The sequence below is a fragment of the Mus musculus genome, chromosome 10 (genome assembly GCF_000001635.26).
Source record: "Mus musculus strain C57BL/6J chromosome 10, GRCm38.p6 C57BL/6J".
NCBI classification, from domain to species: domain Eukaryota; kingdom Metazoa; phylum Chordata; class Mammalia; order Rodentia; family Muridae; genus Mus; species Mus musculus.
The window spans coordinates 83,914,126-83,986,065 of record NC_000076.6 but is presented as its reverse complement, the minus strand read 5'-3'; the positions used below and the strand labels follow the sequence as shown (position 1 = coordinate 83,986,065).

Sequence of the window (71,940 nt, the reverse complement as noted above, 5' to 3'; positions counted from 1 at the left end):
CAGGTGTCTTTTTCTTCAACTCTCTACCTTACTTTTTTAAAGACAGGTTCTCTCAATGAACCCACTAGCTCACCCATTAGCTAGACTGGCTGGCAGGAAGCCTCAGGGTTCTGTCTTTCTCTACCCCAATCCGAAGTGTTGGGGTACCAAGCATAACCACCATAACCAGCTTTTCATGTGACTGCCAAACTCAGGCCCTAACCCTTGCACAGCAGGTACTGTACTGATGGAGATCTGCTCACCCCAGCCTTGAACTGAGAAACGTACGTCTGTGTTCCTTATAAACTACTCGGTCTATAGCATCTTCTAGTAGCATGGACTAAAGATGCATATGTTGTCCCTAAACCACTTACACAGCTGTGCTGAGCGGCAGGTTGTATGCATTGTAAAACTTATCGGCTATACCAACCTCCCTGTTGTGAGGACCTCAGCAAATAACGTATGCAATGTGATTAAAGCAGTGTCTGGCCAGGACCCAAGTTCAATGAAAGGCTCACTACTGCTACCATCACTGTTCTTACAGCTATTGGCCCTTGGTAGTTATTCAGCTAACAGACACACTCAACAGGTTAGGCTCTGGGCAAAGGCAGGCTAAATATTCAAGACCGAGAGTCATCCTCAAGCAAGCCACCTGGACTGGCAGCCACAGCCAAGATACTCCCTCATGCAAGTCTGGCATGGCAGCCTCACGGGGCAGCTGGGAAGCTGGCATCTCTGGGTGTCAAGCAGAGAGCAGCCTGCCAGAGGCGGGGCAGGGGGTGGGTGGGGAGAGAACAAAGCACCCTCTTTCCCAGCTTTAGGTTGCCGCTTGGGATTGCACGCCTGATCGGCTCTGAAGAGTAGACGGCTCACCCCACCTGCTCCTCGCGGGCCAGTGTGACTCATCCAACTGCACACCTGGGCCTGGGTTGGAGCCAGGACAGGGGCCACATCAGGGGAAAACTTCTGGAAGGTCTGGGATGGGGCAGATGGCTTTGATGGGTGTTAAGGGACACTGCAGTCCAGAACCACAGGTCTACAAAGCCCTCTGCCCTCCTCCCACCATGTAAGGAGTAAGGGAGAGCTGTTAGTTTTTCTTCAGACTGAGTCCAAGGAGCTTCACGTTGTGGGAGGAAGATGACTAAGGATTGGGAACCTTATCGTACTGGCCAATAGAGGAGGAAAAGATAGGGCAGGCTGTAAAGATATCAGTACCAAGAACTACTATAAGTAAACAGCTCTGGGAAGCATAGAATCTATTCTCTATCCGGCTCCAAGCCCTTTCTTTCTGAATGAAACTAATGAAACCAAGCATCCTTTGTCATTGTAGCATTATAGACAGTCTTTTTTTATTATTATTTAAAAATCCGCTCACTATGCACTAGTCTGCCACAGAGAATCCTCTGCACTCCCCCGGACCACAGTTCTCAGTTCCTAAAGGCTCCACCCTCTCTGATCTCCAGATAGTCCTGATTTGTGGAGGTTTCCTTTTTGTTTGTTTGTTTGTTTGTTTGTTTATACAAAACTGTTTCTATGCACAACCTGCCAGGTTAGGTAGGACAGGGCCAGGTGACAAGGACTCAACAGTGCACTGAATGTGGGCCCACACCTCTTGTTTTCTCTGGGGCTCACTCTTCACAGCTGCACTGGGCTGGGGAGCAGGCTTGCTGCTAAACACTGGGGCCAGCCGTGATGCCTTGGAAAGGAAACCTACTTTCTTTTCTCATCCACAAAATGGGACTGGCTGCTCTTCCCTGCTTACTCAGTCTGGTGGTTTTGAATCCCTTGCAACAATCATAGAAGACTTTGAAGAAATTAAGTATTGTATAAAACCAGATGATAGAAAGGCTTTTTTAATTCATATGACAGCGTTAACGACAAACCTCACAGAGTCTTTAGATGCATTAGAACAGCCCCTCATGACAGGTGTCTGTGTTTCGTTCCAGAAGTCCATCAAATTCTTCCAGTGTACTCCAAAGACTAGTTGAATTCTTTCTCAACCACCTGTAAGGATCTAAAGAGCCCCTCCAGAATGAGGTCCAATAGCGCCAAACATCCCTTCAGTGTCCTTCTGATTTCTTCTCCTCAGAGACTTGGATTTGCTGGATCCAAGTTTCCTCTTCCTGTCTGGAAACCGAGAGACAGAGAGAGAGAGAGAGAGAGAGAGAGAGAGAGAGAGAGAGAGAGAGAGAGAGAGAGAGAGAGAGAGAGAGAGAGAAAGAGAGAGAGAGATCTTGTAGAGGAAAGCCAAGAAGAAAGTTGTTCTTACCAACCAGCCTTGGCAGGTTACCCTTGTGACCATAACCAAGATCAGCTGTGACTCAGAGCCATGCTTGGGGGTTCCACTCCAGTTACCTCCCCAGGAGACAGATGCTAGCTACACTGCCTTCAGTGAAAAGCAAATGACAGAGACTCCACTCTGGAGCCCGTAGGGGAGACATTTTCTGAGGAGATGACTGAACAGGTGTGTTCAAGCTCTGCCCGGGCCATTCTCTGCTGTCACCCCCACTCTAACAGCATAGTGTCAAGTCACTCTCTTCCTTTTGCTCATCCCAGGAATGTTCCCTCCTGACTTTCCCTCCATCTTCAGGAGAACAATCCCTTACAGCATGACCTGGGATCAGTTCTTTTGCTCAGTTTCCTGGCGTGTAATTGTGATCCTGTAATGCTACCCACCACTGGCCTGTATGGATGAGCACATGCTGTTTGGCTCACACTCACTCACTCATGTTATCCTGGGAAAAAAGGCAAGTTGCTGCCTCACCTTTCCCAAGCTGAATCACATGAAAAGACATCACCAAGAGTGTTCAACTGGAGGAACGTGAGGAAGTACACTGCATCCTTCATCCTTCATGCTTCAAGTGACCCAAGCCAAACACACCGGTACTTAGAATTCTGCACATGCAGTAGCGTGCTGACCATGTACTTAGAAGTAATACTTTGGGGTAGCCCATGCCTCGAACGTATTTTACAAAATACTAAGATATCAAGCCAACAGCATTCACATCTCCTAGTGTTTCATAAGTGTTCCTTGAATCAACCTCCTTTCAGAGCATATTCCCACACCTGGAAAAGGACAATGTGAATTCTGAGCAGGCCTTCAGGAGGCAAATGCTTAGAGTTCTAACTCTTGGGAATTCTTCCTTGTGTTTCAGATAAATGGAGTGAATATCCGGGGATCAGGTATTCACTGCTTAGGCAAAGCTGTTCTGGTGGTGACGGTTTTGTATTTGTTTTTCAGCTTTTCATCTACCATTTCAGTTTATCTTTCTCGGGAAGCAGAGTCCACTAAGGTAGATGTTACATTTCCTAAACCTTCTGGCCTTTTCTCCTCTCAAACTAAATTATTACCATAGAAATGGAAACAGAAGTGCTTTGGACAATCTCTGCCTCTTTTGCTGAGTAACACTATACAGACTGTGTACTTTAGAAATATATATATGCACCTATGTATACAAGAACCACTAATCAGAGAGAGCTGATAAAACTGAAAGAGGACAAGGAAAGAGTTGTTGATGGATTGTGAGAGAGGAAGGAAAGGGGAAATAGAATATTATAATCTAAAATAAATAATTAGGAAGAGAAGAAAATGAAAGAACAGCACAGAGAGGGTGGGGTGGCGTTCAAGCCCATGCAGTCCAGACTGCAGTCCAAGGTGTTTGCCAAGCAGTCATCTCCCACCAACACATGTGGATGCTGTAGGGATTAGAGGGGATAACTAACAAGGGTAAGTGTTGGGAGCCGCCCTCACATTTGCCATTACAGGATGGCGCTCACAGCTGTGTTCTAAGTAGTAAACATAATCTGCACACGTGCAGGGGCAGTTTTCCCGCCATGTGTTCTGCCTTTCTCGTGATGACAACTGGGCCGATGGGCTGCAGCCAATCAGGGAGTAATACGTCCTAGGCGGAGGATAATTCTCCTTAAAAGGGACGGGGTTTTGCCATTCTTTTTCTCTTTCTTGCTTTCTTGTTCTTGTTCTTTTTCTTGCTTTCTTGCTCTCTCTTGCTTTTGCTCTTGCACTCTTGCGCTCTGGCTCTGGCTCCTAAAGATGTAAGCAATAGAGCTCTTGCTCTCTTGCACTCTTGCTCCTGAAGATGTAAGCAATAAAGCTTTGCCGCAGAAGATTCCGGTTTGCTGCGTTCTTCCTGGCCGGTCGCGAGAACGCGTGTAAGAGGTAAGCAGTTAATACTATGATTATGCTATGATGCGAAACTGTGTACAGATACCTTTTGTGGTGTCCACTGATTAACAGGTGCTCTAAGTATATTAATCCTCTGGACTTCATCTATCTGTCTCTTCCAGTGACTTTCCTCAATCGTTATCTTTTTCAAGGAGCCCAGGATGTGCTGTCTGACATTTACTAGTGAGAGAGGGTTATGATGCTCAGTAATTTTGCCCATAAACAGAGCCGTTGGGTTTTTGGAACCATTGGACATGAGCTGTCACGTTATAGAAGGTGTATCGCAAAGACACACTAATTTGGTGACCCTTATGCAAGGATACAAGCACTTCTAGTTCACCTAGTGTTTGTGATCTTTCTTTTTCTTTTTCTTTCTTTTTCTTTTCTTTTCTTTTCTTTTCTTTTCTTTTCTTTCTTTCTTTCTTTCTTTCTTTTTTTCTTTCTTTCTTTTTTTTTTTTTTTTGGACAGGGTTTCTCTGTATAGCCCTGGCTGTCCTGGAACTCACTTTGTAGACCAGGCTGGCATTGAACTCAGAAATCCACCTGCCTCTGCCTCCCAAGTGCTGGGATTAAAGGCTACTGTGAGAGGATGTCCAAGAGAATATCATTCCAGCCCTCACCAATCCCTTCAACTTCCCACTTCTCATGGAGGAAGAAGAGGCAAGAACTGCAGGAAAGACTGAGCATGTCTGCAATGTCATCAGAGCCAGACACATGTTATCAATAACAAAAATGCATGCTGGTCTCTGGTAGCCATGTGTAGTAGCCCTGAGTCCTATTCCACATTATTTCTCCTTCCTCCTCCCCCTCCTCCCCCTCTCCTCCTCCCCTTCCTTTTCCTTCTCTTTCATCTTCCCTCCCCCTCCTCTTCTTTCTGCACCTGCTCCTCCTTCTTATCTTCCTTTTCCTTCTCTTCCTCCTCCTCCTCTTCTTCCTCCTCCTCTTCTTCCTCCTCCTCCTTCTTTCTTCTTGTTCTTTTCCTCTTGGGCACAGGCTTAGAGAACACTTTGTAGAGATTTTGTAGCATCTTTTTATAGTATCCAATAGTATAGAGGCCGTGTCTTATGACTAATCATGGTCAAGTTTTTATAAATTGGAAATAGCATGCCTTGGTGATGGTATAACATTTTCAAAGTCCATGAGATCTGATATTTCTAGTCTACCAGCTAAGGGACATGGATGTCAGCACTTTATCCTCACAAGAAGTGGACAGATGAGCAACCTAGAAACAGCTGCTTCTTAGCTCTGTCTGAGGAATGAGAGCCAAGGAAAAACCATTCAGTAGAACTGTGGAGACAGGCAGACACAGAGAGTCATGCCTTGCTGGAGAAGAAGCACGCAGAAAACAGAAAGGACAGGAAAAGCTGGCGTGTCGTTGAGAGAGTACTGGGAAGAGGATCTAGGTAGACGAGTCCCTAGGGAAAACACTAAGGGACCCAGTGACAGGCTAACAGTCACACTTTCTAAGTTTTACTTCTAAGAACCCTACCACATCCTTATTCTGAACATTAGTGGGGACCCTCATCTTGAAGTACACCAGACATTCTGTTCTCAGGAATGCCTTCCTCAGGAACAGCTATTTTACCAGAACCCAATCTGCAAGGATTTTTATTAGAGCCTAATGTACCAGTGGGAAGGGGAACTACAAAAACCAGATTCTTCCAGCTCTTGTTTAACCAGAAGCTGGGAACAGGAAGGGTGTGGTTCAAGACATGCATGTGGGGATTAGAGAGATAGCTTAGTGGTTAGGAGTCCTTACAGCTCTTGCAGAGAACTGGAGTCAGTTCCCAGCACCCGTGACAGGTGGCTCATAACTTCCTATAACTCCAGCTCCAGGAGGAACCTGATACCTCCTCCAGACTCCACTGCCACTGCCCTCACGCTTATATACCCACACAGACACACACACACATATATATACACACACACAGATACACACACAGAGACACATAGATACACACACACAGAGACACACAGACATACACAGATGCACACACACAGACACACAGATACACACGCACACACACACAGACCCCCCCCCCACACACACACACAATTACAAATAAAGTAAATCTTGAAAAGCAACATGTCTTGGGCTGGAGAGATGGCTTAGTGGTTAAGAGCACTGACTGCTCTTCCAGAGGTCTAAAGTTCAATTCCCAGCAACCACTTGGAGGCTCACAACCTCCAATGGGATCTGATGCCCTCTTCTGGTGTGTCTGAAGACAGCTACAGTGTACTCACATACATAAAATAAATAAGTAAATTTCTTTAAAAAAAAACAACAACATGTCTTTAAAAATAAATCCATATAAAACCTAATTGTGAAACTATAGAACACGTCCCTAAACACACCCAACACACACCTGACAGTTGCATTGCTAAAGTCCTGAAGGCCACATCTACCTTGCAACAAAAACTATGAGCCACACTAAAAGGCACAAAACTCAGTTTGAAGAGGCCAACAAGCATCAGAGCCAGAATCAAAGAGGGCAGCAGAGTCACCGTGATTATCATGCTAATGGCTTTAGTGATAAAAAGACGTTCTAGGAGAATAAATGCATAATATAAGCCAGGGACCTAAGAGACAATCAAAAAGAAATGCCGAGCTGGAAAAGGGCAACTGTGCTTCTAGCCACGGATGATCAGACAGACTGACAGACAGACTAGAGGCCGTCACGCTTAAGATCTGACAAAAGGAACTTGCAAAACTGAGTAGGAGAAAAGACTAAAAACGCCACAATAACTTAGGATGGATACAGAAGGGCTGCAGAGGGAGGTGGGAAAATCATATTTGAGGTAATAGTGGCCAAGATTTCTCCCCAAAGGATCAAATCTCCCGGACCAAGGAAGCTAAGAAAATACCAATAATAAATGCCAAAGAACAACACCTAGGTAAGTCAACCCCCAACTGTTCAAAAAGAAAAATATTGAAAGAGCCCAGTGGGGAGAAAGAACCCCTTCCCCATGGGGCAGATAAGGTAAGACTGACATCTCCCTTGTTCTCTGAAAGGGCGAGCAAAGGCAAGCTAAGGGGAGACAGTCAAGGTCCTCGTAACAGTCCACCGTCCTATGAAATCAGCGTCAACAGCGAGAGAGAAACCCTTTCTCAGTGAGCAAATAGAGAGGGGATTTGTTGTTGGCACATTTGAGGAAATATTAAGACTTGTATACAGAGAAGGAAAATGATAGAAGTCAGAAACTTGGGTCTATATAAAGAAAAAAAACTGCATCAACTATTAAGTAAATGAAAAGAAAAAACCCTTTTCGTTATTATTAATTTGCCCAACAATGGTTTGCTCGGTTGTAACAGTGGGCTTGCAAGGTTGTGCAATGGGCAAAGACCCCTGCTACCAAGTCTAGTGACCCGGGTGCTGTGTCTGGAACTCACGTGATGGTTGTAAAACTTGTCCTGTGGCCTTCACACACCACGTACACAAGTGCACTGGCAGCCACGAGCATGCACCAATCACAACACAGCTTCCAGTTCCACTGCTCACAACTTTCTCTGAGAACGAATCGTAGGCCTCAGAGTGACTGCAGCTTCAGGGTGAGCGAGCGGCTCAGCAAGGCTATCTTACTGGGACTGAGCTTTCCCAAAGCCAGGACAGGCATCTGGAGCAGTGGGTTCTGGAGTGGGGGCTCCATGAGCCCAGGCTTCGGGGTTCCTTACAGCTCATGCTTAGTTTCTCCACGGTGTAGGCAGAGTGTTCAAAGCAGCTGGACTGCCACAGGGAATATCTGAAATTGTCAAAAGAGAGGCCAGTTGATTAATATTCCCACTCAGAGCTGAAGGAGTAAGGAGCGGGTCCAACTGTCAATCATACAATCAAGTCCCAGCAGCTTTGTGTATTTGAAAGAAGAAGAAACAGAGTGAAGTGGCCCCAGTAAGGAGCTATTTTGACCACTGACGTTGTCTACACTCTACAACAGGGCTCAAATCCCAGACAAACATAGACAAGGTAGCATTGCTACATCCCCTCCCCACTCCTGATTTACTTTTTTTTTTTCTTGTCATATGGGTAGCGAGCTGGTCTATCGTCAAGGTGAAAAGATTTTTTTACTCTGTGGAAGTCTCAGGCATGAACTGCACAGAGACCCAAATACGTTGTCTGGCTGTTTCCCAACGTGTTGTGAATATTTCCAGTTTTTGCACTCTTTGTCACTTGTTCCGTAGTGGAAGCTTCTGTCTGAAAGAAGAGATCACTGGATAGTCCATCACAACTGCAGGTGACAATAACATTTCCTGGCCGAATCGAAGCATGTCTATTTAGAGTGTGCTCTGCAGCAGAAAGACACAGGCCTTTTAAAATTACCTCAGATGGGCTTTGCAGTGGGGGGCGGGGGGGACACGTGAATGCTGGACCTAAGAGGTGGTTGGTAGGAAGTAAAAACAAAACGTACCACATCATGTACCCTTTCATAATCTGCTTTATGACATAACATAAATAAACATGTGTCAATTGACTTATACATTACAACCCTTAATGCTCATAATTACTTTGAAAATCTAATGTGATTCTTGGACTGGATAAACAGATAAATAGAGCTTTCAAGGACAAGTCCCTGAAGGTGACACAGCGGATCTGTGAGGCAGCTGGGTATTGAACACATCTTTTCGACCAAGCCTTATCCATCTATCCACTGTGCTTTTCTGGAATTTACATGTTAACTTCCTACCCTGTCTGGAGGAGAGCACTTTAATTTGTTTCGTGCTGCTAACCTAGGATACCCAAGAATGAGTAATCTAGAAGAAACAAGACAGCTTTTCTACACCCCTGGTGGCTGAGGGCTGCCATAGTACATCATCCACAACACATAAATGCCAGAAGGGCAGGAGGGAGAGAGGGAGGTGGTCAGGAGCTAAAATGCCTTTGTCTGTGATAAACCCACTCTCAGGACAACTAACCCCCCTTTGTTTTGAATGGGGTGTCACTGTATAGCCAAGACTAACCTCTAACACATAATCCTCCTGCCTCAGCTGCCCAAGTGTTGGGGGTCACCATTTCTAGCTTTTAACTCACTCTTCTGATAAGTCTGGTCTAGTCACCGGGACAGGTCAGATGACCCACCTCGTGTGTTAGGCCTCACCTCCCAACACGGTTGCATAGGAGATTTAAGCTCCCAACAGGAGCACTGGAGGACACCATAGCAGATGGTAACCATAGCAACAGCTCTCAAGAAGTTCTCCTGTATTTACTGAAATGCTTGCAGTACAGTCCTGGTGAAAATATGTTCAAAGTACTTGCATTCTTGATACTTATTTGCAGTCCTCCCTCATAGTCATTTTGTGATTGTTTTTGTTTTGAATATGCAACATTCTATCTAAGCCAAACACACTTCTGTAAAATGTGCCAGCTCAAGTCCTGATGGCCAGTGGTAGCTTGTTTTCCTATTTGAAAACTTTTTTTTTCTAACAGTGTGTGTGTGTGTGTGTGTGTGCAGAGAGGGGGGCACATACTCTCTTTCTTTGTTCTAAATCAGAAAAGGTATAACTATTTAGCCCCAAAAGTAATAACTATAGCACTACCTATGTTCCTTGTACAGATTCAACATAAAGGGATTTTAAGAGAGCAAATTTCCCTAGTGGTTGACAAGCCTCAGGCAAGGGGAGAGGACGTGGACCTTGGCTTTGCTAGTCCTGAATTTATCCACCTTTATCCTGTCCACGGCATCTGGGTTTCTTTATGTAGGACTAATGTAGACCCTCCATCCTCCATTTACACCTTTCTAGTAAGTCACCCCATATCCTCTCGCCAGCACCCCCAAGACACAGGAGCACTTACCCCGAGCTTCCAATCTTCCAGTCATGCATGATCATTTATCTTTGCATTGATTTGTCTTATTTTGCCTGTGTCTTGTGTGTTAGCGTGGGTTTGTCTGTCCTTTTTATCAAACATTTTTCTTTCTTTTAATTTTTTTCTTCTTTTTATTTATTTTTTCCTGAATTTGAATCTCTAGGAGGATCCGCTGGCATGCCTGACAGCCATCTTGTCAGACAAAGCTTGCCTGAAAAAAATGTCACTGGTGCCAAAGAATGCTGTAATTTCTCAAGACACTGTAAAAACAGCTTCCTTTGAACACAATTCTACCTAGAATCCTGTCGATGACTATATCAGTGACTTTTCCTTTCACTGTGAAAAAAATATCCTCTTAAAAGCAACCTGGAGGAGGGGCTTATTTTAGTTGGGGGGGGGCTTATTTTAGTTCACAGTTTGAGTACAAACTGCCATAGGGAGGCCATGGAGGTCAGAGCCTGAAGCAGCTGGTCACATCAGTCAAGGTCACAGCTGCTTCCTCCTTTTTATGCAGTGCAGGACCCAAGTCCTGGGGTTGGTACCATCTACCTTTAGGGTGGGTCCTCCCAATGAACTTCATCAAGACCTTTCCTGCACAGACTCACCTGGGGCTGACCTAATCTACATAATCCCTTGTGAGTGCAAGCTTGTTACCAGCTATGTCCCTCTCGTTTCCAGAGGAGCTCTCTTAACTGTCCCGACCAAGGTACATATTCTTCTCCACCACTGTACAGGTCAGAGAACTGAGACTCAGAGAGGTTAAGAGACTAGCCAGCTAGGAAGCAGTCAGACTTGGATTCAATCTCTGTCTTCCTGGCTCCAAAAAACGCGCTCTTTTCCAGTGCTGTGCACAGTTAGATCAGCTCTCTGAGCACAATCACTCTTTCCAGCTGGGCCTGTGGCAAGTGTATTAAAAGGGAACAGATATTGGATTCGTTCTCCTCTTTCTTTCTCTCTCTCTCTCTCTCTCTCTCTCTCTCTCTCTCTCTTTCTTTTCTTCTTTGCCTAGCTCATCAACTGGTTTAGTAAGTCTTTAGACACTTCTCTCAAATTCCAGGGTTTATTTTATTTATTTTTTTTTTTTTTGGTATAAAATCATGGGAATTTTAGACTAGATAACTCTGTATTCCAAGTTCTTTCCAGTCTCCAACATGTAGCAGTGTCAGCTCCTGACTGCTTGACTGTTATCGTGGAATTCCTGAGTCAAGCACTGGAGGAACCAGACTCTGAAGCAAGCCAATCGGCAAAGTTTCCCCCCACAAACCATCTCTCCCTAATTCAGGCAAATGGATGAGGTATGTGTAATTCAAACTGCAAAAAAAGTAACAAGCTTCCGGCCAAGTTTTACCCTCACTTAACTGTGCTCTTGGGGGTTGAGTTGAGGCAGGGTGACGGATGCTGAACCCGGGGTGGAATTTGGCCTAATATGTGGATTCTTACAACTTCCAAATGACGTCAGTGTTCTAACTTGAGAGACTGAAAAAGTGCTGAGTTGAGTCTATTTGCCTCCATAAAGAAAATCTGGAAACCACTGGGCTGGGGCCAGTGTCCACCAATGTTATAAGGCTCAGTGTACTTTTGGCAGGGAAAAACCATTGGGGGACCTTCACACTCAATTCCTGCTAACTTAGGGTACAACCTTTCTTTCTGGTGCATAGATTCCTCTAAGATAGGGACCAACATTCTTGCAGCTGGCTCAGAGAAAGTGCAATTGCTAAAGAGGGCTCATGCTGTGCAGGTCTTGGCACCACTGAGGCTGTAGAAATTGCAACATCTACTATTGGGGAGTCATCGAGGGTGTTCTCCATCAGGAGAGACTGGACAAGCCAGTGAAGATGTTATCCAGATAACAACTCAAAACAGGGGTTGGGGTCTAATTAGTCAAATAATGGCTTTTCTGTCTGGCATCTGTTTTCCTCAGAACTGGTGTGTGTTTGTGTGTGTGTGTGTGTGTGTGTGTAACAGTGTGTGTAACAGTGTGTGTAACAGTGTGTGTATCTGTGTCTATGTGTGTAAATACATGTGCATATGTTGGGTATCTTTCCTCAATTGCCGGCCATATTTTTTTAAGATGAGGTCTCTCAATAAACCTGATCTGGTAGGCAGACTTCCCAGCAAGCACTCGGGATCCTCCCATCTCTATCCCCCTAAAGCTAGGACCACAGGGACCTGCTGTCATGCCCAGTTTTGACAGATTGGTGGAGATACAAACTCAGACCCTTACCCTTGTGCAGCAAGCACTTTGTCAATTGGACCGTCTCCTCAGCCCACTGTGCAGAGTTTTGACAATCCTGTGAGAATGTCTGTCCAGGATGCCCTAAAACACCAGCATTCCATGTGTCTCCAGCTGTCTTAGTTTGGGTTTCTATCATTGTGATGAAACACTGTGACCAAAAGCAACATGAGGAGGAAAAGGTTTATTGCATTTTAGAGTTCCCGGGTCACACTCCATTACTGAGGAAAGTCAGGGCAGGGACCTGGAAGCAAGAACTGAATCAGAAGTCATGGAGGAACACTGTGTGCTGACTTGCTCAGCCTGCTTTCTTACATGCCCCCAAGACAACCGACTAAGGATGGCATCACTCACAATGAGCTGGACCCACATCTATCATTAATAATAATAATAATAATAATAATAATAATAATAATAAGAAGAAGAAGAAGAAGAAGAAGAAGAAGAAGAAGAAGGTGGTGGCGGCTCCACAGGCCACACTTGAAAACATCTTCTCAATTGAGATTCTCTCTTCCCAGACACCCCTAGCTTGTGTCAACTTGACCAAGCAACAACAACAAAAGCAACCTAACTAACACATCAGCTGGGCAATCCAGAATAAAACAAACAAACAAAAAAAAAGTGGACGGGGAAGAGGGCAGGTTTTAGGGCGGAGTCTAAAGGTCTGGCGTCAAGGCCTCTTTCTATCACTCACCTGTGAGAAAAATTCAGGCAATGTTTTTCATCAAGGGGGGAAAAAAGCAACAGTCATGGTGGCTTCTGGCAGGATTCTGAAGAACAGACACTCTAATTCACACGGAATACTCATTGTTTGGCACATAGTACACACTCAGTAAATTTTAGCCGTTCATCCTGAGTCTCTCATCAACCAAGGAAACAAGATTTAAAAACACTGTACAACTTCGTTCTTACCAACCCCCTGCTGAGCGGCACATCTGACATGGAGCAGCAATGAAAGGAAGGGCAGCTTACGATCACGTCTGACCCTCTACCTTCCAAATCAGCATCTGTGCCTCATCTCCTGGCTGCTCCACATGGCCAAGGCAACCAGAGTTGTCATGACCACAGTTAGGAAAGTACATGAGAGAAACAAAAGACAAGACCAAGAAGAGTGATGCAGGGGACCTTGGCTCAGTCGGCTATAGCCCCATTGCAGCAGCACCAAGAATCAGAGGGGAGGGCCAACATGTAACCATCTGACATTTCAAAGGGCAGAGACAATGTCTGTCAGTGGCTATGGCTTTGTCCATGTCCCATAACCTGGCCTATGTAAGGACCTCTCATCAGTAAGATGGGGGAAGGAGCAGGGAAGGGGACAGAGAAGACCTAGATATTTGTTCCATTCTCTTTTCTTTACTGAATGATGGAATGAGTGGATAAGCCATCTATCCATATCAGATACACATGGGATGCAAGTTCCCTGACTCCCCACAGACCTACTGAAACAGAACCTGCGGCTGGGACTCAAGAATCTACGTATTCTGCTTCTCTGGAGAACTAAGACTTAAGGACCATTTCTCTGGTTCCCCGTGAATGTGATGGAGTTGAGGGAATCCTGTGATTCACATTTAAGGACTCGGATTTGGGCATGAGATTAGCATACAAGAGGGAGTAACAGGCTTGGCTGCCACTCTCATGGTGAGGGTAGAGAACAGTGCTGGATGGGCTGGTAGGAGTCCTGGTTTCTATTTCACGTTTACTAGGTAGACCATAAGGCTCACCTGCATCTTTTCCTTCATTTGTCGATACAGAAAAGCCCTCCCTAGCCTTCTCCATGGGGTTTTAAAGAGCCACAAATAAGGTGATGAACGCAAAATATTAAAATATCATATAAGCCAAGGAATTATTTACTTCCAGTAACCTAGAAATGGCCATCCCTTCCCCAGGTTATAGGGAGTGGTAGGCTTGTGATTTTTCCCTCAGTAGACTCCACAGAGAGTTCTCATGTTCCCTGGATAATTGCCGGCTTCCTTTTGCCCAGCTGTGGATAAGGTCAGTGAATGAATGCCCACAGTTGACAGAACGCTGCAATGCCATCAGGGGATTTAAGAAGAAAACCTACCTTCTTCCTTCAGTGTCGCTGAAGTCACTTCACGTATGTCTCTGCAGATCTCCTTCTCGAGGTCCAAGCCCGAGCAACTCCCCACATAGCCTTTCCTCTGTAGCTGCCCTGCTTTGGTACCACTCATCACCACTATGACACAGGAATGTGGCTGTGCAGTAGAAAACAATATTTTTAAATAATCCTAGAGAGTCTGGCCATAGCTAAGTAGACCTTAAGTAAGTACAGCCCTTATTTTTTTTTTTAAAGTCATGCTTATGGAAGTTTCTTTCCTGTGTGTTTGGGAGCACATACCATGATATGGCCTTCATGTAGAGGTCAGAAGAAAACTCCGGGGAGTTGGTTTTCTCCTTGTTCCATATGGATCCCCAGGTACAGAGCTCTGGTCTTAGCAGCAATGTTTCATCCCCTGAACGTATCTCTGCTCCTCGACTCTCTGTCTCTCTCTCTCTCTCTCCCTTAATTTATTTATTCACTTTATATCCCAGTCACTGCCCACTCCTAGTCCTCCCCTCATACAGTCCTTCCCCCACCCCTCCCCTTCTCCTCTAAGAAGGTGAAACCCTGCCCCCTTGGTTATCTCCCCACCCTGGCATACCAAGTATCTACAGGACTAGGCACATCCTCTCCCACTGAAGCCAGACAAGGCAGCTCAATTAGAGGAACAGGAACCTCAGGCAGACAACAGCTTTAGGGACAGCCCCCATTCCAGTTGTTAGGGGACCCACATGAAGACTAAGTTGCACATCGGATACATATGTGCAGGGTGTGGAGGAGGGCACTAGGCCCAGCCTATGTATGCTCTTTGGTTGCTAGTTCAGTCTCTGAGAACCCTCATGGGTCCTAAAGTCATTCTTGATGTGGGTATATGAGTGCTCACTTCTTGGCAGACCCAGAGGGGATTCTGGCATTTCCCCTATGTCTCTGCTTTGGAACACTTGGGGAAAGTCCCAGCTGAAAACAGGAGCAGCCTCCCTCCTGGGAATGCCGAGATCCCCTGAGTGTTCTGCTTGTTTATTTCGCCATTACTGCATCCTTTGCTGAAAATAAGTGACATTCCACAGAGATCTTTGGGGTTACATTTTTGTCCCGAAACAAACCTCTAAGGATTCAAGGCAGGAAGCTAGAAGGAGCTGATCTCCATGGACCCCCTAAGCCACTAAGCTGGCCCTGGTCTGCCTCCCTGTGGGCTTCTGGCTGAGCCACCAACTGTCAGCTCTTCTGCTGCTGGTGACCAAGAGCAATTCTGACTGAGTGAAAACAGAGCTGAGCCAGATCTTAAGCCTGTTTGCAACATTACTCCTAACTGCGGCACTCCGTCTGAAACTGGACAGAAAGTGAGATGCCCTAACATGGCCAGGGGAGATGCAGCTGGCAGCTGAGTCACAGTCCTTGCTTCCATGCCAGGTAGCCAGTCTAAGAGGTGTGGTCCACAGCCAGGAAACTCCAGTCTTTAATGCAAGGTTAAGCTTGCTACAAGCTAAGTCACCCATGTCCTGAGGAGGCGTTGGAATAAGATATCATTTGGTTCTTAAGACAAGCCAGGGGACATTTTGTGTGTCCCTGGATCTTCATAGGTCCACCCCAGGGCCCTTCATGAAGCTAGAGCCTTGATCATGGAAGGCACAGGCTTTAACACCTGAACCAGATTCATCTTCCACTCTGGAGTACAGAAAGGAATCCCTTTTGCTTCCTGCTCCAGGAAACAAGCAGCCTCCCTAGATTTTGATCTGTCAGGATGCCGCGCTCTTGCACCAAACCAGAAAGAAAGAAGACTGGGAGGACTGAGCATAGCTCAGTTGGTAGCTAGAATGATTGTCTAGAACATGCAAAGTCCAAAGATCAATTCCCAAGTCCATATGAACTGAGCGTGGCCATAGGAGTCAATGCCTATAATCCCTGCGCTTGGGAGTTAAAAGCAAGGTGATCAGAAGTTCAAGGTCATCTTCAGATACATAGACATTTAGAAAGTTGAAGGTCAGCCTGAGCTATATGTGTTTCTGTCTCAAAAAAGAAGGAAGGGGGGAGGGAGGAAAGGAGAAAGAGAAAGACATAAGAGCCTTCCTCTAGAGCACACCTAATGCAGTAAAAAGAAAATATGATCTTGGTAAAGGAAGGGTCTCAGGAGCTTGGGGGATGGTGAAAGAGTGCGCCATTGGTCTGTGTCAGGTCTGACAGGCATCCATCCTCTCCAGCAGCTCCCACTCTCCAGCGTTCTCTCGGGTCCCATCTCTTTTCCTCGCAAACAGAAGATACTTGACAGTCTGTGTGGGAAGTCTGTCAGGTGCCAGGGCTCCTCGGCCATCTGTGCACGTGTGCACATTTTGGGGTAAGAAAGGGCAAGAAAGGGACCGTGGATGCATGCTGGAGGCAACAAGGCCACAGCGACACTTCTGAAGCAGGCCCAATGTGGAAGACAGATATCTAGCAGCGTGCAAGCCATTCTGTCCATCTTGTAACACTAAATTAAGGAGTCTCTTGCCCACTACAAAGACCAACATGAGCCAGAGCCTAAAACGTCAAGAAGGAGGCTCAAAAACATATCTGCAGGGAAAAGTCATGATTTTTTTTGACTTTCTGCCCAGACCAATAAACTTTTCCACATTTGAAAATTTCTCATCTTGATTTTAGTTGTCCTGGGGTCATCCATGGCATGAAGGGGAATCAGCTTGCATTCCTGCCCTCAGGTGCTGAGGGTAATTAGGGATCCACCCTTGTTTGTTATGCTGGCTCAGGGTGTATGCCCACACGTACACCAGCAGGCAGGACGTCTGCCAAATGAGCAAGGGGTAGGAAATGCCATCAAGACCTTCTTGATTAAAAGTTTTGGTCACAGTAGTTGAGCTTGATCCACTTTATGTCAATTTTAACAAGTAAATTCAAACTGATGATCAGCTATATTTGAAATGTTTGCTTTTTTTTGTCTTTAATCAGACCTATAGAAGGAGCATCAACCTGCTTACTTTAAACAATACAGTCAATGAAACCCATCCAGTTGTTCCAGACAGATGTACAAGGCATGACTCAGGCAAGAATGTGGGCCTTTTGTAGGATGCTCATAGAACAACAGACCTGCAGCACATGGCGAGGAAGCAGCAGGGGACTGTGAAAAACTACTGGGACAGAGAGTAAAGGATACAGGGCTTCGTGAACCTCTGAATTGGGGTGCAGTCTTATCATAAAGGGTATGTGGAAACTTTCCTAGTAATGACTCCTTTAGCTTGCATTAGATACACAAAGGAATGCTGCTGTATGCTGGGGATGTTCTGTAGGTAGATGGCAGACCCCTTTAGTCAGGGAACAACTGTCAGTGAACCTCGGCTTCTGTGTTTGTGAAAATGTGTGGCAACATGAACTCCTTAGGAAAATTAAACTTCTAGATGTGAGACAGAGCTGAAGAAACGGCTGCTACTTGTTGCTCTTGTGGAAAACCTGAGATCAGTTCACCACAGTCAAGTCAGGTCACAAACACCTGTAACCCCAGATCCAGTGGATCCAAACACCCTTTTTTTGGACTCCACGGGAACCCCACTGGCACATGCACATACCCATATACTGACACATACCTATACATGGTATGTATAGGCATGGCTCCCAGCACATAGTAGGTCACCAGCATGTGCTAAACATCATGAAGGAGAAAAGAAGACATTGATAGAAAGCATTTTACAAGAAAGTCTGACACTCTGTAGTTGTCAAGTGCTCCCAGGTTGGGGAACCCAAGAAAGGCCACTTGGAGTTACTGAAGCAGGATGGTCCCTTTAAGGAATAAAAAGAACTAGATTGGCAGGAGAGTCAGGTGCAGCTCAGGGGGTTGGGACTAAGACTGGAAAAAGGAATCAGAACAAGGGGAAAGCAGAAATGAAAGCTCGGCCTGACAGGTGGAGCTTAGCCTCCTGGTGACAGTAATGCTAGACAGAGGATTCGTGGAGTCCAGCTCAGTGAGTGGTGGGATGCTCTGGGATGGTTGGAATGCTTGCTAGGAAGCTAAGAAGGCTAAGGCATCTAGCCTTCATCACTTGAAGGTGAGTCACAAGTTAGAAAGAATCAAAGAAATCAGTTCCTCCTGTGTTGGGAACAGTATTGGGGACAGTCCTGGGGACGGTGTTGGGGATAGTAGGCTCCTCCAGTGTTGGGGATAGGAGGCTCCATGAGCCCTCCTATCCTCATGTATGAGATGCCCAAGATACTTTACACCAGTGCTGTGTGCTCATTACTGACAAGGACCTGCTCGTTAACTTCTGACTCAGTTCCAAGCCCAGTGCTAGACGCCTCACAGAAACGTGGGAAACAAAACTCACTTCTGCAAGAGTCTCACTTTCTCCCCCGTGCTTAGCCCTGCTCCGACCTTCTTCCCTAGGCTCCCTTCCCAAACCTCCTGACCTCACCTCTGAGATTTTCATCCAAAGAAGAAGAGAGAAATCCAGGCATGCCTTCCCATCTAAATCTTCTGTTTCCCCTTCAGAAAGCATCTTAGGATTTAAGGGAATAAAGAAACACTCATTCAAATACAAGCTCCACTCCTCCTTCCATGTATGGTCTTGACTAAGTCCTTAAACCTCTCTGCTATGTCTTCATTTTGTTTGGGGCCACAGCTGTGAAGGCCAGAAGAGAGGGTCAGATCCCCTGGACCTGAGGTTTAGCTGCTTGTGAGCAGCCCCAGTGTGCGTCCTGAGAACCAATTTCAGGTCCTCTGGAGCAACAGCAAGTGTCCCTAACTGCTGAGCCATCTCTCCAGTCCTCAGTGTGTATAACTTTTGAGTGTTTATGATGACTTCCCTGAGCCACTGTAACTCTCTCAAAGAACATGCTTATTCAAATATCTGTCATTTCTGATGACATTTCTGGTGTCATTTCTTTTTCATTTACTCCTAAAATTCTCTTTTCCCCTCAGATTAAAGGTCAGCCGTTATTGTCCTGAAGAGTTATGATAGCAATCATTTTGCTTAGCTTATCTTCATCTGAAAATATTTTATTCTTTTGCTTATGCTTTTGAAAGGTAGTTTTGCTGGGTATATAATTCTAACTTGGTCAAAGCACACACAGAGAGACATTAAAAATGGTTTCCCATTATTTTCTGTCTCCTGTGGTTTCTGATAAGACATTTGCAATCAAGTGTGTGTGTGTGTTGACCTTGCTTTTCTTAACTATTTTCAAGAGTTTTCTTTGTTATAAATCTGATATATATGGTTTATTTTATTTATCTTTTTTTGTGTTTTCTGAACTTCTTGGATCCACTTATGATGATATTCATGTATTTTGAGATTAGTGATAAGTTCTTTGAACATATCTTTCTGTCCTCTATTCTTTCTCTCTTCTCCCAAGAGTCCAAACATCTATATGTTAGGATTTTATATTGTCTCTCAGATTTATGTGTTTCTATCGGTGTTACTGTTGGTTTCCTTTCTCTTTTTCAAAGTGGGTAAGGTATATTGATCTACCCCCGAGTTCACATACACACACACACACACACACACACACACACACACACTCTCTCTCTCTCTCTCTCTTTGCTCTCTCCATTCTGCTCTTAAGTCTACCCAGTGAATAAACTGAGTACAGATGACAAATTCTGCAAATTTTAAACTTTTCACTTTAATTTTTTTATATCCCCAGTTTCAAATAATTCCCTATCTTTTTATTTGTATCAACTGCACTTTCCTTTTCTTCCTGAGTATGGCTATGAAGTCCACTTCAATACCCTTGTCATATAATCACAAAATACAGATTAGGTTGCTGTGATTGGCATCTGCTCATCTCTTGATTCCTTAAGATTGGGTCAAGGTTTTGGGTTTTTTTTTTTTTTTTTTTAGTTCTTTGGATGTTGATTTTTGTCTTATATCCTGCTTAGTGTGCTTTTTTTATGTTGTGAAGATTCTAGATTCTGTGAAAATTTTTAATGATATCTCCCACTTTTTCTTAGCAAGCATCTAAATTTCTTGTAGTCTACCTGTAAACTTACCGCAAGTCACTTCAGTCTGTATTCAATCTGCCTACCCATACAAGGCTCAGTCAGAGATATGGGCAGAGACTACACATAGAACTTGGGGTTCTTATTTTCTGTCTCTTTTTACCCTAGCATGCACCCCACACTCCCTAGAAGCTTTCTTGCTCATCTGGTCAAAAAGATGATTTTTGTTGGCTTTTAGTCTCCTTGTTCCAGACCTAAAACAACAACAACAACATGGAAACCTTGACCTGGGCATTTATTTCCTCCAGACTTCAACCTTCTCCCTCCAACATACCTGATTTTGTTCATGCTCCATGGTCCTCCACTGTCTTCTTCACATTTTTTCAGAGTGTACGTCAGCTTAGGGACAGAACTAGACAGTTTTTGCCTGAATGCTCAGCCAAAGTCCCTGGTTTTGTACCTTTGCAGAATAACTTAGCATATATCATTGAGCTTGCCAGTCTGATAAAAATCAAAGCTGAAAGCACGAGGTTAAGTTGAAAAATAGACCTATTCAGTATTCCGTTTAAAGCAATGCCTTCTATAAGATTTTATCAAAATAAGATGGGGAACCACAAGAGAACTAGAAAACAATAGTCAGTGTAGCAATTAGCATTTACTAGGGTGCTTAAAGCTGCTGCATGCGCAGAAAAAGCAAAGACTGAAGGAAGGACTGCCAAGCGCAAAAGCAAATCTCAAATGATGATGCTGGATACAAACAGCACTTGAAAAAGGCTGAAGAGAGGGAGTCGTCAAAGGCAGTCAGGGGAGACTAACTGAGGCAGAGCGGGCACACCAAGAAAGGCCACCAGCTGCTGCCTGTGTCCTCTCTGGCCCTCCTCCCTTCAGACCATCTAGCCAGCAATCTGCTTGGTGCCCCCCCCCTCCCGAAAGTGAACTTGCTGTTGCCTAGTAGACAGTCTGAGGCAAGAAATGCAGTAAGATTATCTATGTTTGTTGTAGCCCCATATTCAGGATCTTATCTCTTCTTGCAAATTCCCCAACTAGAGTTCACCAGCACTACATGGGGGCAAAAAAAAAGGCAATTCTTTTTCTCAACCCCATTAAACTGTCATGAAGCTATTCTCTATTTACAAATGCAGATCCATTGCTGACAGTCTACAGGCCTGGAGGGGGGCTGGCAGAGATGAGATCCTAGAGTCTGCAATCACGTTGGTGTCTGGATTTGGGGGACTTTTTTTTTCATGCTTTTATGAAGAATTAGCCCTCATACAAGATGTCATTAAAGTCTATCAGTGAATTCTTTTCCCCTTTCGAGGGGACCTTTCAGCCATTAAGCCTGGAAAACAGCCAACATCAGACTAATTCCAAATGAAATGAGAGGTTCTAGAACTCTCGGAGCGCGGGCACATAAATCTTATTAAATGTGTTTGGGCACTCACGACAAAGCCGATGCAATTAGACTCCCAAGGATGGCACTAGGGAAGATCAGCAGGGCTGAGGCACAGGCAGGGCTCTCCCAGACATTCATGAATATGGCTGCAGTACTGAAAGAGGCACCCCTGTCTCCACAATTGTTGCTCGGCAGAATGAAAAGAGAAAACTGCTTGGCAGGGCTGCTCTGCCTCGTTTCTTTTTGTCCATTTCAATTTCTTTTCCCCTGATCAGATCAAGACCTCTGACAACTTAATCCAAACTCATAGTCTGGGTCGAATGTTCAGAGGTCAGGAGCGGTGACCAAAAAAAATGTCTGAGTGAAACCGAAGCCCAGGACTAATTTACCTTGATGAAGTAATTGCTCTGGTAACATGGGATGAAAGAAAACGACTTGCTTGGATGTGAAAAGCTACCCAATTCCCTGACTCACACACCCTGTATCTCTCCTGGGAAGCAAAGATGCTCAGTCCTGAGCTGCACACAACAAAAATCTAAGGGCTCTGGTGTGTGTGTGTGTGTGTGTGTGTGTGTGTGTGTGTGTGTGTAGCTGGGAGGTAGGAGCTGGGGGGGGGGTAAGTGCACAGGCCCTCTGGCACACACAGAAGTCAGAGGAGCAGGAGAAGATCTGGAAAACCTGAGCTAAATCCCTTGACAGAGGGTCTCCCACTGAACCTGGAGCCTAGCTGGTAGCCAGCAAGCACTGACAGTCCTCCTATCTCTGTCCCACACAGCAGTGCAGGCACAGACAGGACTGCAGCCACTTCGGGCTTTCGAAACCCATCCTTGGTGTTTGAAATCAAGCGTCCTGCTAACACAGCAAGTGTTCGTCCTCGCTGAGGCCATTCCTCTAGCCCTGCTGGTGTGCACTGGGATGTGGAACTCGCTGGGTGTCCAGGTACAAGCCTCAGGATACCATATTCTGCATCTCCTGCTAGATGTCTCGCCCATCCAATCAGAGGCCATGGAAGCCGGCAGGCGCATGAGCATGTGACATTTCCTTGAACACTGGGAGAAGCAGCTGAGCATGAAGCAGAGACACAGCTAACAGGTGCAGATAACTTTGTGCGTCACCACACACTCAGATGGGCAGGCTCTGCTTATGACAAGGTCACGTTCAAAGCTCACAGTTTCTGCCCCAGGAGTCATTACATAGCATGGCATCATATAGATGAAGGGGGGGGGCGGGGGGAGGAGGAGAAAGAGAGGAGGAGAGAGAGGAGGGAGAAGGAGGAAGATCACTCTATCAGCTATGTGTAGCAAGTAACATGCAAGCCCCACATTCCACTCACCTTTCTGTCTTCCAGTGTTTTATGTATCTGTGATAATTATTACAAATGGCAACCCAGGGGGTTGGAAACATGGCTCTTCAAGAGGACCTGGGTTTAATTCCCAGCACCAGTATGATGACCCACTCAGTACATTCCATGACAAGGGCTGGCAAGATGGTTGAGTGGGTAAAGCACCTGTTGCCCAAGTGTATGACATAACTTCAGATCTCCAGAATCCATGTAAAAATAAGCCCAGTGCAACAGTGTAATCTATAACCCAGTGCTAGGGAGGAAGAGACAGGAGGATTCCCCAGTCTAGCCAGATCCGTGAGCTCCAGGCTCAGAGAGACTGTCTTAAAAATAATAAGGTGGAAAGCAACACAGAAAGACACCTGCGTCTGCCTTTTGCCATCACGTGAGCATCCGTGAACATGCCTACCTGCACATAGAAATGCATACACATGTACACACACACACACATGCATATGTACACACAAATGATATAGCACTAATGATCATTAACTGACCCATTTCCAGCTCAGCAAGTTTTAAATTATTTTACATTCTCTAATTTAAATATTTTTTGAATTATTTTAATTATATGCACCTGTATGTCTCTGTGTGCGTATGTGCATTTGAATGAGGTGCCTGTGGAAGTCAGAGGTATCAGAACCCTCCGGAGCTGGAATTATGGTGGTCATAAGCCACCCAACATGGATGCTGGGAACAGAGCTCAGGTCTCCTGCAAGGGCAGCTCAAGCTCTTAACCGAGGCCGCACCCCCGGCCCCACAGTATCTAATTTAATTTTCATCCAGTAGTCCAGGTGGGTAGTAGGATTATCACTTCCGTTTTCTAGATGAGGATGCTGAGAGTCTCATGGAGCAGGAATCTGTCTAAAGTCCAGTTCAGACAGTACTCTATCTGAGAATCCAGTGCTGATCCAGTTAATGGTACGGCTAAATGGCTCTCATAGGCCCACAGAGAATGTGGCTGAAACTGCTGAGGGGAAGTGTACGGAAACACGAGTGCAGTACAGAGCGATTTAAAACAAAAGGTGCCCAGAGGGTTGGCAGAGGGCAAAGCAAAAGAGAAATGCAATGGAAAACCCGTGCATAAAGCCCCAGTGGCTTAAAGAACAAATATAAGACAGCTAAAGCCACTACAATAAGGGGGACAAAGCCCCAGAAGGGACAGACAGAAGAGCCTCCCCTCCCTTCTATGCATCAGCCCTGCCCAGAGCTTTGGCTGAGCCCTGGAATATTCTGGTTTCCCCTAAGATGATCTAGAGATTAGAATGAACATATAAGGATCCTATTCGATGTTTAAAGTTTCCATTACATGTATTAGTTATTTATTTAGTGTGAGTGTGTGTGGGCACATGCTACAGTATACGTGTGGACATCAGAAGGAGTTCCCACCTTCCACCAGGCATCGAACTTGGGTGCTCAGGCTTGGTGGCAAGTGCCACTACCTACCGAGCCATCTTGTAGGTCTCAGATAAGGATTTTAAAGCTCCTATTTAATTATATTTAAGACAGAAACAAGTGAATATACAATTCCACAATCATATTTGGGTTAACACATCCTTCTCTGAAATTGACAAAGCTACATAAAAAAATAAATAGAGTCGAACATAGTATCCCATGTCTTTAATTCCAGAACTGGCAAGGCAGAGGCAGCTGGGTCTCTGTGAGGCTGAGGCCCATCTGCTCTATACAGTGAGTTCCAGACTAGCCAGGGGAAATAGTGAGATCCCGGCTCAAAGAAAGGCAGGAAGTGGGGTGGGTGATCTATAGACTAAACTCCCATCATCTCTCATGTTAGGAAAGAAGGCTGTACTGACTTGCTAGTGTCCACAACAATATCCCACAGATCTGGAGTTGAAACACCAGAACTCTCTTTTCTCATGATTTAGGTAGTGAAAAGTTGCTGGTCAAGATGTCACTGGGCTTAAGTCCCTGGCACCACAGTATGCAGTAGCTGTTTTCTGTCTGTGTCTGCACCTGGTCAATCCTTTGTATCTCTATCCTCATCTTCCTCTTACACTGACATCATATTATTCAGCCATGTTGGATTATGGCCAAGCCCGGTAATTAGATGAATAGATAGTCATGTTAGCATGTCCCCTTTCCTCAAAACTGATCCACAGAACCAAGAAGTCGCCCTCATAGGTCCTTGGCTCCATTCATGAGTTTTACCTGTTTGGGGAGTCATTGACAAGTGTATTCTCAAGTCCATGGCTGACTAGTCAGAGAAGCAGAAAATGGAGAAAGCAAGACATAGCTCCATAAGCAGAAAGGTCTGCCAATGACTCACACCCCATGTCTATACCCGCAAAAGTGGTGAGGTTTTGCCAAACTCCAGCTTCATAAGTCAGTCTGCCAAAGTGTCTAGGATACCAGCAGAGGTCTCAAGACCCTTGGGTCAGGGATAGTATTTCTATTCATAGACCAGGCAGAGCATCAGCATTTATGCCAATTCCTGAGGGATCAATGGCAAATGCATGAGCCATGGGTTGCCTTACATTAAAAGAAAGCTAACCTCTTGCAAAGCATTGGCAACCCCAGTTCTGTCACAATAGGCAACAAGACTGACTGGCCTTTGCCTTAGAGAACCACAGCACCATGACTGTGAACACATCTTTACTTGTAAATCAACCATCCCCTTCCTCTGGAGGAATGCACTGTATCTTCTAGGACCACTCACAATGCAAAGAGCCTTGGGAAAAGCCTGAGGAATAAACACAGTAGTCACCACTGCTAGGTCGGGCCCTTCCACATCAATTAATTAAAAAAAAAAAAATTCCACACCCAGCTCCCATCCCCCACCCCCACAAAACATGCAAACATGCCCACAGGCCAGTCTAGTGGAAGTGATTCCTCATTCCCTGGTGACTAGCTCCTGTCACATTGACAAGAACTAACTGCCTCACTTTTCAACTCACTCTTTCAACTCACCTCTTTTCTTGCCTCTTTGGATTAGCCTTTGTTGCTATTCAGACCTTAGGAAACAATTATTTCTGGTCATTTCCATAAGAAAAGGCTCTTATGGAACCACAGGTTTCATCTTCATTGCAAAGCTCAAGGAATTTTGCTGTCCAGAGGGTACTATCAGTCAGGTCTGCCATCCTAGTGGACCGAGAAGGCCTAGGACCTTCAGTCTTTTGCTGATATGCCCCTATGTGTCTGTCTGTCTGTGTATCCATCTGTGTGTCTTATCTTTTTCTCCCTGTCTTTCTCTCTGTCTCTTTGTCTCTCTGTCTCTCTTTCTCTCTCTTCCTCCCTCCCTCCCTCCCTCCCTCTCTCCTCTCCTCCCCCCTCCCTCCATCCCTTCCTTCCTCCTGTCCCTGAAGTAAACAGTTTTGCTCCACCAGGAAAACCCTCTGGAAGCTACCAGTCATGATCCTGCTGTTTTGTCACAAGCCCAAATCCATCCATCAACCAATCATAGATAGAAACCTTTAAAACCTCAAGCTGAAATTAACCTTTGCTGTGGCATCCATTACACTGAGGGATAGACCATGGCCCAACAGCTGGATTTCTTCAAGGATAGACTGTCATGCTTAGGCAGATGAGACCGGAGCTACTAGCTTGTATCTTGAGATCTAACCCTTCCCAGGCAAGATGACATGCTATCTCCAGCTCTTGGACTCAAAGGATGAGAAAGACAGCTCCATCAAGGTCCTGGAGATGGCTCAGCAGTTAACAGCTCATACCCCACTTGCAAAGGCCCTCTCTTCAGTCTCTAGCACCATGTTGGGTGGCTCATGTCACTCCAACTCCAGCAAGATGTAATGCCTCCGGATTCCTCAGGCACCTGCATTCACACATGCGTGTATTCATAATAAAAACAGTAAAGATAATGTTTAATTGCTCTCTTTTCCCTTAAACACAGCACAACTTTTCTTTACAATTTTAAGACACAACTCTTGTTCTGAGCTTTTTCTCAAAACATGAGGTATATTCAGTGGCTTCTGAGTGATTAACAGTGACCATGATCCTGTTGTTAGTACTCGTAAGTATCACGTACTGATGACTCCAGGAGGGTTCATTCTTCTGGGAGAAGAACAAATTTTGTTGTGAGATTGCTTTATCTCACAACCCTGGCAAAGAAAATGGGGGAAGGAATCATGGATGACTGCCAGAGTTTTCCCCTCCTGTGATGCCAGAAAGAACTGATTTTTTTACAAAGGAAAATATCATAGGCACACAGATTGTCTCTGGTGGATTATTTCTCTGCTCATGTGTGTGTGGGATGGGGGCTGCCTTCTAAAGTGTGTCTGTTGTGACTAATAACACACAGTCACACTGAAGACATTACTGACTCATTGTAGACTCAGGTCATTTCCCCTTTCTCAAGAAGCAGGTATCGCCACAAATGGATTGAGGGTGGGATAGAGGGAAGTGGTACAGATTTTAGGATACATAATTTGTTAACTTTTCTCATTGCTGTGACAAAATGCTAGAAGAAATAAATCTATTTTGATTGACAGCTTCAGAGGCGTCAATCCATCTTGGTGGGGAAGGCTTGGCTGCAGAGCATTTTACCACACAGTTGTCCAGGAAGCAGAGAGACAGGAAGAGGCGGGCCTAGATACTGGCAAGGACCTCTGGGCAATCTTTCTTCTGCCTGATCTTAAAGCTTAAAGAAGAGCCTGAAACACGTCACTGGCTGAAGATCAGGTGTTTAACTGACAAGCCTAAGGGGGGCATTTTTGTGTTCAATCATAGCAGATACTAGGTAGAACTCTTGAACTCAGAATTATTTTCATCTAGTCATTAATTCATCTCATTTCTTGTTATCCTGGGGTCCCCCTTAGTGCCAGGCACTACACTTAGGGATTGTAACTCAGGTGAGGACAAAGATGACATTTTCCTGACTAAGAAGCTCTTGACCCAGCTGGGAAAGTCAAGGATTTATCTAGAAAGCATGAGTTAACATCCTTCAGAGAAGTATGAATGGACGGACTGTCCTGAAACCGGGCCGGGGGGGGGGGGGGGCGCGGGGGGCGGGGGGGGCGACCAGCAAGACTTTACCAAGAGAGAATGGTACTTAAATCCAGTCTAGAAGGATGTCAGGGATTAGACAAGCAAAGTGGAAAAGGCAGAGACATTTTGCGGTACCGTGGGGGGAATGATGTGGGTGATGGCTGAGGGTGAAAGGAAAGGAAGTCAGAGTTGACGGAAGCCTGGAGAGGCTGGCGGTAGTATCCTTCAGGAGCTGAGGTAGAAGATGGCAACAGAGGGGGGAACAGTAGTCCAATAATGAAGGGACTATGGAATCAGGGTGGATTTGAGAAAGCCGAATCTCAGGGCAGGGTTGCAAAATGCATTTAAGCACAAAGCCAGCCTGGCTTCCTATCTTTTCAGGTTTGAAGCCAGAACCTGTCACTGACTTCTGGAAGCCAGGATTAAGGGCAGCTACTTCTGCAGAGCTGGAGTGCTGATGGGCGCGGGCCCGAAGCCGAGCCTATGTCGTGGGTAAGCACAAACAGTAGGCTAGACTGCGTTGGTCCCAATTACCCACCTGGGATCCGCAGAGCTAATTAATCATAGTGACAGCTCCCTGGATGCGGTCAGAAGTAGCCTTTCTTTCCTGAATGCCGCTACTTTAACCTGCCCTAGGCAAGACTGCGCTTCTTGACACGAGAATAAAGCCTGGCTAAAAATGATGGATGCCTTTGGGGAAGAATAACATTTTGATAAAGACCCACCCAGTCAGCCCCCAGGTTACACAAGAATGCTTCTCCTTGCCGGTTTCACAGACATCTTACAAGAAAGCCTGCTTGCTCTGTCTTCAGGGCTCCAAACAAGCTAACTTAGAGAGGTTGTCTGTGAAGACAAATCAAACACACCCCCTGCGGTTGGGTCTGGCATCTCATGAAGAATTATGGCTGGAGCAGCCCCTGAGGTCTCAACTTGCCTCCCAAACTCTGCGTCTCATTATATCTGCTGCTGACACCCCTATCCCTGACAGCGGCCCCCTACCCCAAAGATCGTGACTTGGATCCCGTCTACTCCAGGGGCCCCTCCACTGCTCGGAAAGCAGATGTTGCAATGCTTTGGGAGTCTTTTGCTGCGTGTTTGTGTGTGTTTGCTTATAGTTGGCCTTTTTCTTTTATGCATAAGTCTCCACCTTCTCATTAGGAAAATGTTTCTGGATGAAAAAGAAAATCAAAACGTTGGAGAACGCTCATGTAAACACCCAGGAAATACTTACTTGGTACAAGCAATGTGTGGATTGTGATAAATGGGACAGGATATAAAATTTGGTCATACTATGCTTCTATTTTGTTTCTTTAAAAACTGAAACTCTATACAAAAATATCTGAAAAATAGACAAGAAAGTATTCAACAAAGTTAAATTGGTGGATTAGTGGATCATATTAATGGGTTAATTTTATTTACAATTACATATAAGTTGTGTAGTCAAAATGCAATTCAGAGAGATGAAGAGATAGCTCAGTGGGTCTTGATGTGCGAGCATGAGACCTGAATTTGGATCCCTAGAACCCATGTAAAATCTGGGCATGGTGGAGCACACATGTAGTCATAATATTAAGGATGTGTGAGGCAGGCGGATCCAGGAGCTCTTTGGCCCAAATCCTAGCCAAACCTGCATGTTCTTGGACCAGTGAGAGATTCTGTCCTCCAAAACCATAGTGCAGAAGCAATTGCGATATTTTCATGTCAACCTGTGGCTTTCACATGTGCCCACATGGGTGAGTGTGCCTGCACATATATGTGAATACACCACACATGTGTATGCGTGCACACACACCCACATACACACACAAATACAATATTTTAAATGCTAAACTGGTTGTTTGGTTTATCCATAACAACAGGTCTGAGTTAGGTGTAAATACTCGTAAAAGTAGGCATAAGTCATAGTTAATAAGTTGAATTTGTAAGTTTTCATTAATTGAAAGTGGAAGCTACCAACTCATAGTCTAACCACAAGCAGGTGTGGCCGATGAGCTGTGCTCAGCATCACATGAATACTAGGCCTTCAAACAAAACCCAGGCCAACCTCTGCTAAAGACTGAACAGTCTGCAAGTGGCCACCCAACATTGTGGCAGCGAGGACTTGGGGCTCCTGTTTCATCAGATCCCTAACTTCTCAGAAGACTTGTCTCAGGGGACTTGGATTAACAGAGTCTGAAGAACGTGAGTTAGGCATAGAGAGTGCCAAGGAGGGAGGGGTATGAGCCATCGAAGGAATACTCTGAACCCTCCCTCCATGGGAGAGGTCACTGCTTAGTAGCCCAGGGAGGAATCAGAGCAAGACCAGAACCTGTGCAGCTGAGATCATTTCTCTTAAAGGTGCAGGTGTTTCATTCTCCCAGGGATGGAAAGAAAATATTCCATCTTCATATGACACCAGGTAGCCCACAAGCTCTCAAAGCCTGGAGACCGAGACAGCGTCAGCCTTGAGGTTCATCTTCCCCTGCTCACTTCTCTGATATGATTCACATGGCAAATGCCCCCTCGCCTACATGTCAGGGGTAGGAAATGGTCATGGTCATCACTCTTGCAAAACTATTCAGAATTCGGTTGAGGTGTTATCAGTGCTGCTGTGTGGTGCATGTAAGCTGGGACCTGAGGTGAAACCTTGAGATCGATTTGATTCATCTGCGTGGCAGCAGCACGAGTTGAAGGGGATGTGTTGTCAGGATGAACAGACAGTTTGCAGGTAGCCTGGGGCACTTGGCTTGGCTAACCACTGTGCAAGCTCCATGGAGAGCGGAACTTACAGGAGTCCTTAGGACTCTGCTCCCAAGGCCAAGCTCTGCTGGTACTTTAACCCTCCTCCCATGACCTTCTCACTGCCCCTGTTTAACTCTGTGTTCTTGTTTCCTTCTCTCTGATGGGTTCTTTGTGGCCCCCTGTGGTCTTGAAGCTCCTGGTCTCCTCAAGGCATTGGTGGTTGATAGTGAGCAATGGAAGCATATAGCACTTCAACTGCAACACATGCTCAGGCTCCAAAAGATGTGGAGTAGGCTAGAGTGCTATGGGGATGCTGGCAATGCAAAGTAGGCTACTGTTCCAGATAGGATAGGATAGGATAGGATAGGATAGGATAGGATAGGACAGGATAGGAATACAAGGCTGGAGAGATGGCTCAGTGGTTAAAAGCACTGAGTGCTTTTCCAGAGATCCTGAGTTCAATTCCCAGCAACCACATGGTGGCTCTCAACCAGCTATAATGGGATCTGATGCTGTCTTCTGGCATGTCTGAAGACAGTCACAGTGTACTCCTATACATTAAATAAATAAATAAATAAATAAATAAACCTTAAAAATTTTTTAAAGAATATTTTAAATAAAAAGAATAGAATACAATCATAATAGAATAGAATAATAATACAAGAGAAGGTAATCAAAATAATAAAATAGAATAATTGAATAGAATAATAATAAAATAGAATAGAGTATTAATAAAAGAATACAATAATAATAATAATAATAATAGAATATATTAAGGATAGAATAGGGTGGGATAGAGTGGAATAGAATAGAATGGGATGGGATGGAATGGAGTGGAATAGAATAGAATAGAATAGAATGGAATGGAATGGAATGGAATGGAATGGAATGGAATGGAATAGAATGGAATAGAACAGAATAGAACAGAATAGAACAGAATAGAACAGAATAGAATAGAATGGAATGGAATGGAATGGAATGGAATGGAATGGAATAGAATGGAATAGAACAGAATAGAACGGAATAGAACAGAATAGAATAGAATGGAAGAATGTGTCACTCACTGCAAAGATAAATCTAAACAAAGAAGCTGAAGAGGCTTTTTTAAAAAATATTTTTTATTACATATTTTCCTCAATTACATTTCCAATGCTATCCCAAAAGTCCCCCATACCCTCCCCCCACTTCCCTACCCACCTATTCCCATTTTTTTGGCCCTGGTGTTTATATGCCCTGTACCGGGGCATATAAAGTTTGTGTGTCCAATGGGCCTCTCTTTCCAGTGATGGCCGACTAGGCCATCTTTTGATACATATGCAGCTAGAGTCTAGAGCTCCGGGGTACTGGTTACTTCATAATGTTGTTCCACCTATAGGGTTGCAGATCCCTTTAGGTCCTTGGGTACTTTCTCTAGCTCCTCCATTGGGAGCCCTGTGATCCATCCAATAGCTGACTGTGAGCATCCACTTCTGTGTTTGCTAGGCCCCGGCATAGTCTCACATGAGACAGCTATATCTGGGTCCTTTCAGCAAAATCTTGCTAGTGTATGCAATGGTGTCAGCGTTTGGAAGCTGATTATGGGGTGGATCCCTGGATATGCCAGTCTCTAGATGGTCCATCCTTTTGTCACAGCTCCAAACTTTGTCTCTGTAACTCCTTCCATGGGTGTTTTGTTCCCAATTCTAAGAAGGGGCACGGTGTCCACACTTTGGTCTTCATTCTTCTTGAGTTTCATGCGTTTAGCAAATTGTATCTTGTATCTTGGGTATCCTAAGTTTTGGGCTAATATCCACTAAACAACCCTGAGATTCCACCTCACACCAGTCAGAATGGCTAAGATCAAAACTTCAGGTGACAGCAGATGCTGGTGAGGATATGGAGAAAGAGGAACACTCCTCCATTGTTGGTGGGATTGCAAGCTTGTACAACCACTCTGGAAATCAGTCTGGCGGCTCCTTAGAAAATTGGACATAGTACTACCGGAGGATCCAGCAATACCTCTCCTGGGCATATATCCAGAAGAGGTCCCAACTGGTAAGAAGGACACATGTTCCACTATGTTCATAGCAGCCTTATTTATAATAGGCAGAAGCTGGAAAGAACCCAGATGCCCCTCAACAGAGGAATGGATACAGAAAATGTGGTACATTTACACAATGGAGTACTACTCAGCTATTAAAAAGAATGAATTTATGAAATTCCTAGCCAAATGGATGGACCTGGAGGGTATCATCCTGAGTGAGGTAACGCAATCACAAAGGAACTCACACAATATGTACTCACTGAAGAGGCTTCTGAAGCTCTTAAATAGCCCAGTGTCCTTATCCTTCCATTGCAGCCAAGCTCCTCATATGTTGCAAACATTGAATGTGGTACCATGGAAACCAGCAGCATCATACCCAACCCCAGAAAGGTCCCAGCAAGCACTCTCTCTACCCTCTTCCTCTGCCCTTTGGGTCCATAAGCATGTTTTTTTGTCCACAGTTTCTGGATTAAAGCCCCTTTGGCACTTCCTCCTCCCCACTATTTTGTTCTTGCTCCCTGTGTCCTACACTCCTCCCACATCAACACCAATAGAAACTTCCTGTTTGATTGACTTTAAAACAGCAATCCTCTCACTGGATTGTGACCAACAACATGCTCAATGGTGAGTCTTCATCACCAGATTCAACTGGAATCCAGTGTAGGAAGTAAATATGGAAGACTTGAGAAAGGTCTTAGTGACTGGATAGACAGATAACACTTCTATTGTATTATGTCCTTACAAATGTTCCAACAGATGTTTAGAAATACAGAGTGGACCTGTGCTAGTCTCAAGAGTATTGATTTCAGGAAGTGTTGTTTTTACCAAAGTCTAAGAATATTCAAGTTACTCATACAGAAAGATACAGTCTTCATATAAGGTATACACACACATATTCGTGCATACTTTAAATCACCTACATGAGTTCCAATACCCAACACAGTATAAATGCCAAGTCAGATAGTTGATAAGCTGTCTTCTTTAGGGAACAACATCACATGCTCAGTTACAGGCACAGTTATTGTGTCTGAATTTGGTTGAATCTACAAATATCCCAGAAATCAAGGGCCAACTGTATAAACACACATTTACATGTCTTAAAATATGGGCCATGACTCACTGTTCTGTGAACTGCATCTCTTACCATGATATTTGGATGTTTCTGAAATACCATCAGTGCGGAGACATGCCTTTATTTTGCGAATCACTAAAAAATAGCAAGTGTTTCTTGTTAAAGCATGGCAATACACTTCACTTTTAATTTCTTTGCATTTGTATGTGTGCTAGGAAGTCAAGCCAGAGTGGCTCACACATTCTCAGCACCCACTCTGCCCCTGAGCTAGATCTACAAACCTTAGAATCAACTTTTTTGATACCTGGTCTCTCTCTGTAGCCCTGGCTGTCTTGGGATAGACTACACAGTCCAGGCTGTCCTCAGACTCAGAGAGGTTCACCTGCCTCTGCCTCTCAAGTGCTGGGGTTAAAGCTTTGCATCACTATGTCTGGATAGAATCATTTTTTTAATTATTCAGAGAACCCAGTCAGGCAACATCAAGCACTCTGTTTCCCTCTCATTGAGCCCACCCTCCTATCTGGTCGCTCCATGTTAAAGGCTGTTCTGGAATTTTCCTCAGCTTGTTCTTCCATCTCAGCACCTGTTGCCCATTCTGCAATCTCTCACACTGGCTTTCTGATGCGTATCCAAGCATAGGCCATGGTGGCTGCGTCTGTCTAGGGAGAGTTGAGGCAATGACAAAGTGCTGTCACTCACCAGATGTTTCCAGTTGCAGAGATGTTAAGATGGTTTGAGTATGCATCTTAGGAATACAAGAAATATATTATGAATGTTGGTAAGGACCTTCAGTAGTCTCCTGCATGACTGGCTTAATTACTAATGTATTGTTCTGAGGGAGGAATTATGAACACATCAAGATCAGGTTTACTATGGGTCACACTTTGTTCCATGTAGTCTGGTTTGGATAAACGTCTCCCAAAGAGCCCGTGGGTTCCATGTGTAGTCACACGCCTATGGTGCTCCTGAGAGGTTTAGAACCTTTAAGAAGTGTGGTCAGAGAGGAGGGAGTTACATCACTGACAGCATGCCTTGAAGGGGTCCTTCATGGTCTATCTTGATTCCCAGCCACCATAGCAAGTTCATCTTCCTTCACCAGGAATTCCCATACAGGAGAGAAGCTACCTCGTCCCAGGCCCAAATGTGATAGAGTTAATTCTCCAGGGACTAAAACCTCTAAACCTGTGAGCAGAAGTAAACTTCAGTTCCTTATAAGCTGATTTCCCCAAGTATTTTATTATTGTAACAAAATGCTGACTAACACATGCTCCAGAAGGATCCAGCTACCTCGCTTTTACAACACTGTGAGCATCTATTATTTTTGGTTCATGAAGAAACTGAGGGAGGGCATAGGAAAGTTAAGATGCATAATCAGGGGATGCAAGTGGTAAATAAAAGAACCATACACAAAACACTGTTTGGCTTCTCTACGTGCAATCTAAGCTTCTTAGACTGTAGAGGGTGGGAGAAACCCTAAATGAACGAAGCCTGAGTGATGGTTACCATCAAACCCATTTTCCCATATAGGCCCAGCTCAAGAGGGATGACAAAGCTTGCCTCTGGGGTCCCAGTGCCCCATCCCCTACCCCCTCCATGACCACATGCTGTGCTACACCTAATAAACACTGAGGCTCTGGGCTGCCAGCAGCCGTAGGCACCTGCCATGAGAGTGCATATCACCACCTGATTCCTGGTGCCTGTGCCTGTGTGCTGTGCTTTCTTCGTTCTTTGCTACTCCTAGTCAGGGTCCCAGGACCCAAGCACTACAGGTTACCGTGTCAGGCAGTCTACAGTGGAGTCCCTAGAGGCGTCTCTTGTCAGGCCGATCATAATCTGGTGGACATTAATGCTGTTTCTATTACTCCGATGGCAGCAGGGATTATTCTTGTATGTAAGCATTTGCCATCAAATGTGACAGTTTCCCTGGAATAATTTCCCAGACAGGTAACTTTTAAGTCTAAGGTAGGAAAGCCTGCAAATATCTCAATATTTATGCCACTGTGTTCTCCACACAGAGAACTATACTCCTGTCGATGGTGAGTGACAGAGCCCCCGCCCCACATATAAACCTTAGAGATTGTTGGTTTCATTTTTTTTAAATGTGTATTATAAACCCATTTGGTGAGAAACAAATGAAGAGTCGGGATTAAGAGTTCCTTTTAGCCGGGCGGTGGTGGTGCACGCCTTTAATCCCAGCACTTGGGAGGCAGAGGCAGGCGGATTTCTGAGTTCAAGGCCAGACTGGTCTACAAAGTGAGTTTCAGGACAGCCAAGGCTATACAGAGAAACCCTGTCTAAATAAATAAATAAATAAATAAATAAATAAATCAGTTCCTTTTAGGAGCTAGGGAAGTGGCTCAGTACAGAGTCTGTCATGCAAGCATAAGGAGTCCAGTTAAATTCTCAAAGTCTACACAAAGCTAAACACATCGTGTACCAGCCCAGTGCTCCAGCGAGATACTGAGAATCCCTCGAACCTTGAATTCTGGTTAGCCTGGCATACTCAGCCCCAAACAAGAGACCCTGTCTCAAACAAGATGGTAAGCAAGGACTGGCACCTGAGGTTGTTCTCTTAGCTCTACACAACCGTGACACCACCCATGCATGCATACATATGCTTGAGAGCATACATGCACACAGACACACACATAGACACACATGCATGCACATACAGAGCTTCCTTACTTTCTCTCTCTCAAACATGCACACACACAAACACACAAACACACAGAAAAAAGACTTAAGAAACTAAAATATTCTTTTAATATGCCCTTTGACATTCTAGAAAGGCTAAACATGTGTTCTGTAACTGTCTGTCATGTCTAGCCCTTCTGTGAATGGCGGATATGCTCCTTTAAAAACATCACATAATCTTCTCCCCAGTCAAGGGATGCTCAGCTTCTGAGCTGTCCAGCCCATGCATCAGGGTCTGTCTCAGCTCTCCCTGTGAGCAGTTGTTCTCAACACTGGGTGACCTGACTGTGATCTTATCTCAGGAGCTTGACTCCAGCCTCCGGGCCTTCTGAATAGATATTTCTGTGCATACCCTGAGCCACAAAGATGTGCGGGAGGGAGCCACCCTTCAGCGGATTCATCTATTCAGTGAGCCGGCCTGGCTTCAGAGAGGGTAACAGCGAATCCACTGAGCACCGGAACTCTCCCTCCACACATCTGATGTATGCATAGATGACTGCATAGAGGAGCACCGTGAAGGAGCATGGGACAGAGAAGGGAGGGGAAACAAATAGAGCCACCTCCAGTGTCATGTCCACAGCATTAACTCCCTACCTATGCAGATACCTAGTAGGAGACAGTTGGGGTGCATATTTCCTGAGCATGCAGCTAAGGTTAGGTACTCATCTGAGACCTTTACCATATATATTCCTTCTAGTAGCCCATTCTACAGGTGAGGAAACAGACACAGAGCAGTTAAGTCCTCTGCTCACAGCCACACTTAGACAGGCTTAGAAATCTGGGCTGCTGTCACCCTGTAAGGGATGTTGCAGAAAGCAGTCAGTATGTCACAGTTAACAGAGCAGAGAGGTGTGCACATACGCATAGAGACAAACAGACAGACACCCACACTCACACCAGGTCTCAGGTAGCTCCGTTTACTAGACAAAGGGAATAATAAATAAACATACAAGTCTAGAGGAAAGGCCCAGGGCACATGAAGATGATAGCTGGACACTCTTAGACGGCAGAACCAGCAAGAGTAGCCACAAGGTAGGACCACAAATGATCATCAGTGGACATGGAGACAAACGGTGCCTCCAAAACATTGGCATGTCATGCATGCCTAAGAATAAAGGAGATGTCCGCACACTTCCTCATGGATGAAACTGGGTGATACCTGAAATACGCCAGCTGTAGGGCTGGTTAGGTTGGCCAAGTGCTGCTACACAACCACGAGTTCCTGACCTAGATCTCTGCACCCACATAAATGTCAGACACAGTGTGCAGACATAATCCCAGAGATGGAGAAGCAGAGGCAGGCAGATCCCTGAAGCTTTCAACCAGCTTACCCTACTTGGCTAATCCCTGGCCAGTAAGAGACTCTGTCTCAAAAAACCAAGGTGACTGACTCCTAAGTAATAACACTCTGATCTATACATTATTCCAGGCCTTCCATTCAGGAGGTGGCCACAAGGCCTTGTTCCAGGGACCTCACTTAGCAGGAAACCTGTGGCTCTTGGCTATTTGAAGGTAAAAGGAGCAGATGATTTCCTAAGCCTGGCCTTGTTCTTTATAACAGCAGAGCATCCTTCCATGCCTGTGTATGCAATGCTACCTACATCTCTCTGCAGAGGACAAAGACGCAATGGGACAGGACCTGTGTCCTCTCTTTTCTGGTAAGTGCTCTGAATTCGTGATAGCACCTAGCACGTGGAAGTGGCATCTATAAACACAGCTACCCTTCATCCGTGGCTGAGCACTGGTAGCCAAATGCTTCTTGGGAGCTCTTTTCTCCTGACTCCTCATTCAGAACCTTGGAAGTGGGTTCTGGGTCTAGTCTCCCTCCTTTCACAGAAGCTGATGAGCCGCAAGAGGGCTCAGAGGGGAGAGGCACTTGCTACCGACGCATGCAGCCCATGTGCAGGAAGGCAAGTGCAGACTCCGACAGGTTGTCCTGTGACTTCCACATGTGAGCTGTGGCCTGTGACACTATTTCACAGGTAAGAGACTATAGTTGACATCCATTAATCAAAGGTACACACATACACAAACACACAGACATATACACACACATAGACATACACACATACAGACACACACACACACATTTTTGTTTGCTCATTCTTTCATTCACTTTGGATAAATCAAGTGATCTACTGGCCCCTAGTTTCCCCACGTGCCAGGATACAAGCTCTCCAAGTCAGAGTCACGACTTTCTTACTACTCCTCTCTGATTCCCTCTCCTTCACCTCCCTCCCTTTCACTGGGGTAAATAAACAAATGCCCTACGGACCAGTGAAGACCAGAGAGCTGAAAGCACTTGCCCAGGGTCTCACAGTGAGCCTGTAGCCTATCCTGAAGCTACAGTATCTGCTGCTCCTCTTCTGTCCCTCCAAGTCCACAGAATCTTACTCCATGAACCAGGAACTCAGTTTAGTGACATCCTGAGGTTGTAAAAGCAGAAAGACAGAGTAATCTTCAGAAACCAAGGCAGTGGTACAACAGTCAGGGCTCAGGGAAGACAAGCCCGTCTGGGTGCCTTGAATCCAGCAGGTTTGCCTTTTCAGTCTGCCCGCCTGCAATTATTCCACTGATCAAATGAAAGCTGGGATTGCCCCTGTCAGAGAAATGCAGCCTGAACTGGCACTTGCTGGCTGTAGTGTAACTAATGCCTCTACACACCCCATTATCTGGGAGGCAGGATGAAGCCTGGTGTCTGTGGTCCCATGGCCTGCTGTTTATCAGCACAGACAGGATCACTTCCAGGAGAACTGACTTCCATCTTTCCTCCGGAGCTTTCCTTGTCTCTGGATAAAGATAACAACTAAATCTACCCCCTGGTATTAGTGTGAAGCCGGGGTGAGTTATTAGGCGAAAAGCCTAGCCCGGTGACTGGTGTGTGCTGTTCATACATTGGGTATCAGACGTGCCTCGTTCGCACAGTCAGGAACATCAGCATGTGAGACAGAGAAGTCTACACCCTGATTAGAAATGAGGAAGGAAGAGGGCAGAGGCGAAGGCTTCCTTTACCCTTCAGTTCCTCATCTGGTTGGGTTCTCATTAAGGGGAAGAGATGGGCCAGAAGCCAAAGGGGACTTGGGGAGGGGACTTGCTACAGGACCTGGTGGCAAACAGTTTGACATTGGGGTACAATTATTATTCTTTCTAAACTCTGCAACTGTAAACTAGCTCCCTTCCTGGTGCAACCAGTAGATCTGCCCTAAACAACGGCAGTGTTGGCAAAGATGAGAAAACTGTCAATAGGTGAGGAGGTGCTGGCCAAATGAAAGAGGCGCTGAAGCAGAAGGTGGGATCAGAAGAGACACTTTGCAGCTTGGAAGTCCTCAGGCACAATGTGTGACATGGGATGGAGCCTTGTGCTCTGTCCTGGTGCCAGGGGGAAGTTAAAAGGTGATGGGCATTCATGTTGTATTGGTGGATACTGAGATACTGAATATCAAAGGACACAAGTGACCATGCTATGAATGCCCAGGAAACCATCTTCAAAGAGCAATACAAGTATTCTGGATGAATCTTAAGACATAAAAGTCAGGAGCCCCAAGTGGTATCCCAGGCTTGTTCTGAGTGTGTGAGGCACAGATTTCCATCCACATGGGGGAATGTCAAGGGACTATAATGTCCCCTTTCTATAGCCAGGGCGGACACGTGGAACATTCAAAAGCAGGAGAAACCCTGGAATTCAGCAAGGGCATTTTGACAACCCCGAAATTTATGACTGGCTGGAGTGAGATAGCACCCCTCATTTTTAAACAGTTTGGTCAGAGGAGAAAAATGTAAAATGGGTCCCTAGCTAATGAGGCCCTGGTCTTCCTTTTATGGCGCTTTAGTATGTAATTAGAGTTGGCTTCATGTAAACTACCAGCACGCTCAGACTTTTAACAGCCTTATGGATGTCAGGAGGGAAAATAAATAGTCCCCCGTTTGTACTTCGAACTGTGGGTGGGTTACTGAGATAAACAGCTTGGGCGCAGCAGGTGTGACTTCTTTAGATTTGAATGTGATGGACTCCCCAATGGCAGCTGGCGCTGATAGCGCAAAACTGTTGATGGAAGAAAAGCACAGTGAAGAATCTGACCGTTAACTAAGAGCCAGAGCAGGGTGGGGCTGGGCTGTGGACTGAGAAGCACACGGACTTTTCAGTGCTTGGGAGTGTAGAAGAAAAGAATGTGTACCCAGATGGAGAAGAGGCTATGGGCAGAGTAGGTACAGAGCCTCCGATGGCATGGTGGCTTTAGAAAGGCCTCAGAACCGCTCACAAGTTCAGAATGGAGTTCCTGATCTCCCAAGCCTGGACCTGGCGCCAAGTCCCGTAGCCCTGGGACTAAAACCCATCCGGAAATATGAGTGGGAGTGGCCAGAGCAGTCAAGTAGTCAGTGTTTTCTCCTTCTTGTATCCTCATTATTAACTGAAGGACACCATGTCCTTGTGGAGTCGGGGTCCCTGAATCACTGGAAGACCACCCACAGACCAAACACATTGACAATTGTGAGAATAAGATGTAAAGAGAAAGAAATCACAAAGGTGTGGGAGCTTGGAATTGTGGGAGCTTGGAATTGTGGGAGCTTTCTTGTTACCGAGTCTTGCACTATCTTACTCGATATACGTAGATGCTAGAGCTTAACTTTGATATTCCCTCACCGACCGTCTCCCTATCTGTGGCAGAAGCCCCAGTTACTGATTCGCTCGGTGACACCCACCATGCTGTGTTGTCACCACTTCTTCATCCAACTCCTCTACTGGACGAATGTTTGTTTCTGGAGTCAAGAACCTCCTGGCCGGGTTCTATCTATGCACTGAAAATTTCTACAGCTTTTGGGTCTGTTTCCTTCTTTTTCAATTTGAGAGAACCAAGGAGTTTATTTACATGATTTTTGTCCAAATCTGGAATTCAGGGATGCATAAATACAATTGACACAGGTACCTATTTTAGTTTTCCTTGAAGCCTTTACATTGGGAAATGACTACGTCCACTTAACATGGTTCTGGTAGACTTAAAACCACCATGATCCAATTCATTAAGCCCCTTGTAGTCCCCCCTACCACCTCTCACCAGCACAGAACTGGGACAATAGTCCAGAATGAGCTACAAGGCTCCACCCTTCAACATAGTGGTTGGTAAGGGACAGAAAAAAGACCCAATTCAAGCCTTTTTCTAAAAAAAAATATTAAAAATAAATAAATAATATATAAAATACATATTTTAAGTGTGCACTGAAAAATAGAAACTGTTTTCGTCTGCTCTTGTCTATAGGCCATGCTGGAATGATGTGTATAAGGGACCCCTAGTGGCAATTTGTCCATTACTACTAGAAAGAGAATGCCTGTAAAATATCTCTAAGTCTAATGCCCAAAGGAAGTCAAAGTCAGACAGATGAAGAAGGAGGAAGAGGAAGAGGTCTAATAGCATTTCACAAGATAGAGCTGTGCCTAAAGCCAACCACCAATGGGCTTCCATGTGTTAGGAGTTTACAAACTGATTGGAACTTAAACCAAATCTTAGATTCTGTCATCAAAATCCAAAAGGCCTAGACTCATGAGAAAGACTAGACTCTGAGGGTTCCTAATAAGGTATAGCCAATGTGCACACTATTGTGTGTGTGTAGTGTGCACACAACTACTGACTCAGTGTCAACACTGATAAAGTAGATAAAGTGTGTGATTGGGGCTGGGGAGATCGATGGCTCGGTTGGTGCTAGGCAGGGTATTGTGCACTCGAAACCTCAATGCTGATAAGATAGGCACAGAAGACTCTCAGGGCTTGTTGTCCAGCAGCCTAGTCTAATAGGAGAGATCCAGGGCCAAGAGAGAGGCGTTGCCTCAAAAAGCCAAGTAGATGGAAGCTGAGAAATGTCACTCAACACCGAACTCTGGCCCTCATGGGTACTGATTTGTATATTCCCATACACTTATCCATACCACACATATGCCTATCTTAAAATCTGGCATGAAATCCAAGTTGTGTACTTATAACATTGCTTATAAAAATGAATGCATTTCCAAACATTCACTCCACTGTGCACTGTAAAAGCCAGCCTGGAGAGTAGTTAGTAGAATTTCAAAGGACTGGAGAGCTATTGGGTGATGTGTGCACTTGTCTATCTGTTATTTCGACAAAGTACAAAAGGAAAGCAGTTTTATCAAAGCTTGACTGGTTTTCTATAGAAAAGCTGAATTGAGGCTGGCCTGTGTCACCCGACTATCTCTCTTTGCCTACATGTAGGCTTTGAACTGGCTCATGTGTTGGAATACCTGGTCCTGAGCTAGGGCCACTGTTCAGGGACGTTGTGAAACCCTTTAGGCACAGAGTCTATTTTGTAGACATAGGTGGGCCCTGAGGGTGACATAGCCTGTGCCTACCTTTGACCCAAGACTTCTGCTTCCTGTATGCCACTGTGATATGGCTAGTCACCACCATAATCCTCTACCGCCATGAAGCAACCAAATCCACCAAATCACCCCTGCCATAGCAGACTGTACCCCTGGTAATGTGAGTCTGCCCCCGAAATAGAGATATCTGCTTGTGCCTCTCAGGGCCCATGCTCATGTCTGCCTTTCCAGTTCTCAACTGTCTATTATTCCTCCAGTGTGGTGGGCCCTCCCTCCATTTTGTTGGATGCTTCCCTAAAGTTAACGGACATTTTTGCTGGCAAAGAAACCTCCCTAGATTGCACAGGGTAAACGCATATCAGATACCATTACTTCTGGATCTGTCAATTGTACCCACCCCCAGAAGTCCCCTCTTCAGCTGCTTCTATATGGAGGGCCAGCCCACCATTTGCAGCATCCTGAAATCCATCTTCCTTTAGACAAAGAGTTACAACTATTTTACACTGTTATATAGAATAGCATCCTGACTGTTGAGTGACCCTCAAGTTAACCATTCTGAAATAGGATGTTTAACTCAACCTTCCCATGCTCTCTCTGGATTGTTGTGTTTTTCACTAAATAAATTACTCCTCGGACAGGTTCCACTTCTAACCAGACAGAAGAGCTATCTGTTGGCAGCTTAAAATATTGGTTGGCCCTTGCTTCTAGCTATAAAGATTTAGAACCTCTTGGAGATCAGTCTTTTGACATGCTTGGCCTAGAAGAACCCTTACACACAGCTTTCTTGGAGCACCAACTTGTTCCAAGAGAGACATTGATCATTTGTTTTCTTCCAAGCATGTATCCCTCCCTCCACTAAGGATTTACAGCATCTGTGAAGCTTCTGGCCTCTACTAGGTCACATGACACTGGACATTAGCCTGGCCTTTGCTTCTCCCAGTCTCTCCCAGAAAGTAAGTGCCAAGGGGAGTAATCCAGAATAAAAAAAGCCTCTCTGTATCTCCGGACTCCTTCCCGGCATCTGGCCTTCCTCAAGCAGCTGAGGTGGACAGGCCACATGGCAACCAGAAAATAGGAAACAGGCCTGTGCCCGGGTGGTCTGCTGCTTGCTGTCCACTGTTGGCTAAGGAACATAACCACTGGCCATGTAGCTATCCAGCAGAGACTAGTAGGTCCCCAGGGCAAACAGTGGCAGCACAGACTCCCCACTTAGTAGCCAGCATACCTGCCTTCTGGCCATAGCAACCCCCAAATGCTGCCAAAAACAAGAGATACAGGAACTGTCTGTCTTCACTGCCAAAGCAAGGGATGCAAGTGCCTGTCTTCACTGAGCCAGTGTGGCCACAGAAACTACCTATAGGCAGAGGACACACTTAGGAAAACTCATTGAGCCTGAGTATCTGTATCCAAGCCATTTGCCCACAGGGGTTGTCACCAAGATGCACACAGGCTGCAGAAGAGGACTCTGCTATGGCTGGCTGGCTGCAGAGTATCTGGCCACAGAACAGAACTGCTTGGGTTTAGGAGCTCACCTATGCTTTAGAAGTTGAGGTGCTGGGACTGGTCTGTGTGATCATGGAATATTGGGGGACAGGGGAGGGGTTCAGAGCAGCCCTCTCTCGTTGCACAGCTAAGTTGGCACAATGTCAATGCACATACTCAATGTGTGTTCCTTGTGCCCCACTAGGTACCAGGCAATGTCCTGGGTGCAAGAGATAAAATGGTGAATGACATGAGATCCAGTCTCTCAGCTTTAGGAGATGGCAGTTCAGTAGGAGACATAAAGGGCCTGTGATTGGATATCATGCAAAGTGAAAGTACTGTGTAGTGAGACTCCATCTCCAGCCAGCCTAATAAAGTCAACATAGCCCTCCAGGAAGGCCTCTGCCTGGCTCTAAAACAGACAGGATAAGGGGGAGTGGAGAGAGAGAGAGAGAGAGAGAGAGAGAGAGAGAGAGAGAGAGAGAGAGAGAGAGAGAGAGAGAGAATTCAAGGCTCATCAGCAGAAGAAAGTGCAGACTTCCTAGAAAGTGAAGGCACCAGGAAGTACTACTGGAACAGAGAAAAGCAGGCAGAGAGTGGAACAAGAAGAGACCAGAATCAGAGGCAAAGGTTATTTAGGTAGAGCACTAAATGGATTTGTACTTGGCAGGATGTGAAGAAGATCCACAAGGTCCCTGTGCTCTTTGGTCTTCCCCTGGGCTTCAGTAGGCAGAGCAACAAACGTCACAGGGTCACTCCTGGGGCCATGGTACACTGGATAGGAGAGTTGCAAATACAGTTAGGATCACCAATCACCAGTCATTGGCTTAATGGACAGGGAGCCTATTCAGGGCAGGATTTACATGGGAGACACTCCTCTGGTGGCATGGTAGAGGGGTCTTGAAGGTGGACCCTGGCACTGAAGGTGGGCCCCGGTGTGAGCATCTAGCTTCCAGGACCTCTACCCTATAGCCATCAACAAGTGGATCCTGTCATCAGCTTAAAATGAGGATCTGAAGCTGCAGGTGAGACCAGGAAAATGTGAAAAAGGACTTTAGCCAGAAAATGAATCGTGTTTAAAGTTGCAGGTGAAAGGGGTCTCAGAAAACCCTGAAATTCCCTCAAGGCGCCTTCCTATTGACATGCAACTCACACAGCCTCTCAGCAATGACACATGTCAACTTCTACGGCCTCTTACAAGTGTTCACACCTTCCTGCTCCACATTTTACTCCTGAGCCTTACTGTAAGCATTACCAAAAGCAGCCAGCAGTAACCGTGCCCAGACACTATGCTGTGTCGGAATTCGCTTTCTACAATTAATTAGTACATTAGTTTGTTTGTTTTCATTTATTCTATCTTGGTTCTTTGGAACACAGACTATGTGCAAATTCTTTGCCAGAACATGACACGGATGCTGTTCCAGTTTTATTTACTATTATTGTAACGAAACACTGCCCCAAACCAACTTGAGTAAAGGGATTATCCCATCTTACAGGTGACAGTCCATCCCTGCGGGACTTGAGGTAGGTGCTCAAGGCAGGAACCTGGGCCCTGCGCTTTGGATATTGCCATGGCAGGAGCATGTGGAGGAAGAAAATCATTTACATCAGAGTGGACAGGAAACAGAGAGAACACCTTTTGTGTCAATTAACTATCCCGTGACATGCAAGAGTCCTTTAAGTAATATGAACACATAACATTTACTAGTGGTATGGGGTCTGGTTATTTTCTGGCAACCTATACTCATTTAGCCCCCACATCCCTCTCCTGTGGTAAGAATTCAGGTTCTCATACACGTTAAGCAAATTTTCTACCGATTAGCTACACCCCTATACCTCAGCTTTGCTAGTGATACCTTTTAATACATAATTAATAAATTCATTTAAATGGTGTTTATTTCTTTATTCTGATTTGTTTTGGAGTTTTCTATGTCCCCAAAGCTACCAAAGTATTCACCCCTGCCTTCGTCTCGACTTGAAACACAGAGGTTTTTCTATTTTGCTTATTAGTGCTAATATCCATCCTATGTACTTGAAATGAGGTCAGAGGCATATTTTTATTCTTTCTTTTCATGAATGTGTGTAAATATGATGACATACTCAGGTGAACAGAAACACTTAAAAGAGCCACAGGGTCAGAGATAACCACTTTTGCTTGGCTAGGTCTTATTTCCATGGTAGCTACTGAAATGGGAGTGATTCACACATACTTCAATGGCAGTGAGGAGGCTCCTGCAGAGAGGGAGGTTCTGAGCTCCCAAGTGACCAAATGCATAGCTACCAAGGACGGAGGAAGACTATGGGAGCAAAGGTTGAAAGTCGGAGGACCTGAGGCAGGAGGTGTGCCATGTCTCCTCAAATGAGTGAGAGGACTATAGAAGGTTTGCAGCCATTACTGTGACACATAGAAGCGTGAGCCAGAGTATAGGGACTCCTGGGAGACCTACTTCATTCTCTCTGAATTCACAGGGCTGACATATTGCTTTGCTCTGTCATTTTGGTGCTTTTGTTGTTGTTGTTTTCCCAACAGTATGTAGTCATTGTGTCACACACACACAGACACACATACACACACGTGCATGCACACACATGCACACACACATTTATCCAAGATATTGGTAAGACAGACAAGTAAGATGAAACTCAGACAGGCAGAGGAATTATGAAAATGCTATGCTTAAGTACATACATTAGCATAAGTTACTTATTGGGAAAGAATTTGCAGTAGTTACAGGTGAGAGAGCCCACATCAAATGGAGGCTAAACAAGATAAAAAAAAATGTGTGTCATAAAAAAATTTGGAGGTAGACAGTTGTCTTAGGGTTTTACTGCTGTGAACAGACACCATGACCAAGGCAAATCTTATAAAGACAACATTTAATTGGGGCCGACTTATAGGCTCAGAGGTTCAGTCCATTATCATCAAGGCAGGTACATAGCAGCATCCAGGCAGGCATAGTGCAGGAGGAGCCTCTGCTAGCCTCTAAGAGAAGACTGACTTCCAGGCACCTGGGGTGAGGGTCTTAAAGCCCACACCCACAGTGACACACCTACTGCAACAAGGCCACGCCTACTCCAATAGGACCACATCTTCTAATAGTGCCACTCCCTGGGCCAAGCATATGCAAACCATCATAAAGGTAAAAGATTGGTTTGTCATCAAGGGTCTGAATTTCTTTCATCTTTTCCCCTGTGTCTTGTAAATAGTCGCAGCCTCAGAATCGATGTTGCTGTAATGCCACCCAGAACCTCCAAAATTCTAGATACAAGAAGGAGAAACTACAAACACTCTGTGATTGCAGTCTAGGGCTGCAGGATTCACTAAACAACCTCCTGTTACATCTTGGGCCAACCCTCCAAGCAAGCTAGTGAGTTAGCTTTTAACTAAACCCACTGATTCCCAGAGCAAAACCTGATGTTGGTAAGACCAAGGAAAGAACCAACATTGGATAGACAAATGGCAATATGTAACCCTGAAGAGAAATTTGTGAGATTCAGACACCAACTGTTAAGTCCAAGAATACAAAGGTTATAAAAGGAACTGTACGAAGAAGTTATTCGTGGATGTGTGGTTTCCTCTGTATCATTTTCCATGTCTTAGTCAATTTTCGATAAGGGGCAATATAATCAAATGGTTTTTTTTGTTTTTTGTTTTTTGTTTTTAGAAAAATTGATTCCCTTCTCAAGTGCGTACATCAGTGAACAAGACAAGAGGACGCCCCACACAGGAAGTGCGCCTGGAATTCAGCCCTTAGCAAGGAGAACCTGATTGAGAGAGATGTGTGAACCTTGACATGCATGCTAATGAGACACTGGTCAGATCTTGAACTTGCCTCCAGTCCACCTCCACTCTCCTCTGCCCTACCTCAGCCTCACACTTCCCATTTGTAAATCCTGGTATTAGCAAGTGGGAGATGCTAGAATTTCAACCCAGCTGAGTTTCTGTTTCCCCTCAACAACTGTGATAGTGCCCAGCATAGGAGTGGATTGGTCTGCTTTGGGCACCTCATCCAACCGCACACAGACTTTGACTGCAGCCCCAAAGACTCTGTTATGATCTCTCCTTTACCATCTCCTGTTTGTTTTATAACTGTGCTCACCATCAGCCCCATGTGGCTATTTCAATTGAAATTAAACAAAAACATTTTCAGCTTTTCAGTTATATGTTTGAGTTGGAGGCCGGAGGTTCTCAGTGTCCAAATTGGTTGGCAGGATCATTACTGTTCCCATTACTGAAGCACATGCTAAGCACTGGAGGGTGGCAATCACACACAACTCACCTGTGTGAGCCACGAGGCCCGCACTGAATGCGTGGGAAATGAACGCACCATCTAGTGCCTCCGATCTGACAGGCTGATGCTGGGTGGGAAAGGCGTCTGGCTGGAGATAACTTTTCAGCCAAGTCCCCAAGGTAATTACATGAATGGGTGGGTCAGGAAGAGCAGAGCACTCAGAGGAGGAACTGACGATGACCAGTGGGAAAGGCTCAGGGAATTGGAACCCGCCTGCTACTGTTCCCGGGCTCCTTTCCCGCTGCCAGCTAAAAGTCATGCGAGGCTGTGCTTTCTTATCAGGCTTCCTCCAGCGTGCACACAGCCTGCCTTGGGAGGGTAAAGTCTGGTTTTGACTAATTGGACTCTTGGCAGGTTGACAGTCAGGCAATTTTTAATTTTTTGATTTTTTTTTTTTTGCTTGTTTGCTTCATTGGTAAGTTTTGATTAGAGGTGAAACTAGAGGGTACCCCAGAGAATCACAAAGAGTTGTCCCAGAGATTTCCAGCCACAGTCAGCATGTGTACAGAACGCCAGTGAAAATGGATGTGTCTTCCTGGCCCTGGGGCACTGGAAGATCTCTGAATTCCTCATATAAGCTGTTCAACCCCCAGGGCAAAAGATTCGCAGCCAGGCCCTGCTGATTTGCTCCATAACTAGACCTGAGAGTCATCTTTTTTTTTCCCCTATTCACTCATAGGTTGAAACCAAGCCCAACCATCCACTAGTTATGTGAGATCTCTGAGTTTTCTTTTCTCTACCACAGGGGTAAACAGAGTCGGAAGCATGAGACAATCTACTGGAGGCAGAGTCCCACGGTAGCCAACTGCATGTGTCTGCTTGGCTAGGTCACAGGGTGACCAGAGATGTGGTGCAGCATCACTTTGGCTGTGTGTTATGGAGACCCTGGAGCAGTTCATGTCTGACGTAGGGAGAAAAGCAAGCCACACTTTCCAATGACAGTGGACTCAAGCTCTAACGGATCAAAAACCCAGGAAAGCTCTCTCTCTCTCTCTCTCTCTCTCTCTCTCTCTCTCTCTCTCTCTCTCTCTCTCTCTCTCTCTCTCTCTCTCCCCCCCCCCTCTTTCTCTTCACCCCCCCCCCAGCTAGAACAGCCTTCTTCTGCCTCCAGACATGAAATCCAGCTAGAATCTATTCAACTGGCTTTCCTGTTCCTCTGGCTCTCAGCCTCAGACCGAAATAGTGCTTCTGGCTCACCTGGGTCTCGACCTTATCCATGTCAATCACAGGACACAGCCTCTATAGTCGCCAGGAGTCAGTCTCTGTACTCAGCCTCCATCGGTTCTGTCTCTCTAAGGGACTCTGACGGACACATTGCCTAGTCCAGTGTCTCATCTGAAAGGCACTGTGTAATGGTTTGTTACACACATTAATAATAATAATAATAATAATAAATGTTTTCATTTTCCATATTACAAACATTTCTAAAGTTAGTCATTCTAAGGCTTGAAGGAGTAATTATGCTATGTCTCAGACTCTGGGACAAATGGCTGAGGAGCCTATTTAACAAATCAAGTAGACCTGACCACCAGATTTTCCCAGCATCCTTCAGTCCCTTCCTGTTTACATCCTGTCCTTCCCCCAGAGGCTCTTCCCTGTAGAATCCAAACACTTTAGTTACCTGCTCATTTTGTACCTCTGCCCTCTTGGCTGCTGTACCTGGTTCCCCTCTCTTCCTACCTCCCTTCCCTATCTCCGCCCCCACCCTCACCATGCCCCCTGTCCTTCTATCTCCTCCCATGGCTCAGGGTCATGTCTGAACTCTCCCAGATGGCCCGGCCTCTAGCTATGCTTTCCCACATGTCTATAACAAACTTTCTCCTCCACTATACCTAGGAGAACTCATTCTTTCCTTGTCCTTTCTGCCTCATTCACATATTAGCTGCCATTTATCAAGTTCCTACTTAACACTGATTTTTTTTTTTTGTTGGTTTGGTTTGGTTTGGTTTGGTTTGGTTTGGTTTGGTTTGGTTTGGTTTGGTTTGGTTTGGCTTGGCTTGGTTTGGCTTTGGTTTTCAGGGTTGTCAAAAACAGGGTTTTTCTGTGTAGCCATGACTGTTCTACAACTCAATATGTAGACGAGCTGACCTTGAACTCATAGAGATCCCCCTGCCTCTGCCTCCCAAGTGTTAGAACTAAAGAATGCCACCACTTCACAGCTAACAATAATCTTCATAACAGTTTAGAAGTGCCCCCTCATTACCTGCTATTTACCTCGCTTCTTCCCTGATCACTCAATGCCAGGAGGACTAGTGTGGTAGCCCCTTGTCTATTCCATCCATGCCTGGCCTCCCATATGGCAACAAATGCATCTTCTTAAATATCCAATCAGAGTCCATCTCCACCATGCCCCATACCTGCCAGGGGCTGCCCGTCGGACAGGCGGAAAGAGCTAGATCGAAGTCCATCACCAGTCACAGTTCTTCAGATGTGTACTCCATCCATTCAAGTGTGTGCTGTAATCATCCCTTCTGTGGAAACTGAGATTCACTTCACCGAGAGTAAAGAACTTATCACAGGCTGCCCAGCAGGCTGGTGGCCCCACTGAATATGAGGACATTGATCACATAGGTACTCAGCCCATTTGCAGGCTGGAGGCTTGGGAAGGTCCACGCTGTTCTCTCATCGTCTGGTCCCTTGGAGGTACCTTTCAGAGAGGAGAGTTCATGACATCCTTTGGTGTAGGGTGTTCTCTCTACTCCTTAGAATGCCAATGAACTCAGCCCCCAGGGAGTGCTCCTGTAAGCTTCCCTGTCACCCCCTGCCCTGTCTCAGCCTGACATTCCCATGGCCTTTGTCCCCTTTCCCAGAATGCTCTTAGCCTTGACATGAAGGACGTGCTAAACCTTGGCAAGCATCCATTTCGGATACCTAATGTTCTGTGACTAATGACTGAGCAGGAGGGACTCTGATAGAAATATCCCATGGATTCTGTGTCCCTTAGTCCCCCTACAGGCCAACTTGGGAGTTAATCTACTCCAACCTCCAGTATACAGCTCCTGCCACTTTGGTGTCTTCTGGATATTAGTCATCTACCAACATTTAAAGTTGATGTCACATGGATGGCATTCGTTCACACTTTAACCTTTTGAACACCTGCCTTCTTTGGGAGGATTCCTTACTATGTGAACTATGAAATCGAAGAGGGCTCTCCCTCCTGTCTGACCTAAGAAGAGTTAGCAGGGTGCTTCAGCTCTGGCTATGACTCCTAAGCAGGCCATGCAACTGCATGGAAAAAAATCAAAGCTCTGTGTTAAATGGCAACAACGTTTGGTACCCTGACAGCAGTTATGGAAATGGAACACTTTCTGCAGAGGGACCATAGCTGTGACCTGACTGCCTGGGAGATGTAGGTCCTGGACACGTTCTCCAATTTTCAGAACTCTGCCATCACCCTTTGAATGCTTTTTCTTGTTAAATCTGCTGCTGTCATCCAGCAACCTTGAGTGGTACCCACAGAGATGCAGACTTGGGACACGGTAAGATGGCACACGGAGCTCCATGCAAAATTCCCCAACTGTCCTGATTTAAGCTCATTGCAAGCTGCCAAGTCTAAAATGAGGGAGAATTACAGGGAGAATAATTACAGGGAGAATCCATGACAGAGATCTTAAGAACCGGGAGCTAGCCAGGTTCTTGAGTCCTGCAGACTCATGTCCATAGCATATATTCTATGGGCACATAGACACAGCCTGAACACGTAAGCAATTCATTGCACAACAGGGCCAGTCTAGTAGGGCATTGTGAGGTGTTAAGTGTTCCTTAATACACAGCCAGCACCAGGAAGACAGGGAGGCGGGCTGGGGCAAAGGTGACCCTAGGGAATGCTATGTCAGAGCTTCCTCACATGTAACAGGTGCCTTGTGGTTTCCGTAATTTCAGAGTCTTGGAGAAGCCCTGCTGTTTATCAGATCAAAAGGGCACAGAAAATCAAGCTACAGGTAGAATCTTCTGCCGCTTTCAGCCTCCCTGTCTCCATCCTTCGTTGAGTCTTGTAGTTAAGCTGCATGCGTGGGCATGACATCACTTCGTTTCAAAGCAATTCCCAAGAAGGGCGCTGTTTGTCATCCTCAAGTTGTTTATATCACAAATGAGGAAGCTCAAACTCCAAGAGGCAGGCAGGTATGGAGTGGCAGATCCGGGAGCTGAGCCCAGACCAGCCAGGCTCTAAATGTCACATTGTTTCTACTAAGTAGGGGCTGTTTTCCTTTCCAGGGCAATTGTCAAGGGCCCTAACCAAGAAGGGCTGTCAACTAAGGCCTCTGACAGTAGAATGGACAGGAAGTCTTGTGGTGGCCGCAAGTGATAGATATATGGAGGTAGCTGCCCATGAGATGTGGGTATGTCAGAACTGGGCTGGGTTACTAATGCAGAGCGACTTCTGACCGAGTTGTTTTCTCAAGAAGTCTTGGTGGGGACATTGTTCTAGAAGAAGGGGGAGTGGAGTGGAGGAGGAGGGTGGAGGAGGAGGGTGGAGGAGGAGGAAGGAGATGAGAGGAGGGTGAATGGGAGCAGAGAGAGAAGGCCAGAAAGAGAAAGGCAGAGGGAGAAGGAAGGGATGAAGGAGGGGAGAAAGGGTTGAGTTAAGGCTTTATCTTCATTTGTATCTTCATTCCTGTTCTGAATGGAATTCTCTAGAAGCAACAAGCCTTTCAAGATGTCAGCATCCCTCCAACCTCCAGCTGAGGCAGAGCCCCTTCACCACTTACATATGTCTGCTGGACAGGAACCTCTTAAGACCTGTTCAAGATAACACAGCTGTGTACAAGCGGAAAATGGAACAGTTTCGCAGCCTTGAAGAGAACCTCCTTGAAGATGAGCAATTTGCTTCCTTTGGAGCCTTCTGAGGGCACCACTCCCATCTTCCCCACCACAGCCCTAAGGGCTTGCCAATGCTGTATAGAAAGAGAAGCTTCATGGAGCAGCAGAGCTGTCCTGCCAGTGGCTCATCTCTGACTGATGGAACAGTCATTCCCCACCTGGACTGTAGTTGACTTGGACAAAAATATGTTTGTTTCCCCCAGTGATGCTGATCTTTGCCATGATGGGAGTTCTGCACATCTGGCCTCTTGCCCCACATGTCACTACTCCCTGGACAGCCAGAGCAAGGTACATGGCTAGTAGTAAGGGTTCAATGAGGCCAAGAGTTGGACCTCAGTCTCTTGTCTTCATCCTTAAAAGTGAGAGGTTTGTCAAGTTTCAGGCTCCCCTCAGGCTGGGGGATCCCGTGGATCGGTCTACGGTCCCGTGGGAGGTCAAGAGCATAGCCATCTCAGACTCTTGCTGTAAGTCCCGTGCTCCAGTCACACAGATGACAGGCCATGTGCCTTGCCCTCTGGTCTCAGTTCAGAATCAGGAGTGAAGGGAAAGATCTGCTTGTGCCCTTGGCAAACTCAGGGAGCAGAACGCACAGCCAGTGTTTTTAATATCATCTCTGCCCTTGTTCAGAGACAAACCTCTCCATGAGAGAGCAAACCACAGGATGTCCATCTCCTGGGGCTTAGTCATATTTACCACTCCAAGTCGCCTCAAGAGCTGCACCTGTCTCGCTCACCCTGATGTCTCCTCACACGCAGCACTTAACCCCCATCTACTGTCACATACCCACATGACTTCCTGACTTCTTGGCAGATCAGCTCCACCTTAGAAGCAGCATACAGAGGTCATGCACAGTACAAAGAGAGACTGTCATAAATAATGTGGGACTCCCCATTGTCCCCTTGTCTCAGGCCAGGGTCTTATTAGGTCAGCTTGGCAAAAGCCTGCCAAGTATTTGGCACAAGGGAGGGGCTGGTCTCTGGAGTATTTGCAGCTCTTCCCAGGCATTGATGTAAAAGTCTTAAAAGAACAGAAGGCACCCAGGACAGGCAGCACATATAGCTCTGGGCACACAGCAGAATGAGTGGCTATGTGAACACACACATCTTGTGTCCGCCTGTTCCTGAGACTTCTCCTGGAGTGCAGTGTGACTGTTTCCAACTAAGCTTCAATCATTAGGTTTGTGAATTGACAAGGAACTGAAAGGAAGGGATTGGCTGCCACACAACGTCTATCAATCAAGACTTGTGCGGAAGATTGGTTGGAGGTGGGAGAGGCAGAGTTGAATGAATGCTTGCCCAAGACTTTGATTGACACTGAGGAAGGCATGACTGAGTAAGGAGCGTGGGATCCTCGTGGAGATGATGTGGTTACCAGGAACACCTCAGCGCTGCATTTCCCTCAACACTGTCATGGTTGGGGAACACTTTCCAATGTCGTTGCGTGCTGTCACTCATCAGATCAGCCTGAGTGAGCCGGATGCCCCTCTGGCTTGCTCCTCTGCACTCTGTGAGTTTCTGTGTACATTCTCCAGACTTTTAGCTCTTCACATTTCAGGCATATGACTCCTATAAAACTGAAGGATGGCTGAGGTTTTCCAAGGTAAGAATAGGCGCTGCCACTTTTGCAGCACAGAACCTGGCTCATGGTAGGTGCTAAGAAGATACCATAGAATGGAAGCATTTTGCTGTTCAGAATGGAAAACTCCTGTCCCCAGGGGCTCCTCTGTGACTGTGACTGCTCTGATATATATAGTTCCTGTGAAAAGCCTGTTGTATCATTCTTGTTGAGTTGCTGATGCTCCAGAGATACTGGAATCTGTCCATCCTTCTCTGACATTCCCATCCCAAGTGAGAGAAGAAGAGAAACCCTATAAGAGGGTCCAGACACTTCCTAAAAGCAGCCCCCCCCACTGCCCACTACACTGCCACTTAAAGGAGATTTCACATTTTATTTCACCCCTGACTTTGTTGAGAGCCAGTAAAGCAACCAATAAATATGTAGAGTATCTCCACAGTCAAAGAAGTTTGTGCAGCATGGACATGATCCACTGTGGTGTCCAGGGTTCTTTCTCTTTTGCTCCAGGCAGATTCATAATGAGATGAAGTAAGCCCACATGGTCTAGAATGAAATGAAGGGCCCACACACTCAAGCTAGCAGCATTCAAGAAACCAGGGAGAACAACCTTAGCAGTCACAGAAATGTGTAAGAGGGCTAATTTAAAAGAACTCTAGTGATTAATGTTAAGACAGTGGCATAAAAGGGAGGGAATATGAAGTGTTTAGTCACTGCAAATCAAGTTTAGATAAGGGAATAGCAGATTACATCAGTGAAAAGTTATATTGGAGTTTGTATATCCTTTATCATGAAGCCTGTGAGCAAGGCAAACCTGGTTTTTTGATAAGAGATCTGGCAGTCTTAGCTAGTTAACAAATTGACTAAGGAGCTAATAAGGTGGTAGATTACCTTGGGGTAAGGAGCTAGAGGTCTGTTTTCTAGCTGTCAAGCTATAGTCAGCTTAGCTGTCAATGCAATCAGAAATCTTGGAAAAATAAATTATAATCCAGATGTCATGTGTTAATTAAAATGACAGAGGTTGGTCTATAATCCACTATCTGAACAGTTCTCCCAGGGCCCTGTGGTCTCTCCTTCACAACTTGGGCAGAGGTAGTATGGCCATCAGGTCCAGAAACAAGAAGCTTTCCCGTGGAGTAGGAACATGGGAGCGATGACTCACCTTGTCTTAGCCAATATAAGACATTTAATTCTCCAGGGGTCCTCTGTTTGTCCACAGTGTGGGCCAAGCCCTGGCATCAGACAATGGCAGTGGAGCAGTGTTTCTCAGTGGTTATCATACCACGATCCAGGCAGTCTTGTCTCTGTGCCCATACTTCTCGGAGACCTTTCCAAGGGGGGCGGTGTCACTGTTAGAGTTTAGGAGTCTCTTTCATAATAAGCTTAAACATTCAACATTTCTTTTAGCAGATTTCTGACAAGATTGAGAGCTAGTATCTATGAAGCATATCTAAGTTAAACAATCTGTGTTTGCTTTTTATTATTTGTTCTGGATGTATCCAGTAAGCAAAGAGGTTATATTATAACTTAATGCCAGTAGCAAAAACCAAAGCTAAACATACCTTTAAGGCAATAATCTTTAACTTTTTACTGTTGTACACCTTTAAATTGATAGTAAATCTTTTTTTTTTTTATCAAGGCAGGATAGAAATGATGTGAAAATCTTATCTTAATTTAAAAGTGTCTTTGGAGACCTATGTCAGGCTGTTCTAAGGTAAGAAGGCAGTGAAGTGGGAACTGCCCGTAACAAAGATGGTGGAGAGTCATGAGACTGCCTTTCACCAAGATGGTGCTGAAGCTATTGCCAACCATATGACTGCCCTTAGCTAAGATGGTGCTGAAATGATAGTTCCACCCGTGGAAGAAAGTCTTGTGTTATACCTTAGACTGGAACAGCAGAAGTGTTGCTATGTATCAGTAGAGACACATTTTGTCTGGTGGACAGGAGGTCTCTCCCTGTAACCGCAGTTGCCTCTGTCACTGTGGCTGTTCTAAGCAGTGCACAGGAATTGAAGACTGTCTGCTGGAGCATACAGCTGGCACAGCTCTGGCTGGGGGCTGGGGGAGCCCAAGGATGTGGGCACCTGCAGCCATGCTCAGGACTGCCTGCTTCCCAGCAACTCTGTTCAAGTGCAGTGTGGCATGTGTGTCAAGGGCTCAGGGCAGACAGAGAGCAGAGCAAAGAGAAGAGGATAGGAGAGTATTAAAGTGGTTGGGAGTGCAGGAGGGAAAAAGCCTACATAGAAATCTTTCCATTATTTGGATTGCTGAAGAGAGTTGTAAAAGTTTGTATGTTTGTTTGTTTGATTGTTGTTGTTGTTCCTTTTTTTTAAACCCAGTTAAGAGGCCATTTAGAGTTATTATCTAGTGGGTACTGGGGTCAAATTTTAGCCTGTGAATTTGGAAGCCTTTAAGACTGAAAGGTATCCCAGTGGGGAGTCTGGAATTACAGACAAAGACAAGATACATGTTATTAATATTATTGCTTTTGGTGTCCCAAGGATAAATTAATGGCTAATAATGAGCAGCCAGGCTACATTTACCAGGCCACCAGACAGTAACCTAGTATCTGAGCTGCATGTCCAAAGCCCGAGCCCAAAGCCCAGGGCCAGAGGGAGAATGGTTTGTCTAGGCCTAGATTTCTCATCTCCAAAACCATCTCGAGGAGAGAGAGCAAGCTCACTCAAGGGTAGAGGTCCTAAAGATGAAACTGTGGCTATGGAAAGCTTACCAGTTCACTGGTGTTTGGATGGAGAGGTCTAACAAGCCAGTGGCTGGAAAGTCCATGTGACAGTGGGAAATATGAACCTGTGAGTTATGGCACCAAATGTTGTGTTTTATAAAAAGCCAAGGATATGTTTTATAGAGTGTGGTATGGTGAGGTGGGAGGGGTGCATCAGGGGACCCATGATGAGGCATCCCCCCACCTCTACCCCAAGGCACCAGCCTTAAGATGGATGTAGTATAGAATAGAGTTTATTTGGGGGGATGGGAGAAGAGTTGAGATGGGAATAGAGGTAAAGAAAGAAAGGGGACAGAGAGAGAGAGAGAGAGAGAGAGAGAGAGAGAGAGAGAGAGAGAGAGAGAGAGAGAGAGAGAGAGAGAGAAATTGAGAGATGTAGGAGATGCCAGCCAGGAACACATGGAGTAAAGGGGGAAAGGAGAGAGAGGTCAGGGAGAGAAGAGAGTCAGAGAGAGAGAAGGGGCAGAGTGAGTGAGGAGGGGCCACAGCCCCTTTTACAGCAGGCCAGGCCTACCTTGCTGTTGCCAGGTCAATGTTAGGCGGATCCTAGAAGGAAGGCCAACCAGAGTCCCTTCTGGGGCCTTGAAGTTCTTTCAATATCCCCCCACACATACCCCAGCCCCTACAGCTCCCTGCATCTCTCCGCATCCCTCCACAGTAAAATGCCTGCCAGTGTCCCCCTCCTGGAATATACTTCTTGGATCCATTCCAAGCTCTTAGAGAAACTGGCACTTCATCAAGGCACTTAAAGAAAGCCTGGGAGAGTAGTGTGAACACAGAGCACTGGGCTATACACTCCCAGAGGCACTTTCTATACAGGGCCTCTGTGAGTAGAACCTTGTGGAACTGTGGGTGCTAGAAACCAGGTAGAGACTCAAGATCTTACCTTATTGAAGTTTTTCCAGTCATTCCACAAACACACACAGCGGATACTTACATCTTTAGATCCGGTACACTGGGTTTGACTTATTGGTCCCGTGGTCCACCAGCATTCCAGTCTCTGGCCTACAGTGTTTCCCAAGGACTGAATTCACACCACATATTTGTAATAAGAGGAAAACTGGAAAAGGAAAAAAATAAATGTCAAAACTAAGGAGCCCAAGCTTGACAAAGGAGCCAGAGAAAACTAGCCCAATAGCTAAGGTTTCCAGACACACACACACACACACACACACACAGCCATAAACTCTGCCAGACCCAAGGTTTGGATGGCTCACCCACCCACCCCTCCTGGAGTTTAATGAGGATCCTCTGGCAAGCCTGCCAGAGCCTCCTTTCTTCCTCCCCCTCTCCTCACCACTTGAGTCCGTAATGACAAGCCCAAACATTCTGGGTCCCTTCCCAGGCAAAGGCTTCTCTGTTGACATGTATCTCTGGGCCACTCGATGACATGATTATAGAAGAAACAAAGGAAGTGTATTTGTAATAAATCTCGTACCAAAAAAGAGACATCATTAAAAAGTCGGGTTTCTTTCCAGTGGCCTTGGCAGAAGAGAGCAAAGAGATGTTTGTGCATTGGTTTCAGCATCTTTAATTAGCCCTCGCTGTTTCTCTGTTTTATGGACTGGACTGTATCTCACAGACATCGAGGAAATTCTTAGGGTGAATCCCTGCCTCATAGTATGATGATATTTGGGGGTACAGCCTTCAGGAGACAACTAGATCATGATGGTAGAGCCTCACAAATGGCATTATTGCCCTTTTATAGGAAGAGATACAAGAAGAGATGAAGTCTGTCCCTCTCCAGCATGCAAGGTTTTGATGAGAAAGTAATATCTACAAACCAAAGAAGGCAGCCTTGCCAAGGGTGCATCTGCTGCCATCTTGAGCTTGAACCTGCTCAGTTCAGAACTGTAAGAAACACAAATATTGATTCTTTCGGCCACCATCTTGCTGCAGCCTAAAAAGACTAAGGCACTTCTAATCCAGCCTGATATTTCTAGGCCTACACTCTGTCCCTATTTACCACACTCCTAGGAGATCCCTTGGGTAGGTTTTGTTTTGTTTGTTTGTTTGTTTTGTTTTTCTGAAAGACCCCAAGACAATGGAATTTTGAGGCGAGTTGTCAAGGAATTGAATCATGCTGACAATTCATGAGGAGGCCTGAAGTGAAGATATTATACAGCTTTCAGGTGCCAGATAACAAAGCTGGGTACCAGAGGACATCAGGACATCATAGTAAGCCACTGTCCAGCACAGCATGGTGGTCAATAAAAATTTGTTTTATGAATGAATGATGTTTCTGTTTCTATGGCAACGTAATCAAGGCCTCTCATGTAGATTTGACAAATGAGAAAACTCATTCCTCAAGAAGTCAAATGACATATTCCACATAGAAGGTCACAGACCCTGAACATGGGTCTGACTTTGGAGACACAAGAAAGATGCAGACAGTTCTTAATATTATCCTAGAATCTGTCCCAAAAAGAGAGTTTATTTTCTCCAGAGCATTCAAAATATATTGATCCTACTCTGCTTATACACGGACTATCTACTATATATATGACTTGTTTGTGGCTAGCATGTATGTAGACATCAGAGGGCAGCTTATAAGAGTTGTTTCTCTCCTTCCACTGTGTGGGTCTTAGAGATTAAATTCAGATTATCAGGTTTTGAGGCAAGTGTCTTAACCCACTGAGCTGCTTCACTGGACTAAATATCATATATTTATGGTTAGATGGACTTATTAGTTCTTTGTCCACTATTAACTGTGAGATCTAGCCATTGTGGCATTTATTATAATCTATTACAATAAGTCACATTAGGCTCTGGATTTCTTTCAAGCATCTTGTCTCTCCCAGTGTCTCCAGCACCTAGATAAATCTTCACAAGCAGACCTTGGGTCAATGGAAGGACAGATGGATTGATATTTCAAAAAATACTTTTATTGACATTATGTCATATGATCTTTATATGACTCAACAAATTAACACTATCCCCAAAAAATATCCAATTGTGGAGTCGTTAGGTAACCTTATAAGAAACTATCTTTGAAGTATTTGAAGAAGGTGAGAAACATGAAGACAAAATGTTGGTATAGGATACAAAGCAGGGAGGAGGGGTATCAATAACTTAGGCAAGAGATGCAGAAATACATGGGCCCAGATAAGAGAAAGAAAGACAACCAGGGCCACAGTGAAGAGCTTCACAGGGGAGCAATGTCAGAGCTCCAGGTATTAACTTGACACACCTGGGAAGAGGGAAACTCAACTGAGGGATTGCCTCCATGATATTGGCCAGAGAACATGTCTGCAGGGATGTTTCTATGCAAATGCATTAAAATTTCACATGCAAATTTTTCCTTTCCAGTGCTGGTCAATAAAGAGCTATACCAAGAGGATTACTCTGGTTTGAAGACTTATGTTGAAAGTGAATTGCCATCGCAATAATCTTGGGGGTTGTGACTTAAAGACGTATGCAGCTTCAGGATGGGTGGAAGGGATTAGAGCAGGGATGAGTCCATTACCATAGGAAATTTTTAGAAGCCAATTTGACTTCTTCAGTTTTCTTGGGTCCCTTCCCTGCCTGCTCTCTTCCATGGACTCTCTTCCCACACAATCCCCCACACCATGTTACAGCACACATAGACATGAAGAACCTCACCAGATTCTGGACCTTCATCTTGGTTCTCTCTAGCCCTCAGACCTCTAAGAAAGAACTTTGTCCTCTTTATAAATGACCTACTCTTTGGCATTCCATTGTAACATCAGCCAGCAAGTCAACAACACACTGCTATCTTCTTCTAGCTGCAATGGATTTCTTTGAGAGAGTTGAGACAAGGTCTACTTACGTACCACAGGTTGGCACAGAACTCACTATGTAGCCCAGGATAACCTGGGACTTGCAATACACCTGCCTCAACATCCCATTTGACACCTTTGTCCCGGACTCTGAACATGCCTAGATGTGCTCATGAGTACTGTGGACATTTCACCACGAAGGTCACTCAGCCTTGGCCGAGAAGGGAAGCTCAACTCTCTCAGTCCCTCCCTAAACATCACCTTTCACAACTGTCAAGTAAGTACATGCTTTTAGGTACATACAAAGGTCCCTGATGCAAAGGATACTGGGATAAAAATTGTCTGGGGGAAGCTACAGACCCCTTCGCAAAGCTCAGTCTTCTACCCATGCTTATTTTCTGACAGCCCAGGTCTGTCTTTGTGCTAACTGACTGATACATCATATCACTGGATCCTTCTGATATTCCTATAGATGGGAAATATCCTGCTTGAGACTCTGAGCTCCAAAGAGCTGAGGTAGCCTACTCATGGCCACACAGCCAAGGTACTGGGAACTCAGGGAAAGAAACGTCTATCTTGTTCTAGAAGAAGCTAGAAGAGACCCAGAAAATTAAAAAGAGCCATTTGCTCCTTTTCTGGAAAAACAGTCAAGGAGCAAATTGGACATCTGGGAATTGGGAGTTTGGGAGGGTATTCTTTGTTTCTTGGGGTGGTACTGGTACTGGTGGTGGTGGTGGTGGTGGTGGTGGTGGTGGTTTGGTTTGATTTGGTTTGGTTTCAGTTTTGGTTAAGTTTACTTCCCTTCATTCATTCCTTTCTCCTTCCCTCCCTCCCTGCCTGCCTTCCATGGTTGAGTTAAGAGATGAGTTAGTTATGTGGCCTGAGGGAGACTCTCTAATATCAACAGGACTAAGATCATGTAATATGGATTCTTTGAGACTAGGGACTGTGATATGAAAGTCTCCAAGCATGGAGACCTTCAGCACAGGCTGAAAGCAGCCAGGAGCATAAATAGGCAGGCAGCAAGCTGCGACTGCCTCGGCTGAGGCCCTGGTTGCACTGGTCGGTGAGAGGTGAGATGCCCTCTTCAAATCAGGGCATGCTGACCAGGAGTGAGAATTTTCCACTGTCAGTCCAAGCCCTTAGATTTCACTGAACTCCCTCAATCCCAAGGATTCCTAACATTCCCAAGAAATAGAGAAGTGTGCCCCCTCAGAGGATAACACTCACTATGCATGGGTTTCCTGCCAGACGTGGCAAGTGGAGAACAAAGCCAGATTTATTTGTCTTGGGAAAATAAAGAAGATGTGAGGCCACTCAAACTCAAGTATCTTGGGGTGGATTGACACGGGTTCCAGCTGGTGCTGGGAATTCTGTCCCAAACTCCCTCAAAAGGCCACAGGGCCTCCAGGTCTCTTTTCCCTCTTAAGAACCATCTCTTCTGCCCCAGTGTTGATGAAGGCACAAGGCAGCTAGCAAGCACACAATAGTTAACTCAGAGTATGCCTACAAGACAATCCCAATAATTTATGTTCCTTCAGCTCCCACCATCCATCCTCCCGATTGGCTATGATTCACCTCTTTGCTGCTCTGGGCTTGCTTCACACCAAAGTCTAGGCAGAACTTTTTTTTTTTAATTAATAATAAAGAAAAAAATCAAAACACCCAGCTAATTACAAGTGAAACACTCCCTGCCGCACACGGGCCAGCTGACTTCATGCCTGCGCGGCAGAAATGTGATAAAATTCCCAAGTTGGTCCTTAACATATTTTAAAGTCAGATGGCTTAGCTCTGATCCCACAACCCTGTGTCCCAGCCAGCATTTAAAATATGACCTAAGATAGAACTGGTGACAGAGTGGGCGCTTTGTGGAGGGAAGTTCATCAGAAGTCAGTTTTCCTATGAGGTCTTATCCTTCCTGGGGCGCCATGACAAGGTCACCTGACCACTCCAGGGCAGTACCATACTTCCTCAGGGATAAGCCACAACCTTTCCAATGCCAAAAGCTCTGCTATCTGTCCTAGACACTTGACCCCTGACCATACTTGCTGCCACATTGTTATTCCATCACCAAATGTCTACTTGGAGACATGGTACCACAGTAGTTATGACTGTAATGTCTGAATGAGGAAACAATATGGTTTTGAATTTCATATCTCCCCAAGACTAGCTGCATGAACTTGGGCAAGTAATTTTTATCTAAGCCTCATTCCTGCAAATACAGTTTCTTTCAGGAATTTGGATCTGAGTGGGCCTGATGGTCTGAAAGGAGGAGAAACCTCTGCCAGAGACAACAGTGTATATGTTACATCCATCACCAGAACCACAATTGGGAGTATATGTTACTGCAAGCAGGACAAAGTCCAAGGATTGAAATGATGGGGGTTGGAGAAAATTAAACCCAGAACAAGGAAGGCCTAGTATCTTAGTTTCATTTCCTTTTGCTGTGATAAAAATACCCTGATATAAGCAATTATGGGAGAAAGGGTATATTTGGCTCACAATTTCAGGGAAGTCAAGGCAGCGGGACCTTGAAGCAACTGGTCATATCATATCCACAGTCAAGTTAGAGAGCAATAAATCAATACATTCATGCTACTGACTAGTTGGTGTTCTCCATTTGCATACAGTCCAGTACTCTGAAGCCAAGGGAATAGTCCCACCCACAGTGGGCAGGTCCTCCTACAACAATGAAGATAGTTGAGATAACAGATAGTGTGAGGATGAGATGTAATTACCAGTATCTCCCGGTTTCAATGGCGGATCTGTCAGGATTCACCACGGGAGGATTTAGAGTTAATAAGGTTTACAAGATTAGGATTTTGGTTGTTGTGCCCAGCGATTGAGTTACCATTGTTTCTGAACTAAGTCTGTGCAGTGTTTTCCTTCACATGGCCATTCAACTGGATTCAAGAAAGAGAGGTACAGCAGCAAAGCGTGGGTTTGCCAGATATGCACCACAAAGGCCATGGAAGATTTGAAGCATGGGGTTGGAGTGGTAGCAACCTACAAGTGGGAACCTAGTGAGCAGGGTGAAAAATTGTAGAGTTCTGAGTCAGAGTCACCAGGAGACAAAAACAGGTCGGCCATTGCCCACCAGTGCATAGCCGGCAAGGCTGCCAGGGCAGAGGCACCTGCACGGGAACATGCCGGTTCACTTTTAATATTTCCCCCACAGATACTCTCAGAGGCTCTTCTCCCACGTGACTCTAGAGTGTGTCAAGCTGACAACTCAAGCTAAGCATCAGCTTGACCTCTGAGTAGAGAATTAGGTTAAGAGGAAGGAAAGGGAAGTTTTCAAACTCGAGTATGGCAACGAATGAGGACTCTGGGAGGATATCAGTCTAGGAAGGGAAATGATGACTGTAGTGTAGGGGTGGCAAGAAGGCCACCATTTACCTTCACTGGTGCCTAAGGCTTGGCACAAGAGACTTCAATGAAGCCCCAGAAGTAAGGGTCAAGGAGGACCCCAATGAACATGCCAAATTGGATTGAGAAAAGCCCACGAGGCTTCAGTCCTGCACCAGGAACTGCAGGCACCTGGGGAAAGCTGGGAGCAGGAAAGATGCTCCCTTCCAGGAAGGAGCACACACATTGGTTGTCCAGTGTCAACTGGTCAGCCCTGAAAACACACATACAAGGACCATTGTGTGGGCTCAGCAGGATGTGTGTGTGTGTGTGTGTGTGTGTGTACATGCAGGCACTCAATAACAGTCGATGAAAAAAACAAGTCATGAATTTGAAGGAGAGTAGGGACAGGTATATGGGACATTTTGGGGAGAGGAAAGGGAACAGAGAAATGTTGTAATTAAAATATAATCTCAAAAATTAAAAAAATATATATATATATCAAAAGTCAAGGATATGTACAAGAGAAAGATTTCCCAAACTTTAGATTATGTGTTTTTGAGTCCCCTCAAATCCATCATCCCTTCACACTAAATGAATCCTCTACCCAGCCCTCTCCTGCTGTGGGGGACAGGGTGTGTCATTTTAGCCTCTCCATTATGTAGACCTCATACCATCCTATTTGCACAGAAGGGAAGCAAGGCTATAAGATCAAGATTCACTAGGTCTCACACACCAACAAGTAACACATCTGGTCCACTGCATGTGGAATCCTGCACCTGGCAAAATCCAAAGGCAAAAAACTTGAAATCTGTGCTTGGTGCTGAGCCAAAAATCTCAAGAGCAATCACTCTGTCCAGGAATCAAAAAGTGTGTGTTGACATCTGTGATGGGTGAACTACTGGACCAGGATCCACTGAGACAGCAGAGTGTAGTGTAAGATCTCTGCCTTCTGAGCCTTTGTCAGGCTGGGTGGGACCCCCAGCAGAATAAATAACGCATGCTTAATGAGTACATGCTGAATCTGTCCCACTTAATGTGTTCAGGTTTTATTGTGTGTCTCACCCTAATAACCAACGAAGGACATTATTCTGAAATGTCTAGACAGGCTCTTGGCTCTTAAATATTGGTTAAAGGAATACCAAGAAGTTGAGCTGTGTAGGAAGGTAGGAGAGAAACTGTAATAGACAAAAGTTAATACTTTCTAGTGAGGAAGGGACTAAAGGATTTGATATCCAAAAAGTGAGATGGCATAGCGAGGTTGCTAGGGGAAGCATACATCTCTGGGAAGATTGTTCATCCTCTTCCTTTTAAACTCCCCTCCCCCTAGTACATCTACTTTGAATCCTTTCTCAACTACTGGACTCCACCCCAGGCAGGAGAGACACACATAATGGGTGATAGAGGTCTTCCACTAAGCATCTGAACTGTTTGTATCACAATGACGAAATATCTGACAGAAACTACTTAAGGGAGGAAGGTCTTCGATTGGCTCACAGTTTGGAGGATTCTGTCCACCCTAGCAGGGAAGGCAAGGTGGCTAGCAGGGCTACGTGAGAGTTGGAGTTTGCAGTTGCTTGCAAGGATCAGGAAGCAGAGAAGGCCAGACCAGTAGCAGAGGTGGGCTATTGTCTTCATGTCACAATGGTTCGACAACCCCCCACAACAACATCTGCAGTTGGGGACCATGCATATGGGGGGACACTTTACAGCCAAACCACAGCAGATCAGGAAGAATAGCAGTCTTCTCTGCCTGCCTCTTGCTTCTTTATTTACAAGGTCCATAACACAGTCCATCCACCTCTAACTCCTATGTCTTTCCAGAACCTTGAGCCCAACTCCATTCAGACAAAGGTGTCTGTCTTTCTTCTTTACCCACCCATCCCATTTCCATATTCTTTCCATCTTGATGCTGTCGATAGACACAAACCCATGCCTCTCAACTGCCCTAGCTCCAGCAAACCTCAGCAGGTCATCTATCTATCCCAGCCCTGTATCCAGTTGCTGGCATGACCATCTCTCCTGATTTTCTCAATGTGTGTGATCATTCCTCATCCTGAAGGGATACGAACAGAGATTTGGGTTGGGGGAATGCTGGGGCAAATCCTTTGACTGGTGTGACAGGAAAGTCTACTTTTAGATCTGGTTTCCTGAGGACAGAGCTTAAGACACACATTTGGGTATGAATTAATGACAACAGATTCAAGGACAGCAACCAATAGAAGGGAAAAAAAAGACATAACTAAGCCAAGATGTGGGTTCAGCTGTCATCAAACTAAACATGACCTCCTCGGAGATCCACGTACCAGGCCCTGTGCATGGATCCCACTTTGAAATAGGAATGTCTCTTGGTGCCCTTGATCAATTCATCTATGGACTCAGATTGCAGAAGTCAGCTGAGGAGGTAGATGTGACACATAGTCTTCAAAGCTGAAGGACTACAATGAGTGCAAACAAAGAGCTGGAGAAGCAGCACTGTTGAGTCCCAGGCAGGCAGTCCGAACACAGCTTGAGTATGGGACCTGTGTGGGGCTCCAACAGCAGTCACTTCAAACTGCCTTAGAGATGCTTGGTGTGGAGACCTGGGGAGATGACTCAGACTGTCAAGTATTTGATTTACAAGTGTGAAGAGCTGATTTGCATGCCCAGAACCCACGCCAAAAATAAAAAATAATAAAGATATAAGCCAGACATGATAGTATACGTTTGTAAGTGGTAGGAAAATAGAGACGGGGAGTCCCAGGAGCTTGCCAGACAGCCAGTCCAGTCTACTTGACAATTCTAGGCCACTAAAGTTGTACCTCACATGCACGGAGTACACACACAGAGAGAGAGAGAGAGAGAGAGAGAGAGAGAGAGAGAGAGAGAGAGAGAGAGAGAAAGAGAGAGAGAGAGAGACAGAGACAGAGAGAGAGAGAGAGAGAGAGAGAGCACATATGTATGAACAGATAAAGAAAAGAAAAAAGGATGGGGGGAGAAACTCTCCATGTGGCAGGGCTAAGATCTATTGAGATTCCCAGTCCAGTTTAAATTTTGGGTCTCAGCTAATAGTTCAAGGTCACTTTTCCTTGCTTTGTTCCATGGTGTTCACTCCGTCCAGTCCTCAAGAGAATTCAGTTCATGCAACCCATTTACAGACCCTGCCCTGGTCTCATCCTCACATGGGCACCATGACTCCTGACTTCACTTCTCTGAAAGAGAAGCCAACCAAAGGACAACTTGACATCCTCTTCATTCTCGATGAAGGGCTCTGGGAGAGTCAGCACTCCCCAGCCAGGCATTCTCTGGAAGCCTTCTATGAAATGATCTCCACGAGTGGGGTGTGGACCCAGAAAGGGGGGGTGACAGGAAATTTTCATTCACAGGGATTGATATTCTTTTAAAGTGGAAATGTGTAACTTTGCAACTAAACTCCATAAACTGGTTGAAACGGCCTCAGTCAAAAGTAGAAGAAAAGATTGGCAGAGAGACAACACATATTCCCCTCCCCCAAACCCTGTGCAGGACCAGGAAACAGGTCAACTGGTTAAGTGTATATCATGTAAACTGAGGCATCCTACCAGGTCATGTGGGGTCAAATAAAGAGGAAAAAGAAATAAATGCAGCTTTGTAAAGAAAGCTGGGGTGGAGGAGGCTGGAGGAAGAGAAAGGAAAAGGGGGAGGGGAGATTGGGCGGAAGCATTGACATTGAGGTAAGGGAAGTCAGGAGAGGTAGATGGAGAATGGGTGTGTACAGGTGGGGCCGGATGAGGGAGGAACTGAGTTCTGGGGACTGCTGTGAAGCAGGTGGTCAGAGAAGGGAAAGGACCCTCTCCTGGAGGGTCCACTTACAACACAATATTCAGGTTGCTTCAAACAACAAACACGACGTAGAGTACAAGGGAGGTCTCAGGGATGTATCTCACAGCACGTTCAGTGGTATGAAGGGTTGGTGAGGCACGTGGTAGTCAGATACCCGGGAGGCCAGTACTCTGCGCTCACATTCTCCCATGGGAGCTGGGAGAGCCCATAGGCAAGCAGTCATGGTCTTCTTCAACAGTGGGTCCAGTTCTACCTGCATCAGGGAAGGGAGGTGTCAAAACCCCTCTAGTCACCTGAGTTAGACAAACCAGAACCTCTAGGCCTGTGAGAAACCTAGAATGCAGGCTCAGAACATGAAAGGAGCAACTATGGCTCAGTGGACAAGCATGTGCCTGAGACTCTTTCTTGTCCTGGCACATCCTCATGCTGTGCTCCTGGGATGGTGAGATCAGATCAGGGTCATGAACTAGCCCAGCAAGGTAGAACATTCTAGTGATGAGACCTCCGGACCAGGAAACAGGTCAATTGGTAAAGAGGGTATCATGCAAACTGAGGCTGATCCCCAGAACCACATAAAAAACATAGTGGCACCCACTGAGGCTTACACCAGCCAGATTAGCCTGTCTCACCAAACAAGATAGATGGCTTTTGATGAACAAAACCCCAGATTGACCTATGGCCTCTTTACTCATTTGCATACACACACTCTCTCACACACACACACATACACACACACACAGTTTTCCTGAAAACTCAGCCCTCAAATGGAAAGCCAGATGAGGTGACTGTCACAGATGTGTTTCTCCATGCTAGCCACTAACTTCCCCCTTACCTCATCCATCCATTCATTCATTCACTCACTCACTCACTTACTGCATACATTCGGCAGTCTGCTGTGGAATTCAGGCCTCTGGATGAATCAAGCCTCAGTCTGCACCGTTGCTCTACCACCTCCTGGCTGTGTATCCTTGGACAAGTAACACAGCCTCTCTGTCTCAGTTTTCTCATTTGCTGCAAAGATATAATGACAAAAATGATCTTCCTGGGTTGTGAAGAATAATGAGGTTAAGAAATTATGCCTGGAATCGAACCAGAATAATACTGAGGAGACTGTGACCTCTGACCTCATTATTAGTGTCTGCCTGGTCTCAAATCCGGGACAGTTGGCTAAACGTGGTGCCAATGTAACATCAAAGTGAACCTGCCGGCCAGGTTCTCCCAGCATCCCTCAGTCCCTGCCCTACATTTCAGGACATACCACACCCTTTCCCCTGAACTCTCCAGCCCAGGGGCTGGGCTCTCCTTCTCTTGTGGCTCTTTCCTATGTTATCCAGCCATTTGGCTGTGACTGTCCGACTTCTCCCGTCTCCCATCCCACTTCCTCCTCACTTGTCCCAGCTCACTCTGGACTCTCCTAGACGTCTCTGCCTCTGTCTCTGTCGCTGCTCTCCCTCACATCTTCAATAAGCCTTCTCCTTCATCATACCTAAGAGCAGTCACAATCCCTGGATGTTTGTTTGTTTTTCTCATTCTGCATCATTACTACTAATTTTTGGATGTCCTTAATTTCAAACGCGGTCCTTCTTCCTAAATTGTGGTTCTTTCTGTGCAGGAGAGGGCCCAACTCAATTCTGTTTTCTCTATGCCCCTCACTCAGTCCAGTATGCCCCAGGACAGGAAGTGACTGCTTTATTCTGATAACTTTGCAGAGGAAATCATACCCACACCCCAGTGTCATTTTCTTTCTCATGGGTGCAGCCAGTTTGTCTGCAAGGGCTTCGTCTTTATCCCTTCCCCACAGCACATCTCCCTGGACCTTTCCTGGCCTGCTGAGAGTGGGGTCAGTCATCTTTGTAGGTTGGGAGCTATGGAGCAAGAAATCCAGCAGCCACAAATAGCGGCCGTGATTCCCAGCATCACCCACGGATTGCCCGAGGATCTCAGTAGCAAAGGCCAAGGTCTCTGGTAGGAAGAGAAGTGGGCATTTATTAGGCGGCCCCCTCAGAACCCAACAGTTAGAAACAATTCCATTTGTGTGCAGGCCTCAGACTAGCTTGTCGGTTTGATGAAACAGTTCAAAGAGAGAACTAATTTCAAATCCAGGGACTTCTTTCTCCCCTGGAATCCCACCAGCTTCGCCCCCCTAACCCCCATCAACATTCCAAAGCCTTGATTTCCAACAGAAATTTACAGTTTCATCATATAAAAGACAGAAGGAGGGCTCTCTGCCCACAACTACTTCTTAACCCCTTCATCTCCCACCCCCACGCCTCTAAGCCAAGCTTAGCAGTTTTCATCACCACTGCCTGCTTTCTGGGTTTAGATGTCCCTCCCTGCTGAATTCCAGATCCTTATCCAGGCCCTCATGAAGGACAGGACTTCTTTTATGTGGTTTTTGCTTTATGGGCTCCTGGGGCGAAGCTACCTTTCCTAAAGGAGGAATTCCTTTGGCTGCCTGATGATTGTGTAGGCTGGCTCTTGTTTGGAAACTGTGATTGCATGAGGCAGAGAGATGCTGAGATTAGGAGGGGCAGGGGCGGTTGGAGCATTCCAGCTCAATAAATCAATCCCCTTTTAATTGTGTCCCCGTCAGCTCACATTCTTCCGGAGACAGGAGGGCAGAGGGCTTGCTAGCAGAGTGATGCCTCTGTCTGCTTTGTGTGCTGAGCCGATTGTCAACTAGATTAAGCAATGACCAGGACAGCTGGAGAGGGGCTCCCAGATCTGTCTCCGTCCCCAGAAAGCTGCCAAAAGGGTCATAAATATTCTGATGTCCAATTTAGAGCTTCTGTGGTTCCACCTGGGATTGCACCTCTGTAAACAGCCAGGTTCTGGATGCTTTGGCTGAGTCAGATGGACACACTCGCTTTGCATATTTTAATACCTTTAAGTTAAAGAGCAAGTAAATTGTTGGCTTTTTTTTTTGACTCCCAGAGTTGTTAGATCGTAAAGTTTCACTTCCCTTCCTTGATGGCGACCCTACCTGTCACGTTCAGCAGCAGCAGGCTGACACCCACTGAACGGAGGGAACATTTGGCCGTGCTATTCACAAACACCAACTGGTTCCAGGTAGTGAACAGTGTTTAATTTGAAGGGGATATTTCAGAGATTCTGTTTGACGTTGAGTTCCAATGATCTAAAATTGACTTTTATTTCACCTGCACAATGCTTAACATTGCCCTTTTACACAGGGCTCTGTGCTTTTACAGACCTAACATTATTATTTCAATATACCTACCTAACACCAGTATCTCATGAGACAGGCATGCTCTGTGCTGATAAAAGTACCTAGCATAGCTCATCTCTAACCTCAGGTCTGTGTCATTGATCTGACAATAAAACTGTATCACATATCTACAGCACACTGGGCTCTAGCAATAATTTTCTTCACTCCTAGGACTTCAGCATCAAACACACAGTGAACCCCTGTGGCAGTTCTA

The 71,940-nt window shown here is 45.6% G+C and overlaps 4 long non-coding RNA genes across 5 annotated transcripts in view; 2 read left to right on the top strand and 2 right to left on the bottom strand.

Annotated features, from left to right (window-relative positions):
- Gm40725 overlaps nucleotides 1-14,457 on the bottom strand; it is a 15,591-nt gene extending 1,134 nt beyond the window's left edge. The window contains exons 1-3 of the long non-coding RNA XR_871908.1: nucleotides 14,256-14,457; nucleotides 7,554-7,903; nucleotides 1-2,102 (exon numbers count right to left, since the gene is read on the bottom strand). The exon at nucleotides 1-2,102 is cut by the window's left edge and continues 1,134 nt beyond it. This is a non-coding gene — a long non-coding RNA (predicted gene, 40725). The remainder of the gene's footprint in view (nucleotides 2,103-7,553; nucleotides 7,904-14,255) is intronic.
- Nucleotides 14,458-22,342: 7,885 nt separating this feature from the next.
- Nucleotides 22,343-48,330, top strand: Gm34043. 2 transcript variants are annotated; one of them, XR_380636.3, is made up of 3 exons: nucleotides 22,343-22,651; nucleotides 28,242-28,352; nucleotides 47,849-48,330. It is a non-coding gene; the product is annotated as a predicted gene, 34043 (long non-coding RNA). The 2 variants fall into 2 exon arrangements; XR_871907.1 differs by lacking the exon at nucleotides 47,849-48,330 and adding an exon at nucleotides 37,932-38,028.
- A 4,210-nt stretch (nucleotides 48,331-52,540) lies between these two features.
- Gm33980 lies at nucleotides 52,541-53,348 on the top strand. Its single transcript, XR_380635.2, has 3 exons — nucleotides 52,541-52,597; nucleotides 52,691-52,815; nucleotides 53,114-53,348. It is a non-coding gene; the product is annotated as a predicted gene, 33980 (long non-coding RNA).
- A 2,002-nt stretch (nucleotides 53,349-55,350) lies between these two features.
- Nucleotides 55,351-59,242, bottom strand: Gm33919. Its single transcript, XR_380634.2, has 4 exons — nucleotides 58,909-59,242; nucleotides 58,549-58,671; nucleotides 56,031-56,195; nucleotides 55,351-55,414 (listed from the first exon to the last, which is right to left on the bottom strand). It is a non-coding gene; the product is annotated as a predicted gene, 33919 (long non-coding RNA).
- Between the last annotated feature and the right edge of the window lie 12,698 nt (nucleotides 59,243-71,940).